This window comes from Pistacia vera, unplaced genomic scaffold (genome assembly GCF_008641045.1).
Source record: "Pistacia vera cultivar Batoury unplaced genomic scaffold, PisVer_v2 Contig227, whole genome shotgun sequence".
Lineage (NCBI taxonomy): Eukaryota > Viridiplantae > Streptophyta > Magnoliopsida > Sapindales > Anacardiaceae > Pistacia > Pistacia vera.
In genome coordinates this window covers 1796078-1863519 of record NW_022196032.1, presented here as the reverse complement: position 1 = coordinate 1863519, position 67442 = coordinate 1796078, and the positions used below count along the sequence as shown (strand labels likewise).

At 35.9% G+C, this 67442-nt stretch overlaps 3 protein-coding genes, 5 non-coding genes and 1 pseudogene across 8 annotated transcripts; 7 read left to right on the top strand and 2 right to left on the bottom strand.

The window, feature by feature from the left end:
* Positions 1-7769: 7769 nt before the first annotated feature.
* On the bottom strand, positions 7770-9095 carry LOC116130925 (expansin-A1-like). Its single transcript, XM_031416606.1, has 4 exons — positions 9087-9095; positions 8885-9015; positions 8484-8796; positions 7770-8412 (listed from the first exon to the last, which is right to left on the bottom strand). Exons 2-4 carry the CDS (start codon positions 9009-9011, stop codon positions 8103-8105), a joined length of 750 nt encoding a protein of 249 aa, XP_031272466.1. The 5' UTR covers positions 9012-9015; positions 9087-9095; the 3' UTR covers positions 7770-8102.
* Positions 9096-22992: 13897 nt separating this feature from the next.
* Positions 22993-27816, top strand: LOC116130979 (annotated as a pseudogene).
* Positions 27817-29847: 2031 nt separating this feature from the next.
* Positions 29848-29912, top strand: LOC116131026. Its single transcript, XR_004128189.1, has one exon. It is a non-coding gene; the product is annotated as a small nucleolar RNA Z267 (small nucleolar RNA).
* A 356-nt stretch (positions 29913-30268) lies between these two features.
* LOC116131019 lies at positions 30269-30356 on the top strand. The gene has a single exon (XR_004128183.1). It is a non-coding gene; the product is annotated as a small nucleolar RNA R44/J54/Z268 family (small nucleolar RNA).
* Positions 30357-30539: 183 nt separating this feature from the next.
* LOC116131020 lies at positions 30540-30624 on the top strand. The gene has a single exon (XR_004128184.1). It is a non-coding gene; the product is annotated as a small nucleolar RNA R44/J54/Z268 family (small nucleolar RNA).
* A 169-nt stretch (positions 30625-30793) lies between these two features.
* On the top strand, positions 30794-30869 carry LOC116131021. Its single transcript, XR_004128185.1, has one exon. It is a non-coding gene; the product is annotated as a small nucleolar RNA snoR122 (small nucleolar RNA).
* A 386-nt stretch (positions 30870-31255) lies between these two features.
* On the top strand, positions 31256-31327 carry LOC116131025. Its single transcript, XR_004128188.1, has one exon. It is a non-coding gene; the product is annotated as a small nucleolar RNA Z267 (small nucleolar RNA).
* Positions 31328-61024: 29697 nt separating this feature from the next.
* On the top strand, positions 61025-61608 carry LOC116131011 (epoxide hydrolase B-like). The gene is made up of 2 exons (XM_031416676.1): positions 61025-61201; positions 61298-61608. Exons 1-2 carry the CDS (start codon positions 61132-61134, stop codon positions 61591-61593), a joined length of 366 nt encoding a protein of 121 aa, XP_031272536.1. The 5' UTR covers positions 61025-61131; the 3' UTR covers positions 61594-61608.
* Positions 61609-63345: 1737 nt separating this feature from the next.
* Positions 63346-64936, bottom strand: LOC116130978 (lanC-like protein GCL2; the record flags this gene model as incomplete). Its single annotated transcript, XM_031416644.1, has 6 exons — positions 63346-63531; positions 63708-63716; positions 63905-64222; positions 64308-64424; positions 64543-64654; positions 64797-64936. Coding segments are annotated over 6 exons (882 nt in total), but the record flags the coding sequence as incomplete, so codon positions are not given.
* Positions 64937-67442: the final 2506 nt, after the last annotated feature.

Genomic DNA, 67442 nt, shown 5'->3' with positions numbered 1-67442 from the left:
ACCCTTCCATTCAAAAAAAGAAAATTACTTGAAAAGGTAAATTTCATACCTTAGGGCATCGGAATAATAACGTGGGGTTTACAGGGAAATGAGGTTAAGATCCTCTTTTTATAGGGAACCCTAACCCTAATATTCCCTTGTCATATGCCAAGGAATATTCCCTTTTATTTCCATTAATATTTATTATTATAAATAAATAATTAGACTTTACTTAGTGCCCAAGATAAGGTTGTTTTTGGTATTTTATTATTATTGCATTATTCATAAAATAATTATTCATTATTTAAAATGCATATACACCAATATATTACTTAAATAATGATTTATTTTTTCCTTTTAATATATATACACCAATATATATATATATATTTGAATAAATAAGTAATCTTACAAATTAAAATCCAATATTAAAATTGGACATAGGCAACAACCTATCAGGCAATAACCTTCAACAAATTTAATTGCACTGTAAGAATTACCAAAATACCCTTCAACCCAAAATGATGAAAATGCCCCTTCAACAAATTTGATTTGTCTTTTAGGTGTGTGACTTGTAGGCTCCTGTAATGCCCACATGGAGGTACATAATTTAATTTATGCTCTTATACCTTTAGTTGATTTTTGCTAAAGTTATTTTGAGAAAATAAGAAGAAAATGCCTTAAACTTGCATTACGGGTGAAATGGTCTTTTCACTTAAAATTAGTTGAAAAAGTGGAGAGTGTAAAGAGATAGAATTTCATGGAGAATGCAATAAAAATGAGGGCATTATGATAATTGACTAAAGGACAGATGGAATTTTAAAGAAAGTGCAAGGGCAAAATGGGAAAGTATGCATATTAATATGAGATATTAAGAGTTCAAGTAAAAAGACCCTATCATTCTCTACTCCTTCCCACGCCACTTCACTCTCAATTTCTCTCATCTCTTCATCAAATTTCCAAGGGATTTTAAAGGGCTTTTGGTGGGATTTTGGTAGAGATTTGATCCTAAGCACCCAAAGGTAAGAATTCTTGCAATAGATGTGAAATTAATTTTTAAAGTGTTGAATTCTTAGAGTGTTTATGCTTAGGGTTTTAGACAAAGAACAAGTCTACCAAAGAAAGAGAGATTCTTCTAGTGAAATTACTCAAGCACAAGGTAAGTAAATCCCACTCAAGTTATGATTTGAGAAATCAAGTGTGTAGAGATTTTACATATATGTATATGTTTATGATTTTGAGAATTGTTGATGAAATTGATGAATTATTGATGAGTTTGATGATTATTGATGAATAGAATTTAGCCATGAGAAGTGGTTTTGGTTGTATGATGATTAATTGAAGTTTGGTTGAAGTTAGAAAGAGCTGAGTAGAATTTTTAGGGGTGTATTGTTTTGGACATGTTTGGTAATTGTTTAAGGGAGTTTTACTCCAAATATTGGTGGCTTGAGAAAGAAATAGAATTGTAGTCAAATTAGAGTTTGATTATGCATGCAATATGTTTGATGAAATGTCCAAGAGAAGTTTATGCATGAGTTTTATTCATTTATGAATTGATATGAGTTTGTAGATGGTAGAGAGAAACTTATTTTTATGCTACATGACATCCTTGCATTTAAACATTTGCATTTAGCAAGAATTATAAGCATGAAACCATCTATATGCATACATATTCATAAGAGCATGATGAAGATTGAATCTTTAGAAACTAGACAGATAGTGATTTAATTTGTTATATTATACACTTAATTTGGATAACTGTAGCCCCACTGCCGAACCATTCCTTTCATCATCACACACATTTTAGCTTCCACTGAACAGGTTTGCATCTTAAGAAACTAGACATACAGGGCTATAAATTGGTATATTATATGCTTAATTTGGATAACTTTAGCCCCACTGTCGAACCATTCATTTTATCATCACATACATTTCGGTTTCCCTTGTTTTTCTATTTTCAATAAACAGTTAGTAGTAAATTAGTCATAACTTGCTCAATAAAACTTCAATTTATGAGCGGTTTAAATCTTTAAAAACTAGACAGATAGGGCTTTAATTTAATATATTATATACTTAATTTGGATAACTTTAGCCCCACTTTCAAACCATTCCTTTTATCATCACACACATTTCATTTTCCACTGAACAATTAGTAGTAAATTGACCATAACTTGCTCAATAGAACTCCAATTGATGGGAGGTTTGAATATTTAAAAACTAGACAGATAGAGCTTTAATTTAGTATATTATATACTTAATTTGGATAATTGTAGCCCCACTGTCGAAGCATTCCTTTTATCATCACACACATTTTGGTTTCCCCTATTTCTTAATTTCCACTGAACAATTAGTAGTAAATTAGCCATAACTTACTCAATAAAAATTTAATTGATGAGCGGTATGAAGCTTTGGAAACTAGAAAGATGACCTTTAATTTGATATATTATACGATAAATTTTGATAACTATAGACCTGCGGCCAAACCATTCATTTTATCATCACACACATAAAACCAATTCAATTTTAGTGATAACAAAGGAAAACAAATATTGATATGTAGTTTTAATTGTAATTGGTCTATCTCTTTTTGTTGATATCCTTTTATGTTACATACATATATCATGAAAAGAGATTGTTGCTGAATATAACTAATTTCATTTATTTAACACACGCATTTTGGTTTCCACTAAATAATCAGTAGTAAATTGACCATAACTTGCTCAATAAAAATCCAATTGATGAGAGGATTGATCTTTAGAAACTAGACAGACAGTGCTTTAATTTGATATATTATACGCTTAATTTGGATAACCATAGCCCCACTGCCGAACCATTCATTTCATCATCACACACATTTCGACTTTCACTGAACAATGAGTAGTAAATTGACCATAACTTGCTCAATAAAAATACAGTTGATGAGAGGATTGAATATTTAGAAACAAGACGGACATTTATTTAATTTGATATGTTATATGCTTAATTTGGATAACCGTAGCCCCACTACCGAACCATTCCTTTCATCATCACACACATTTTGGCTTCCACTGAACAGTCAGTAGTAAATTGACCATAACTTGCTCAATAAAAGTTCAATTGATGGGAGGTTTGCATCTTTAGAAACTGGACATACGGGGCTTTAAATTGATATATTATATGCTTAATTTGGATAACTGTAGCCCTACTGCCAAACCATTCCTTTTATCATCACACACATTTCGGTTTCCCCTATTTCTCAATTTCCACTAAACAATCAATAGTAAATTAGCCATAACTTGCTCAATGAACCTCCAATTTGATATATTATACGCTTAATTTGGATATTTGAAAACTAGACAGATAGGGCTTTAATTTGATATATTATACACTTAATTTAGATAACTGTAGCCTCACTGAAGAACCATTCATTTTATCATCACACCCATTTCAATTTTCACTGAACAGTCAGTAGTAAACTAACCATAACTTGCTAGCAGGAATTGATGAGAGGTTTGAATATTTAGAAACTATACAGACAGAGCTTTAATTTAGTATATTATACACTTAATTTTGATAACTGTAACTGTAACGCCCACATGGAGGTACGTAATTTAATTTATGCTCTTATATTTTCAGTTGATTTTTGCTAAGGTTATTTTAAGGAAAATGTGAAGAAAATGCCTTAAACTTGCATTAAGGGTAAAATGGTCTTTTCACTCAAAATTTGTTGAAATTGTGGGGAGTGAAAAGAGATAGAATTTCATGGAGAATGCAATAAAAATGAGGNAATGATTGTTTTTGTTTGGTCAATTTATTTGAATGATTAATTGTGTTAGTCCTGCTGAACGGTAAGTGTATTCCTTAACAATTTTAATATGAAGATTAATTCACTTTTGTTGATTTCGTTTTCAAGTAACAGTCGTTATACGAATGAATAATTGTTACTTAACAATCTTAACAAGAAGATCAACTAAATTTTGTTATGTTTGTTTTCAAGGAAATGTTCATATACTTTACTAAGATCAAATCGAGGATGATCTTATTATCAACTGAACTATGAGTATGTGTCATATCTATATTATTATAAACAGTTCATTTGTGTTGAATATGTTTTCTGTAAAAATATTCGTGTATTTTATTTGTTATATGAATGATTAATTGTTTTTCCTGCTGATGTGCGAGTATATATGTTAAATGAATTAATTTTGGCTGATTCTGTTTTCCAATTAATAGGTGTTATTTGAAATATTTCTTATCAGTCTAATATGATAATCCCTTAAATTTGGGTTAAGTAAACCATTCATTTTATCACACACGTATTTCGGTTTCCACTAAACAGTCAGTAATAAATTGGCCGTAACTTGCTCAATAAAAATCCAATTGATGAGCGGATTAAAATCTTTAGAAACTACACAGACAGAGTTTTAATTTGATGTATTATACGCTTAATTTGGATAATTGTAGCCCCACTGCTGAATCATTCCTTTTATCACCACGCATATTTTAATTTCCCATGTTTCTTGATTTTCACTGAACAGTCAGTAATAAATTAGCCATAACTTGCTCAATAAAATCCAATTGATGAGCAGTTTGAATCTTTGAAAACTAATAAATAGGACTTTAATTTGATATATTACACTTAATTTGGATAACTGTAGCCCTACTTCCGAACAATTTCTTTTATCATCACACATTTCGGTTTTCACTGAATAGTCAGTAGTAAATTGACCATAACTTGCCCAATAAAACTCCAATTGATGAGAGGCTTGAATCTTTAGAAACTAGACCTATAGGGCTTTAATTTGATATATTATACGCTTAATTTGGATAAATATAACCCCACTTCTGAACCATTCATTTTATCATTACACAAATTTTGATTTCCCCTGTTTCTTGATTTCCACTGAACAAACAGTAATAAATTGATCATAACTTAATAAAAATTCAACTGATCAACAGTTTAAATCTTTGAAAACTAAAAGAATAGAGTTTTAATTTGATATATTATATGATGAATTTGGATAACTATAGACCTGCGGCCGAACAATTTAGTTTATCATCACACACATAAAACAAATTCAATTTTAGTGATGACAAAGGAAAACAAATATTGATATGTTGTTTTAATTGTATTTTTTTTATCTCTTTTTGTTGATATTTTTTTTTATGTTACGAACATATATCGAAAACGGGTTGTTGCTGAATATAACAAATTTTATTTGTATTGCAAATATCATCTGATGTTTGTTGCTGAATCATATAGCTTTAGTAAACCATTTATAATATGTCGAATCATTATTATTATCCTTAAAGGAAAACAAATATTAATATGTGGCTGTAATTGTAATAGTTCTATCTCTTTTTGTTGATATTTTTTTATGTTACATACATATATCATGAAAAGAGGTTGTTACTGAATATAACTAATTTCATTTATTTAACAAATATCAACTGATGTTTGATGCTGAACCATGTAGCTTTAGTAAACCATTCATTTTATCATCACACACATTTAGGTTTCCACTGAACAATTAGTAGTAAATTGACCATAACTTGCTCAATAAAACTCCAATTGATGAGAGATTTGAATCTTTAGCAACTAGACAGACAAAGATTTAATTTGATATATTATACGCTTAATTTGGATAATTGTAGCCTCATTGTCGAACCATTCCTTTTATCATCACACACATTTCGGTTTCTACTAAATAATCAGTAGTAAATTGACCATAACTTGCTCAATAAACCTCCAATTGATGAGAGGTTTGAATTTTTAGAAACTATACAGACATGACTTTAATTTGATATATTATACGCTTAATTTGGATAATTTTAGTCTGACTGTCGAACCGTTTCTTTTATCATCACACACATATCGGTTTCCATTGAATAGTCAGTAGTAAATTGACCATAACTTTCCGAATAAAAATCCAATTGATGAGAGGTTTAAATATTTAGAAACTAGATAGATAGGGCTTTAATTTGATATATTATATGTTTAATTTGGATAATTGTAGCCCCACTTCCAAACCATTCCTTTTATCATCATACACATTTTGATTTCCACTGAACAGTCAGTAGTAAATTGACCGTAACTTGCTCAATAAAAATTTCAATTGATGAGAGGTTTGAATTTTAGAAACTAGACAGATATTACTTTAATTTGTTATATTATACGATTAATTTGGATAACTATAGCTCCATTGTCAAACCATTTCTTTTATCATCACACACATTTTGGTTTCCCCTATTTCTCGATTTCCACTGAACAGTCGGTAGTAAATTAACCATAATTTGCCAAATAAAATCCAATTAATGAGCAGTTTAAATATTTGAAAACTAGAAAGATAGGACTTTAATTTGATATATTATACGATGAATTTGGATAACTATAGACTTGCTACCGAACCATTCCTTTTATCATCACACACATAAACAGATTCAATTTTAGTGATGACAAAAGAAAACAAATATTGATATGTAGTTTTAATTGTATTTATTCTATCTCTTTTTGTTGATTTTTGGATTGATTTTGTTGTTTGATTTGTGGGTTTTACAATTACCGTCTTTCTTAGGATGCTATTGTCAAATGTTTTTTTTGTTATAGGTGATGGTCAATTCTATTTGCAGTAAATGGATTTGTGTCACAGGACCTTTATCTTCATGACTTTTTCAATGCTTCAATTAAGTTGCATTCAAATTATACTGTTGGAGTTGTTGTTGCTTTTTATGTGGTTCTCTTCTCAACATTCTTAATTTTTTCTAATTTCTAAAATAATAGTAATAAAAATAATTCATTTTCTCTTATCAACAATCAAAATAAGTTTTTTCCTTTGGCTCTATAAGTCTCTTACTTAAAAGTTCATATTTTTCAACAAGGTTTATCTTTTTCTAATTGATTTATAGACTTATAGTGGGTTATCCTGCAAAGTTTTTTGCTTTTCTTGACAAAGTTTTAAACTTTGGTTGCATATGTCAAATGTTGACATATATGAGAATAACCATGATGATATAGACTTTGAGTTCAATTTATGGATATTTTATTTTTTAATTTTTTAATTATCAATTTAATATAAAATGAACTTCAATATAGAAAATATATATTTAAAACACACAAAAAAAAAAAAACCCAATAATAATGTTAAAAAAAATATAATAAACATACCCGCGCAATGCAACTTGAAAATAAATATAAGTTACAGAAATTGCGGAATGTCAATATAAATTTTAATTTTAAATAGTTGATTTTGATAATATTAAGGTGATATTAAATATCATACATGATTCGTCACAAAATACTGACATTGAATATCAAAAGCATATCTGCAAAAATAATATCAATTGTACAAGATGGTGACCTTGAAAATATAATTAGATCATATAATATTCAAGTGATATTCTCAAGTTAGATGAATAATTTAATGACATCTATCTATAATTGATATTAATAATTATACTGGTACAATTATTAAATTTATCTTAACACAACTTTGCATATATATAAAATTTATATTTACTTTAAAATTTGTATAATTTAAAGATTATTATATCTTATTCTAATTAGTTTATTTTGTTGAAAAAAGATATTTACGATCTATTTCAAAAACATTTAATAAACATATCCAAACAAGTTGTTTCTATATCTTATAAAAATGCAGTCCCACTGATTTATTTTGTTGTTATTTAAATATATATTATTTGAAACTTTTTGTGATTTTAGATATACTTAATTACCAATTTATTGAGAGAAACAGAGTAAATAACTAAAATACTTCAGATTGTGTTTGGCAGGCCATAGTAGATTGATGAGATTGAACATAATTTAATTTTATTGTTATTGATGACATGACATCTCTGAACCATAATTAAAGACGCATCTGAAAAAGGCCAGCCTGATTACATTTTGCCAATGTATTATATAAAACTCGCCAAAAAGTGGCGGGTGGTGCATGCCCGCCGCCGCCGTTTCCGTCTGCCTATTCAAAACACAGCAGATCAGAAACCCCCCGTAATCAAATATAAACGACAAGAGCCATCTCTAAATTAGCCCTTCGCCATTTTCACACCCCCCAAAACAAAAACAAAATTGACACTATCACACGAATTATTTTTACTTAGAAACTGCTTTGACTTGATGGTGTAATTCAGGTAGAGAATTGTAGGCCACTGAAAGTTTGGCCGAAGGACCAACCCGCCGGGACAACATTGTTAGATACCAGAGTGCGGCCATCGCTCGTTGTAACCTTAAAGGAGAGGCTTTGTCCATTGAGATTAGTGTTGCTTTGCCAATTTTGACCCCAGTTTCTCGACATGGGTTGCCAACCAGTTTTTGACCCTTTAATGGAAACAGCATGAACATCCCCAGCACCTCCAACATTTGTTATCAGGACTAAATTGAAGTAAGAATGGCCGTTGATTGTGAACCGGATGCCTCCCTTCTTTCTGCATGGTACCCTGCATTATAAATTAACAATTAGCAAATATATATATAAAATTGAGTTGGTTACAACGTTCAAAATGGTGACCTTCTATAGGCCACGGGTACTATTCCAGCTCTGTATTGAGCAATTCGTTGAAAGACAGGCTGAGAGAGGTCAAAATGTTGCTGGGGAGGGTTGCACCAGCCACCAGCATTGTTAGGGAGGGCATTGTTTGGTGGACAGAAGTTAGTGGCAGTGACCACAATTGAGCCAGGGAGGCACCACTTAAGATCACTGGCGCACCTAATCTGGAAACAAGCTCCACAGCTCAACCCGTTGTTGAAAAGTGCAGTGCTCAGAGCCGCTGTGTTTGTTCCATATCCCTGGCTGTATAGATTCCCATACCCACAAGCCCCACCTGCAAAAGGCCCGTCAACAATTTAATTTCTTTCAGAATTTTTATCAAACGGGTTTATATTTAGGTGCACTACAAATATGTAACTTACCCATTGTACCAGAGGCATCACCCCCACCATAAAAAGTGGCATGAGCATTACTCCATCCCTCGCCATTCCCATAAACAGATGATACTAAAGAAAGTAAACCCACCAAGAGCAGCTCAAGAAGTGCCATGATCCTGCACAAAAGAAGCACCCTTAAGACTTAAGCATCAAGGCATCAAAAAGAGGGAAAGAGATATTGTATTACCTTATGAAAGACAAAATTGTATTAAATTATGAAAGACAAACTTTTAGCGGGCCGGCGTTTGTTTGTAATATTAGAGATCCTAGCGCCAAGAGGTCGAGGTTATGTTACTTGTGAGTGTGGAAATAGCTGGTAAGGTGGGGGGAATATATAGATGTTTGAAGAGGCAAAAAGGAACTCCCCTGGGCAACGTCACGACCAGCTGACAATAGTTGAGCTGTGGGGACCTTAAACAGCCAGGTGCAAGCGGTTTCTGTGTAAGGAACCGAAGCCACTTTTCTTCAAACCACGTGGTTTTGAACTTGTCTGTGTGTGTTGAGGGTGTTAGGAACAGGAATTCATCACCTACATTCAAAGATTCCACCTTTAAGGTTAGAAACAGTTAAGTGGTTTTGCTTTCTGCAGGTTAGCTAACCCACAACTGGGCAGCAGCGACCGTTTCCCTGTTTTACTTTCACTCCTTTCGCCACCAGTAACTAGACCTTTTCTTTCTTCATCGGCTCTTTTTAATTTTTACTTGCTCCATGCTTAGACACTTTCTATTATAAAAATATTTATATGGGACAATTTTATCAGCTCATCACACTTCCGTGATGAGATTATCCAATTATCCAATAATTTAATATTTATTAAATTTTTTCTTTCATTCACCTATTACTGTGATTTAAGAATAACTATCCATTATCGTTCGTCAATGATTATCATAAGAAGAGATATTTTTTCAAGATTAAGCATAAATATCTTTGTTTTTTTGGACTGTCTTACCACGTGCTGTTTTCTGAAAAAAAAATTCTCAATTTTCATTAAGTGAAGTTACTTAAAAGATTATTTAAGGTGAAGTTAGTTGATCATTGACTATAATTATCTCAACATAGAAAAGAGAGACCATAATTACTATTCTCTTAAGGGAAAAAAAAAAATCTCCTCTTTTCATTTTCTTCCAAGTAGTCCAATTTTAATGTCGAGGTGAGATAATAAGAACATAGAAAGTTGAAAATCCTGGGGCTTGAAGTGCACACTGCATTGAATTTCCATTACTGCAGATGACCAAACCAGCTTGGGTCCAATCCAGCAGCATGTTTGGAACCGACCAATTTCTACGAGATGCTGATCATAATGTTAAGTTCTTGTAGAGCCATCAATTAAGACTTGAAATTAAACAGTGTGCAGTGTGAAATTGTGAAGGTATCTTTAATGGCAAATTTGACTGACTCCTTATATTTATGAGTTCATCATTCAATGTTATCTGAGGAGCTGCAGAAAGGTTGAGAGTGGTAAAGAATAAAGATAGGTAGAGAGAATGCAAACACCAACACGTGGGTGATGTAGAAGATGATGTATGAAGTTGTTACATTGATAAGACCAAGAACACAACAACTCAACATGGATCATTTACTATACGATATCTATTGCCCTCGGCATGTGGATATTTATGATTGATTAGAAAAACGAGAAGCCTTGCATCCATTTCAATACTATACATATTTCCCTTTATTATTTGCTTTTTCAGTACCGTCTTTCACCATTACCACTTCATCTTCATTTCACGGCTTTCTTGTTTTTTTTATACCATGTTCGTTTCATTACCACCATTAAATTATTTTTCAGTATAACATTGTCATCCTCGGCGGCATAATGCATGTTGAATGTTAATAAAAAATAAAGGTCAGTCACACCAAAAACAATGCTGCAGTTTTCATTTTGATTTTCCATTTTATGATGGAGATTGGGATTCTAAAAATTATGTGAGAAAAAGTTGATGGTAGAATGGAGACTGGGGTGGGGGTAGACAGGTAAGCAAGTAGAAGTGGCTTGAAGAGATAGCACGTAGCATTGCACTTTACTCGTAATACTTTGGATTCTTTATTGGTATCCGAAAACTATCTAGTGGTTTGTTTGTTGTTTACTTGGTGTTACTTCCTTTTCTTTCAACTGGAAATCAGAAAAACCAAAACCTGAAAGTGAAAAGTGAAAACAACCTAGAAAAGTACTTTAAATTGGGCCCATTTTCTTGTCTTTTAGTTTTAACTCATTGATCTCTCCATGACACAAAAACAAAAAATGAAGATAGGGGACATCGATCCCGAACCTCTCGCGTGCTAAGTGAGCCCACATTCCCTCCATGCTTCAGCAAAAATTTGATTGTAATTTGAACATTTTTATTGAATGTTACTTTGTATTTTGAAGGGCTAATGATTTATGGGTAATTCTCAGTGTTCCATGAATGAGAAAGAAAGTGGTATGGTTACGGGATTAGTCTACATTTTCTTATCCATAAAGGTTGGCTGATGACAAAGTTAATCACTAATATTCAAATTAATTAGGCTCTACTGTCTCTTTGATTTGATCGACAGCTGCATGCTAAAGTTGAAGAATCTAAGAAAAGATGTTTAGGTATTGAACCATTGATTTAACAGATTGAATGGTTGAAAATGAAAGAAAAGACAATTGGTTAATTAGGGTTTAATTAAGTTATAATAATACACTACCGATTTTTATTGAATAAATAGATGCCACAGCAGCAACTAGTTTATAATCGTATTTAATTCACTGTTCTAGAGAATATAAAGTCATTTGATCAAAATCATCATGTTCTAAAAGAATATAAATTAGCTTAATTATACAAGTGTCAATGCACAGACAACATTTCTAAGCTTGCAAATAATCAATATAAACATAGATTATTAAAGTGAAACCTGAAAGAAACCCACATTTTTATCTTTCTTGATGTAATTTCTAATTAAGTTAGCTTTAATTAATAATATATATGGCAAACATTATCTTGAATATCGTCTCCAACCTTTTACTGTATGGTGCATAATGTAGTAAGAAGTTTTTGTCACCTCTATAGTATATGTGAATGTTTTCACAGTTTAATGTAAATCTCAACCAATTCGATCTTCTAATTAATTAATTAAATTGACTTTTGAACCATAACAAGATTCTATAAAGATTGTGGTCTAATAAGTCGTGACATTAAACTAATATTGACAAAGACATGAGTGTGATTAGACTGAATTTGGAATTCTCCTAGTTATAATCTAACATTTGAAGGTGTTGTACGTCAAAAGCGCTTATTATGTAAATTAAAATACATTATCTTAAAGATAACAGATATCCAATTGATCTCATATAACATATCAGAAGACTATATAAACTATTATGTATCGTCAAAAAGGCATTTATTTATTTATGAGAAGTGGAAGAAAACAAGGAAAATAAGCAACAAAAATTGGTGATAAATTTACAAACAGTGACCTCATTGGCATTGGCATGCAACAAAAATCAATGGACACGTAGAGATATCAATATCATCAACTTCAGCCTCTTGGCGAAACACCGCAGCAGGTAGTGGTTGCTTCATCATTAAGCAATGCCGTGACTCAGTTTTGCTTCATCTCCTTCACACAAACCTCTGAATAATAATTAATACCCATTTGGAAATTATACTACTACAGTAGTACTACTGTAACGGCTTTTTTGTTGTATATATTAAGTATAATTTATGGAGAGAGGGTCCAGCCCCCATGTGATTTGAGTTGAGAGGTGTAAAGGAGTTGTCTTCCTCCAACGGCTGCCGTAAAGTATGCACTTGAAAAAAGTGTTTTTTCTATGAAAAAGTTTGGGAAATATCCATGCATGCATGGAATGGAATGGAATGGAGTCAAGGTTTTATCATTTTGTAATTAAGCTCCTTAATTTACGTAAGAGATTAGATGGTGACGATGAAATGATATGAGGATAAGGAGTATATATCAACTTGTGTTATTATCTTCAGCTTTGCCTACAAGAAAACAACTTTCAAAAGCTAATTTAATATTAAGTAGATTCAAATAAGTTGAAGACTTTTTTCGAATAGAGAAATATCTAATTCAATTAAATTGACACCTTGAAATACAGATGAAGACAAATACAAATAACAATGAATGATATAGAAATTGACGGCAACGAATGATGATCACAAAAATTCCAAATTAGAATGAGCTACTTGATGTCTCATCTTCATTCATTTATAAATTAACCTGCTTGATGGCGGTATACATGAAGTGACTTGGCACAACATTAACTTATAAATACATGAGTGGTATTGTTTTAGCCTCATAAAATAAATAAATTTTATTTTTAAAAAGATTTTTAGATTATATATCAATTTTCCAGATTGGCCTTCTCTTGTTTGTACTTGCGCTTTTTTCTTAGATTCAAACTATTTGTTTTTCTTACAAAAGAATACATATCTTCTTAAATTCATCTTACAAAGAGAATATTGTATGGGCCAAAAAACTATATTGGACAAAATAAATATATTACGATTCAATGTCTTAACCCAATTCTAATTGAGCTCACGCTTAAATCCACATTGTGAACTGACCACTCCATGAGTTTTGGTTATCCTACAAGTTACACTAAATCGAGTTCCAATCCATTAGCTCACAACAGTTCTAAAATAGGAATCAAAATCCTATTTACTTTTCACTTCCGTCAAGATCTAAAATATTACTTGAATTGTTAACCCTAATGCAAGTAATATCACTTCCTTCATAAATGAGATTCCTCAACCAAGTAGGACTNCCTCTCTCAACCTTTTTCTCTACCCTACCCCACACTCCTCTCTCTCTTTTTATCTTTCCCTTCCCCTCATCTCCTCTCTTTCACAATTTGTCTCTCTCTTAATTAATATTTCACTGTCTCACACACGTTTTGCAAAGTGAGAAACAAAATTTTTTCACCGAAAAAGTCAATTCTCTGCACACTTTTTTATTCCTTAAAAACTGTGTAAAAACTCAAAATGACACTTATATAGAAACGGAGGGAGTAATTAATATAAACATAGATTATTAAATTACTTTTTATTATATGCTTTTGAAATTGAAAGTGAAACCTGAAAGAAACCCACATTTTTATCTTTCTTGATGTAATTTCTAATTAAGTTAGCTTTAATTAATAATATATATGGCAAACATTATATTGAATATCGTCTCCAATCTTTTTTGTCACCTCTATAGTATATGTGAATGTTTTCACAGTTTAATGTAAATCTCAACCAATTCGATCTTCTAATTAATTAATTAAATTGACTTTTGAACCATAACAAGATTCTATAAAGATTGTGGTCTGACATATTGACAAAGACATGAGTGTGATTAGACTGAATTTGGAATTCTAGCTCCTAGTTATAATCTAACATTTGAAGGTGTTGTACGTCAAGAGCGTTTATTATGTAAATTAAAATACATTATCTTAAAGATAACAGATATCCAATTGATCTCATATAACATATCAGAAGACTATCTAAACTATTATGTATCGTCAAAAAGGCATTTATTTATTTATGAGAAGTGGAAGAAAACAAGGAAAATAAGCAACAAAAATTGGTGATAAATTTACAAACAGTGACCTCATTGGCATTGGCATGCAACAAAAATCAATGGACACGTAGAGATATCAATATCATCAACTTCAGCCTCTTGGCGAAACACCGCAGCAGGTAGTGGTTGCTTCATCATTAAGCAATGCCGTGACTCAGTTTTGCTTCATCTCCTTCACACAAACCTCTGAATAATAATTAATACCCATTTGGAAATTATACTACTACAGTAGTACTACTGTAACGGCTTTTTTGTTGTATATATTAAGTATAATTTATGGAGAGAGGGTCCAGCCCCCATGTGATTTGAGTTGAGAGGTGTAAAGGAGTTGTCTTCCTCCAACGGCTGCCGTAAAGTATGCACTTGAAAAAAGTGTTTTTTCTATGAAAAAGTTTGGGAAATATCCATGCATGCATGGAATGGAATGGAATGGAGTCAAGGTTTTATCATTTTGTAATTAAGCTCCTTAATTTACGTAAGAGATTAGATGGTGACGATGAAATGATATGAGGATAAGGAGTATATATCAACTTGTGTTATTATCTTCAGCTTTGCCTACAAGAAAACAACTTTCAAAAGCTAATTTAATATTAAGTAGATTCAAATAAGTTGAAGACTTTTTTCGAATAGAGAAATATCTAATTCAATTAAATTGACACCTTGAAATACAGATGAAGACAAATACAAATAACAATGAATGATATAGAAATTGACGGCAACGAATGATGATCACAAAAATTCCAAATTAGAATGAGCTACTTGATGTCTCATCTTCATTCATTTATAAATTAACCTGCTTGATGGCGGTATACATGAAGTGACTTGGCACAACATTAACTTATAAATACATGAGTGGTATTGTTTTAGCCTCATAAAATAAATAAATTTTATTTTTAAAAAGATTTTTAGATTATATATCAATTTTCCAGATTGGCCTTCTCTTGTTTGTACTTGCGCTTTTTTCTTAGATTCAAACTATTTGTTTTTCTTACAAAAGAATACATATCTTCTTAAATTCATCTTACAAAGAGAATATTGTATGGGCCAAAAAACTATATTGGACAAAATAAATATATTACGATTCAATGTCTTAACCCAATTCTAATTGAGCTCACGCTTAAATCCACATTGTGAACTGACCACTCCATGAGTTTTGGTTATCCTACAAGTTACACTAAATCGAGTTCCAATCCATTAGCTCACAACAGTTCTAAAATAGGAATCAAAATCCTATTTACTTTTCACTTCCGTCAAGATCTAAAATATTACTTGAATTGTTAACCCTAATGCAAGTAATATCACTTCCTTCATAAATGAGATTCCTCAACCAAGTAGGACTCAGAATTTTACTAGGACTCCAACTTCTTTGGTTCACTATATAAACATTGGTCAAACCTCTCATTATTCATTCAAAAATCACCCATAGTTTTAGTTCCTAAATTCTTGCTCCCAAGAATCTATGTTTTCTCTATCGTAAAGCTTAGTTTCGACCAACTTTACCACCGTCAGCCACCGCAAAGCCGTGCTCCGACCGCTTTGTGTTAGTCTAGCCCTAGCCATATTACAGTAAACCCTTTTTCGCTATTAGCCCTCATTAAATTACCTTCAATCATACTGATTTGAGCGTTGGAGTGCCTACGACAGACACCACACCGTTGTCATTCGAGCCTACACATTTATTCTTCCTTTATGTGCAGGTCCATCCAATTGTCAGTAGCTCGCTTCACACAAGATCCATCCCTTTCGAATCAATCGTAGATTTTGCCGTCTACAAATACATATTTTCTTATAAACACTCTCCTTTCCAATTTCTCTTTCTTGTTTGTTTCTCCACATTACCAAGTCTTATTAATCTTTTGTTTCATAATCATGCGGCACATAAATAGGTATAAATTTGAAGCTCTTAAATTCCAATAAAATGATTTATCATTTTAATTAAGGTTTTAGTTTTGAATGTATCATGAGTGGAGTTATTGACATTCCACTAATGGACTAAAAAAAGCCTCATATTTTAAGACACTTCATTCCAAAAGTTTTAAAACTAGATTTTTTATTTATTTTTTGTTATATTTTAAAAGTGTTAACATTTCCGTCCCTTCACTTGTACTATATTACCCCACTATCGTTATTCCTAATATAAAATGTTAGGATAATTAAATTGAAAGTTCATAAAAAAATTAATAAAGCTAAAAAAAAATCCTTATAAATAATCCCAATAACAATATATAGTTAAACAAGACAAAAAAAATATATAGATTACAATAATTACTTACTATTTTGAAGAAAAAAATTACAATAAATTTATATGTAAAGCAATCAAAAACTTACAATTTTGTATTGCTTGTAACCTAATATATCCTGTTGCAAATTTTCTTCCTCCATACTTTTTTGTTCTAAAAATTATTTAAAAAAAAAAAAAAGGTTTATAAGATGATAATGGAGTGTCAAAAGTATTTGTATATAATATGAAACTAGAGTTAATTTAAATATTTTAATATAGGAGTAAAATTGTCATTATAGAAGTTATTAAAAGGTGGGGCTTCGCTTTTTAACCTGTTTCTTTGGTATGAATCAGAGCTGACTGACCCGAACTAAACAGTGTTGGGCTTCACAAGAGGGTGGCCTGGTCCATCAAAAGTAACAAGGACATAAGGATCCTTTTGAAAATACTGTTACTGTTATCCCAAGCTTCATTCAATATAAGTAAATAAAATTACTAAAATGACCCTCCATTAATGATGAATAGTATTTTGTGAGAGAAGCACTATTCTCCTTAGCTGACTTTAGCTACTGTATATTGTTCTCGTTTGTTTCAGTGAAGACAAGCAAAACTTCTAGCTATATAAGGTGAGTCTTTTAAAAAGAAAGGAAAAAATTACTTAAAATATTTTTTTCTAAACAGTGTAAATTGAAGTCCAACTAGGCATGGCAATGGGGCGGGATCTTAGTCACCATACCCATCCCCGCCCTCAAAATCACTCCCCACCCCCACCCCATCCTAGTTACGGTAATGATAAGAATTTCTTTTCTCCGCCCCAAAGGGGAATGTTGGAGGATCGTCCCCACCCTATTAATTTTACATAAACATAAATTAATTTGAGCATTATCAAATACAATAGTTAATTTTCGTCCACATGACAAACACTTAAATTAATTGTTTAAACATAGTTAATTTTACATAAATATGAGTTAAGGTTCATTCTTGTTCAATTGTTTAGGGTGAGGGAAATTGGAAAAATATAAGTTTATATAAATAGGATAATTGTATAATTAGGTGAAATATAAAAGAATTAGTGAAAAACATATATATATATAATTTTTAATTTTATATATTATATATGAGGTGGGGGAAAGGCATCACCCACCCCCGCACCATCCTCGAGGACAAGGATTAAAACGCCCCCAACCCCTACCCCTATCTCAAAAAAATTGGGGCTTCCCCACCCCACCCCAGTTTATATTTATATTTATACGAGGATTATAAGTTACACGGCGATTAGGTGGAATTAAATAACACCCCTCTTGGAAATGTTTTTTAAACCCTATACTCCCCACTTCTTATTCATATGGAGTAAATTTGCAAAATGAGGATAAAAGAGTAAATTCAGGAATATGTGATCAGCAAAGATGAGAATAATTTTTTTTTTTTTTTCAATTATAATTCCCATTTGTTTTAGCAGTGAATTAACGAATGTTTTTAGGAGAATATTATTCCAGGTAAAGGATTAGATCAACATAAAGTAGACAAGTCGAAGGAGTATCTATAACTATGAGTGACAATCTTAGGTATTAAATTATATGGGCTATTAATGAAAGAGTAGGATTGTGAGAACACTTCGTAAAGGGGCTTAAAATTAAATGGTTTTGGGCCTCACCAATCTAAACATTTTTCTTTTTGTACGATTTGAGTCACAAAATTCTATGTAAGCCTCACTAATATTAAATTTATTAAGAGAAACAATTTATAAAAGTTTTTTATTCCAAAACATTCCTTGTAAAACTTTTAAAACCTTGAAAAGTTTTATTAATGGATATTAGAAACATTTATTAATAGATCTTGCTATAATTGTAATATAAATTTTGACACTAATTCATGAAAATTAATTGATGATAATCCAATGGCTTAAAATTATTTGTTGACATAAAAATTAATCAGTTCAACTTCTTATCTAATCCTTTGGATTACATTGAATTAATAGCTATGAATTTGTGTCTCAAATATGTGTCAAATACTTGAGTTAAAATAGCCTAATTTCTTATTAAATCTATATGTTATTATATTAGAAAATATTCAAATAAATTTTATATACAAATAACAAATTTTTTAATTAAATTTGAGTAAAATAAAACCATACATAATTTAAATATTTGTGAAAATTAGACTTTCGAATCCTATTAATGAGAATTAAGTCTAAAATTTTAGACTCACAACCAAAAGTTTTCATAATATTGTGATGTGTATTAAGCATTAATAATTGTATTAACTAATAGTGTAAAGTTGAGCAAAAATCTTTTACTAACGAAATATATTGAAATATTTATAAATATAGTTATTGCAAATAGTGATTATTAGCATTGACTTGAATATAAAATGACTTTTCCCAATACCTTTTAGGGAAAAAAAAAAAAAAAAGACTCTAAAATTAATTTATTAGGTTGTTTATTTAATTAACTTTTTTTTTTTTTTTTTCATAAATATATCACTCATCATTCTAAGCCTTCCTTGAAGGACAATGTAGAGTTCGGAAAGCTTGGAGGAGTGGGCAATCCCTAGGGAGTATCTAGGGAAGGGAAATATTGGGAATTGATGCTAGGTTGTTGCTGGTGAGGGTGTTATGTAGGGCATGCTTTTGCCTTGGTGTTTTTGTTGGTGCTGTTTATTGGTGCGGATGGGGGTGGGCAGTGGGAGGGTGTGTGGCTTGTTGTTTCTGGTTTGTTGCATGGTGCATTTGACATGGATGTTTCTAGAGGAAGGGATTCTGTTTCAGTTTTTTTCTCTCCTGGTTTGTGGTTGATGTTTTGGTTGGGGTCTTGTGTTGTGGCTGTTGCAGACCCATCTCTTGGGGTTTGTGTGGCGGTGAAAGGGACTGGCGGTTGGGGGTGTTATTGGTGCTGGGGTGGTTGGCTTTGTGGGACGGGTGAGGGCTGTTTAGGCAGATGGCGCGGGGTCTTTGTGCATTGGCGCGACTGCTTTCTTCCCTGTTGCTGTATTTTTTTTCAGCAGGAGGTGGCTGTTTTGCTGCTTTTTTGCTGTTGGCTGTCATGTCTTGTATTGTGTTGTGCTTGGATGTTACTGTTGTGGTGTGCAACGTGGGGTGTGACTGATTCTCTTTCAGCTGATTTTTTGCTGCTGTATTCTAGGTGTTTATGCTCCGCTCCAAGTGTTTTTTGTGGTCTTGTGTTGTGGATATGTTGTTCTCTGGCTGAGTAAAGGCTTTTTGGTTTGCCATCCTGATCCTTTTTTTTTTTTTTTTTTTTTTTTTTTTTTTTTTGCTATTTAAGGGTTGTGTAAGGTGTCCATTCTGGCTCTTTGCTTTCTTTGTTGGCAGCGTCCCTTGCTTGCTTAGGATCTGCTTTTTGGGGGTAGTAGGTTGTAATTCTTTACTCTTTTTATAATTACCAATTACCTAAAAAAAACTTTGATTATTTTGATCCCTTAATATGATAGGAATTTAATATTCAATAAATTTGCATTTATATACTTTGGAATAATAAAACTATAATATTTTTATGTCCTACTAAAAATAAACTTAAGTAGTTGACGGCCAATGTTTTATCCCAAAAAGGAATACTCAGGTTTACTATAAACTCCATTAGGCAAAAAAAACTAATATTACCAACAAAATAAAGGCATTGGGGCATTTGACCTTTAACAACTTCTAAGCTAGGTGAAAAATCTAAAGATAAGATTGTTAAACGATACTTCAAGGCAATATCTAATTCCATTACACGAATTGTTTAATATTGAGAGTCTTAAGTGTCCTGAACATCTCCTCCAATTTTCTCCATGCCATTAATAACATGAACCGTTATATCATATTTCTTAATTGAGCAAAGCAGCTTTATAAGAATCTTTGTAGCATTCATTGCTTGGAGCCTGGCCATCAATCTTCATTCTTACCAAGAACTTGAATGCCATGTCTACTAAACCGGCTTTGCCGAGACCAGTAATCATAACGTTGTACAATTTTATCCTGACCTTTCCTTTCTGGCGCAAATCACTGAAGAAACCTAGAGCATCTGAAATTGTTTCACTCTTTAGATAACTCTGCAACATTAGAATGTTAGCATCCAAATCGGTCTCAAGGCCACTTCTCTGTATCATCTCATATACTTTTTTAGCTAGCTCAGGCATTCCAGCATGCCCAGCTCCATCAATGAAGAACTTATAGGTCTCTGAATTGGTTGCATGACGAGACAACTGCATCTCCGGCAACTGTAGGAATTGCTTTTTTGGATTTTCCATGTTAGAGAAACAGCGAATAACAGCTCGGAAAAATCCTCAAGTTGGTTTGTAACCCGTTTCCTGCATTTTAATAAGAAGTCTAGCGGCAATATCTACCTTGTTGCAGTTGTTAAAACCAAGTATCAAGCTACAATAAGTAGCCTTAGTAGCAACTTTATTCAATCTATTAAAAGCGTCGTGAATCAAATAGTCATCTTTTACCCCACAAGTTCTTCATAAAGCCGATATAATCTTACTTTTTCAATAATAAAGCATTCTCCAAACCAAATGCACTCTTTTAGAGTAAAGGACAATCCACATCTCAAAAGTAAGAATCCATCCTGAAAGAGAGTGGGAAATTGACCAACCCTAGCCATCATTTTTTGTTTTTTGTTTTTAATTCTTTGGGACCGTTTGGATCATATAATGTTTTATTATAAGGGTATTGATGAGGACAAGACCATCTGTTGTCGTAAAGCTGGCACAAGATCATCTTCACATTCCGGTGGGCCGGATTACAAGGAGTCAAGCTAAAAAGATGTAACGTGCCTTATCAAACGTAATTGAACAACTTAAAGCCAAGGAAGCAATGCATGAAATCGAGTATGCCCTAGAGGGATCCAAAAAGATTGTTAACAAGATTGAACCCAAGTCCAAGTTTGAGGAATTAAAGACCGATTCTTGCTAGCCCTAATTGGGTCCAAGTTGGCGTCCAAGCCTTTGTTCATGGGGCTTAATAATTGTTATTTTATGTGGGCTATTTTAAGTTATTTTAAAACTTATTTTTGGTGTAATGGGCTGGAGCTATTTATTTACTAAAACCCAATTCTTTTATTATTTTTATTAGTTGGGTTTGGGTTAGTTATTAGGGTTAAGACCTATTAATGGGATGTTAGCCTTATTTTGGGCTAATTAGTTAGTTATATATAGTTGTAGGCTGTTTTGGCCACACACTTTTTCGAGGGAATAATTAAATATTTCGTTTTTTTTTTTTTTTTAAAGATTGCATCTTGATCTCTAGAACTCATCAAGAATCACCAATTCTTGTAGCGTTCTTCCACGAAACTTATCAATCTAAATCAAGATTGTGGCGTTTCAGATTATCTATACCAAGGTTCTAACGATAGATTCGTTTCAGATTGCGGTTCTTCGAATTCTAATTGTTTCTAGATTTTTACATTCTTGATCAGCGGGTTTCTTCGCAAATCAAAGGCGTTCGCATCAGTTGGTATCAGAGCAAGGTTCAAATCAGATTCTTTGTTATTTTTTTATTTTCGAGTCTTTATTCTTGTTTCGTCATATTCAATTTGTCTTGGTTGGGTCTTGCTGAATATCTTGAATAAATCGATCATCCTACTATTGAATTTGTGTAATTTCTTAGTTATTTGAACATCTTGGGGGCTATCTTGATCAATTCGTGCACCAAATTAGGGTTTCAATTCAGTTTAGTTCAAGTCATTAGGGTTCTTTGAATTTAATCCCGTGTTTGTAATCTGATCTTTTGTTGAATCCATGTTATTTCGTTTGGGTCTTGATTTGTAATTGATTGAATCTTGTTAGCATCTTTTCTTGATTGCAAATTAAATTCAATACAAATCAGATTTGATTTAACAAAAGTCGGCCAAGTTAAAAAAAAAAAATTGCAACATATATCAGATCTGAATCTATTGTTCACGTTCAAATCTTGATTTCTATATAAAAGAAAGAAAAGTCGCGGCCAAATCTTGTTAATCTTGAATCTTGGTCTGATTTGTTACAATCTAATCTTTTACGATTGTCCTTCCAAAGATCGATCTTGATTTGAAGTTTTGTTCGTTTCATATTCTTGGTGTTGATTTTTTTTTATCATTGCCGTGAACACTCCTTTAAATTCCAGGTGTTTTATTATCTTCGTAATTGATTCGGATATGCCCTTTGCATTCTTGGTAGGTGATTTTGGGCGTCATGTATGAAAATTTCATAATTCTTGCCTTTTGTTGTAAAAAAAAAAAAAAAAAAAAATTAGATCATGAGATTCAAAAGAGCGTTCTACACGTGAGTGTGAGTGGCTTGAATAATTGAGTGTAAACACGTGAAGGAGTGTTTGTGAGGTTTTCTCATGGGAAATCTTGAAAAGGACATTGAAAAAGAATTGGAGAAATCCGAAGCTTTCACAATGAAAGCTATGCAGCAACAATTAGAACGTATGATGAATGTTATGAGTAGTTTTGAGAGTATGATAGAAAGAATGGAAGAAGAGGAAAAGAAAAATAAGAAGAAAGCACCATCCACACGAGTCAAGATAGGATAGTAACCGATAGTGAGAATGAGCGTAGTGACGATGAGATGACCATAATAAGTGCGGATGGGTAGATTAGAAAGAACGGTGGGAAATACTTTAGAGGGGGTAGGAACTCGGTTTGGGAAGATAGAAACTTGGGTAGTATTAAGATGAAGATTCCACTATTTCAAGGTAGGAACGATCCGGAGGCTTATTTGGAGTGGGAGAGAAAGGTAGAACAAGTCTTTGATATCCATAGTTACTCGGAAGAGAAGAAAATGAAATTAGTGGCCGTGGAGTTTACCGATTACACTAGCGTATGGTGGGACCAATTAGTTAGGAATAGGCGTAGAAACATGGGTAGACCTATTAATTCATGAGAAGATTTGAAGAGTGTGATGAGGTAACGATTCATTCCGAGCCATTACTATAGAGATTTGTTCCAGAGGTTACAAGGGCTTAGGCAAGGGAATAAGAGCATAGAAGATTATCATAAGGAGATGGAGATGGCTATGATTAGGGCGAATATAAAGGAGGATAGAGAAGCCACTATGGCTAGGTTCTTGAATGGGTTAAATCGAGAGATAGCGAATGTGGTAGAGTTGCAACACTATGTTGAGTTAGAGGACAGGGTCCATATGGCCATGAAAGTTGAGCGATAGTTGCAGCGTAAGGGCTGACGAGACTTAGGATCATATAATAATACTTTTAAGTCGAATAGGTCTAAGCGAGATGAAGGGACCTCCTACAAGCCCAAAACCGAAAGTCCCAAGCCTAAGAAAGAGGAGTCCAACCATGATTCAAAGTTTAGTAAACCCGAACCACCCAAGAGAAACAACGAGATAAAGTGCTTTAAATGTTTGGGTAAAGGTCACGTAGCTCTCAGTGTCCAAATAAAAGAGTCATGGTATTGAGGGAGGATGGAGAGTATGAGACGAAAGAGAAGTCGGATGATGATTCTATGCCACCATTAGAGAATGCTAGTGATGTAGAGTTAGAGTTTCCTATTGAGGGAGAGATATTAGTGTCTAGGAGAACTTTGAGTGTGCAAATTAGCAAGGAGAATGAGGAACAACGAGCGAATATTTTCCATACTCGCTGCCATGTGAAGGATAAAGTGTGTACCTTAATTATAGACGGTGGTAGTTGTACTAATGTTGCTAGCATGAAACTTGTTGATAAGCTTAGCTTACCTACACTCAAACACCCTAGGCCTTATAAGCTACAGTGGTTAAATGATTGTGGTGAGATTAGAGTTACCAAACAGGTGTTAGTGTCGTTCCCCATAGGGAAGTACAAGGATGAAGTTATGTGTGATGTGGCTCCGATGCATGTCGGACACATATTATTAGAAAGGTCGTGGCAGTATGATAGGCGTGTAATTCACGACGGATTTAAGAATATGTATTCATTTGTCATGAACAACACCCAAACTACACTTGTACCTTTAACCCCAAAACAAGTGTACGGGGATCAATTCAGAAAGAAATTGAGCGAAAGTGAGAAAAAGAGTAAGGCAAAAAATGAGAGTGAAAAAAAATTAATGAGTGAAAATAATAGAGAGAAAAAGAGAGGTGAGACAGAGAAAGAGAGATCGGGAAAAGAGAGAGGGGTGAGTGTCCAAGAGTGCAAAAGTGAGATTGCAAACAGAGAGAAGAAAAAGATGAGTTTCTACGCAAGAGAGAGCGATGTGAGGGCTACTCTTGTGATTGAACAACACTTGTTGATGTTTGTTTACAAGGAGTCATTTTTATTAGATTCTGATGCTAACCTTTCTTTGCTTAGTGTGGTTGTTTTTCTTTTGCAGGAATTTGATGACGTATTCCCAGAGAAGATACCAGATGGATTACCACCCACTCGAGGAATCGAGCATCAAATCGACTTCATTCCTGGCGTATCAATCCTTAATCGACCAGCCTATAGAAGCAATCACGAGGAGACGAAGAAGCTTCAGAAGCAAGTTAAAGACTTGGTGAAGAAGGGATATGTACGAGAGAGCATGAGCCTGTGAGTAATTCTAGTCATACTTGTGCCCAAAAAGGACGGGACATGGAGGATGTGCATTGATTGTCGAGCGGTCAATAAAATCAGTGTAAAGTATCACTATCTAATTCCTAGGTTAGATAATATGTTGGATGAGATGCATGGATCTTGTTTGTTCTCTAAAATTGATCTTAGGAGCGGATGTCATCAAATTCGCATGAAAGAAGGAGATGAGTGGAAAACTACTTTTAAAACAAAACATCGTTTATATGAATGGTTAGTTATGCCTTTTGGTTTAACTAACGCACCTAGTACGTTTATGAGACTCATGAATCATGTTTTGCGAACATTCATTGGAAAATTTGTAGTTGTCTACTTTGATGATATCTTAGTGTACAATATGAGTCGAGATGAGCATCTAGGACACTTGCGTTATGTGTTAAGTGTTTTGAGATGAGCAAATTTTTACGCTAATCTCAAGAAGTGTTCCTTTTGCACATACCGAGTTGTATTCCTTAGGTTTGTCGTGTCATCTAGAGGTGTTGAGGTGGATGAGGAAAAGGTAAAGACTATTCGGGAGTGGCCGACACCGACCTCCATCACCGAGGTTAGGAGTTTTTATGGTTTAGCTAGTTTTTACAGACGATTTGTGAGAGATTTTAGTACACTAGCTACACCATTGACGGAAGTCATTAAGAAGTCCATAGGGTTTAAGTGGGGTGAAGAGCAAGGGCGTGCATTTAGAATGATTAAGGATAGGTTGAGGTCTACGCCTTTGCTTACTTTACCTAATTTTACTAAAGCTTTTGAAATTGAGTGTGATGGATCAGATATAGGCATTGGAGCTGTTCTTATGTAGGAAAGGAGACCCATAGCGTATTTTAGTGAACAATTGAATGAAGCAGCCTTGAATTACCCTACATATGATAAAGGAACTTTACGCATTGGTGAGGGCATTGGAAACTTGGCAACATTACTTATGGCTCAAAGAGTTTGTCATCCATACTGATCACAAGTCCTTGAAACATTTAAAAGGGCAAAGTAAGTTAAATCGTAGACATGCTAAATAGGTCGAATTCATATAGACGTTTTCGTATGTCATCAACTACAAGCAAGGTAAGTAAAATGTAGTTGCTGATGCATTGTCTCTCAAGTATGCTTTAATCTTAACCTTGGAAGCAAAATTATTAGGTTTTGAGCACATTAGGGATTTATATGCTACCGATAATGATTTTGCTACTATTTATGCTGCTTCTGAGAAAACTGCTATTGATAAGTTCTATAGGCATGATGGGTTCTTATTTAGAGAAAATACATTGTGTGTGTTTAATAGTTCTTTGAGGGAGTTCTTAGTTCGTGAGGCCCATGGTGATGGTCTTATGGGACATTTTGGCATTAAAAAGACTTTGGATGTCTTGCATGAGCATTTCTTTTGACCGCATATGAAGAGGGATGTTAAGCGTATTTGTGACAGGTGTATCCCATGTAAGAAGGCCAAGTCTAGAGTCTCACCCCATGACTTGTACAGTCCTTTACCGATTCCTAGTGAGCCATGGGTAGATATTTCCATGGATTTCGTATTAGGGTTACCTAGGACAAAAAGAGGCGAGGATTCGGTTTTTGTAGTTGTAGATAGGTTTTCAAAAATGGCACCTTTCATTCCGTGTCATAAAACTGATGATGCAACTAACATCGCCAATTTATTTTTCAGGGAAATAGTGCACTTACATGAAGTTCCGAGGAGTATCATGTCGGATAGAGATGCAAAGTTCTTAAGCTAATTCTGGAAGGTGTTGTGGGGTAAGTTAGGTACTAAACTTTTTTTTTCAACTACTTGTCACCTACAAACGGATGGCCAGACTGGGGTAGTAAATAGAACATTATCTACATTGTTGTGTGCTATTTTAGAAAAGAATTTGAAATCTTGGGAGAATTGTTTGCCACATGTAGAGTTTGCATATAATAGTGTTGTGCATTCCGTTATAGGTTATTCACCATTTGAAATTGTTTTATGGTTTAAACCCTTTAACCCTTTTGGATTTGTTGCCTTTACTTGTTGATGAGCCTTCTAGTTTCGATGGCAGGAGAAAAAGCGGAGTTTGTTCAACAACTTCATAAAAAATAAAGAAAAATATTGAGAAGCGAACCGAACAGTACGCAAGGCAAGCTAACAAGGGGCGAAAGAAAGTAGTATTCCAACCAAGAGATTGGGTGTGGGTACATTTGCGGAAAGAGAGATTTCCATCTTAGCGGAAATCTAAGTTGCACCCTAGAGGCGATGGTCCATTCCAAGTGCTCGAACGAATCGAAGATAATGCATACAAAGTGGATCTTTCGGATGAGTATAACGTAAGTGCTACCTTTAATGTTTCTGACTTAACTCTTTTTGATGATGCAGATTCGAGGACAAATCCATTTCAAGAGAGAGGGTATGATGAGGACATGATTGAGCTGCATGTTGTTGTAAAGCTGACACTAGATCCTCTTCACATTCCGGTGGGCCCAATTACGAGGAGTCGAGCTAAAAAGATGCAATGTGCCTTGTCAAGCGTAATTGAAGAACTTGAAGCCAAGGAATCAATGCATGAAGTCGAGTATGCCTTAAAGGGATCCAAAAAGATTTTTAACAAGATTGAAGCCCAGTCCAAGTTTGAGGAATTAAAGATCGATTCTTGCTAGCCCTAATTAGGTCCAAGTTGGCGTCTAAGCCTTTGTTCATGGGACTTAATAATTGTTATTTTATGTGAGCTATTTTAAGACTTATTTTTGGTGTAATGGGCTGGAGTTATTTATTTACTAAAGCCCAAGTTTTTTTTATTATTTTTATTAGTTGGGTCTGGGTTAGTTATTAGGGTTAAAACTTATTAATGGGTTGTTAGCCTTATTTTGGGCTAATTAGTTAGTTATATATAGTTGTAGGCTGTTTTGGCTGCACACTTTTTCGGGGGAATAATTAAATATTTCGATTTTTTTTTTCAAGATTCCATCTTGATCTCTAGAACTCATCAAGAATCACCAATTCTTGTGGCGTTCTTCCACGAAACTTATCAATCTAAATCAAGATTGTTGCGTTTCATATTATTTATACTAAGGTTCTGACAATAGATTCGTTTTGGGTAGCGGTTCTTCGAATTTTGTTTGTTCCTAGGTCTTTATGTTCTTGATCGGCGGGTTTCTTCGCAAATCGAAGGAGTTCACATCAAGTATATTATATTAACGGAAAGAAAAATCACCTTAAAGATTATTGGGAATGTTTAGAAAATGTGTTTAGTTGGTTTGAATAAATTGGTAAATAATATGTTAGGTTGGGAGGATAAATGGGTGGATATATTATATAGATTACTAAATTGCCCTCCTTTTTAAATATTAATATAATAGTATTTTTTGAATCATTTTTTAACCCCCTATATTTGAAATTTTGCTAAAACACCCCAGCCATATAAAACTTTCATTTATAGCAAAATCACTCCCACCCAACCCAAGCCATTGCCAGTAGCTACTCACCACCGCCGGCCACCACCAGTAGTCGACGACATGGCACACGACTAGCCGTATATGGTCAGTCGTGCGTCGACAAAGTCGGAAAAGTCCATGGATCACAAATCCATGGTCGAAAAATGATCAAATCTATAGCCATTTCACAGCCAAAGATGTGGTCGTGAAACGACCACAGATCTGGCTGTGAAAATGCTAGATCTTTGGTCATGCCATTTCACGGCCACATCTTTGGTCGTGAAACAGCCATAGAAATGCCAGATTTGGTCGTTTCCGGCGCACGACTGACCAAATCCCACTAGTCGTGCACCATTATGGCGACTGACGCGGGTGGTCGGCAGTGGTCTTGGGTGGTTGGGGGTATTTTGTTAACTTTTAAAATTTTTCGTAGCTGTGGTCTTTTAGCTAATTTCTCAAATGTAGGGGGGTTGAGTAATTGTTATTTGATAGACATTTGAGGATAATTGTGTCCAAAATGATTTTAATTAAGGGCAAAATGGGTAAAAAAATCATATTACCCTGGTAATGTTTTAATAACACCCCCTAGCAAGGTAATAAGATTACTCTCCATATTACCAATAATAACCACTATTTACAATAAAAGTTTCTCGTAATATTTAATTACTTGTAAACCAAACACAAGAATCTTACAAAATAAACGAAGATTATCCCTGTTATCTTATTTACCCCTGATCTAAACGGCCCCTTTGGGTGTAACAACTCACTAATGTTAAAGGCATTTTTTGTCATTTCAGAAACTTAGGAGGATTTCATTGTTTAATGAAACCTCAAGGGAGTCAAATAATAACCCTTTTCAATATTACAAATCGTGGAGGGCTTAAATGTAAATATCACGAACTAGAACCACCTAAAACCTTGGTTATGTTGTGCCCTAATGTCTCCTCTCCCACTATATAATAATTCTATTCGCTAAACCCTAACTTCAGCCTCTCTAACTCTGTAAAACCCATGTTTTCTACAATCTTCCAGAGCCTTCTCACCACGCTAAATATACAGTATTAGGGTGTAGCACCCATCTTAAATGCCCTAGGCCCTCAGCTTGGAGTTGTTTAGTTCTCTGTTGTGGTAAAATTTCTGTTTTTTCCCCAAAGTTTTAATTTTTGGTTCATTGTTTGTGTTGCTTTGTTAACTTGTACATTATACTTTGATGTTATTTGTGCTTTCTCTTTTTTTTGTTAATGAGGCTGATATGCCTGTGCCTATGATGGCGTTAAATATACTTTGAGAGTTCATCTATGAAACGAATTTAATCTGAGGCAGTAAGGCTATTCTTTTCTTTTTGGCGTTTTTTGTTTAAATCACATTTCCTGTTCTTCAATGATGTCTCTCATGTAATCCAGTAATTTCACCGACCCCGGTTGTGTTTTTTCCGTTTGTTTGTTTCAAGACTCTTGTTTGGTGGCTTTCATGAATTTCTCAGCCATCATGCATAGCATCAGGGCAAGGCAGTCTGTTATTCTTTTAAAATTTAATTTTTAAATCGTTTTTTTATGTTTGGATATTTTACTGTTTGGCCACACTGGTAGTGCCATTGTTCATTCAATATATAGTTCAAGTATGTTGTAATTTTTTTCTTAGCTTGGTTGAATTATTGTTGCTTTGATGGAATAGGCAATATGCAAGTGATGATAAACCAGACAGGGACATCAGTACTCCCTTGTGGAAATGGTGACTTAGTCTAATGGGAATCTCTCTGATGCATACAAAAATTTCACCTTACTGTACTACTATTTAGAGTTGGATGATTCATTTTGTTGCTTAAATTAAATTACTCCTTGCCTAGCAATTGTGATTTGTTACTATGATTTCTTCTAGGCCAACTTTTGATTTTTAATTTTGCTTTTGCATGATCTACTATTAGTCTTTGTCTATTTTTATGGCAATATTGTGCAAGTGACGATAAAACAGACAGGGACATCAGAAATCCAATGGAATATGATGATTTGTCTATGGGAATCTCTCCGATGCACAAATATTACTTTCTTAGGAGTTTATGGGTAATCATAGTTGCAATCAAGCTAAAATTTCATCGAGTCATGATAGTTTTGGTTATTTCAGTGCACACTTCTAATATGGAAGTGGGTTAGCAATGTTAAAATAGTACATATTTTTCATTTTTGTGTTCCGAAACATCCTGATTTGCCAATGATGCATCCAAATGCATGTATTATCAGATAGAATTATGATGATAATTGATTGTCACTACCTCTGAGGCATATCATGGAAACTTGCTTTTTGTTTAAACTTAAGCTGGCAATTTTGCTGCATCATTTTTTAATGCCCCTTTGTGATGTTTTTTTTAAAAAAGATTCTTTCTATTTTGTGATTCAGTTTAATATTTATAGAAGCATTTGCTGTAGTATAACATGATTGTTTACTTCATGAGAAACTTGAAGTTATTTCTTGAATGTGTAATTCATTTTTTGTTGGGGAAAGCATGCTCTTTGATAAATAGTATTAGAATTAGGTGTAAATTGTGATATTTTTTTACTTGCCGAAGTTGAATGCTTCTCTATTGGGAAACTAATCTCGACTTTGTTTTATTTTTGACCTGACAGATTTTATTTGTTGAACATATGTGTCATTTTGTTAGCACTTGGATGTTTTGCCTATGATGGTGTTAAATATACTATGAGCTTATGCCATGAACAGAAACTTAAATCTGAGGCTCTTTATCTCTTGTTCTGTCAATTTCTCTGGAAAACCATTCATATTTAGAATCATGGGTTATACATTGTTGTGTTTTGGGGTTATTGGACCTGTTGGTTTTATGGTTTTGTTATGAAATGGATCAAAATTTTCATAATCTTATGTTTTAATGGTAGAAAGGCCTGATGATTGTTACACAAGAACGGAGATTTGAATGGTGTTTATGTTGTAGCTTTACCTGGAGTAGGGCTCCATGAACACCGGGTGTAAAAAATAGTTGTAGATGGTATATGAAGGCCTGTAGTAGCTAATTTATTTGTCTATTTAAAATTTATAGTGGTTGATATGAATGATAGAGTTCTATGAAATTAAAAAAAAAAAAAAAATGTAAAAAAACTAAATTATCATTTCATTAAACCTTTAAAATACTACTTATTTTCTTCATATTGAAGAGCGGCTTATTTAACATGTGTTGATTTTTGTTTGTATTTTGTGTTACAGGTTTACCTGTTCACTAATCACAATTATGTTATTCAATGTTACAAAGAAAAAATGTAAGATTAGTAGTAGCATATTATGATGTATTTTATTTTTTAAATAAAAAAATAGCTTATTGAAGATATTCCATGAACTAGGAATATATCTACCATAGTGTATTAAAATTGTTCAAAAAAATAAATAGATGTTATCTGAATTATTTTTGACAAGATTGATTTACAATTCATAACTTTGGCTAATTATTTTATATTAGATATTCTTCCATGTTTGGATGAGGTTAATATTAGATAATTGGGATAATTAGATACATTGTAAAAAATTATTCTCAAAAACTTTATGACATAGTGGCATTTGGGGGTAGTTGTTAGAAATATTAATACTTAAGGGGTTGTTATTAAAACTTACTAAAGGTAATCAACTTTGTTTCCTATTTTGCCCTTAAATGTTGAGTATTTGGTTTAAATTAGTCTCATATTTGTAACATTATAAACATTTATTCATAATGAGGACCTTTTTGTTTTCATCTTTAAAATTTTTTGAACGAATTGCTTTTGTTATTGTCATTATTTACATAAATGTTATTGAATCCAAAATTAGCTATCATTGCCAACAACTATGGATTGTGTCGGAGGATGTAAAAGTTGTCATAATTGTGTACAGTCGCCATGGATCACAAATCCATGGTCGAAACGGCTAGATTTGTTCGTTTCATGACCAAGACTTGGTCATTTTATGGCGAGAACTGTGGTTGTTTCATGGTTACATTTTTTGTCGTGAAATGGTGATGGCTGAATCTATGGTTTGTCGGCATCATGGTCAAATCTGTGGCGTTTTGGCAATTGTCGATGGTGGTGTTGGTTGTCGTAATGGCTTGGGGTGGGTATGGGTGTTTTTGCTAAGTTTAAAACATTTTTGGTTTTTTTGCTAATTGAAAGTAAAGGATTAAAGAAAATTATTTAAAAAATAATATTATATTAATATTTAAAAAAGAGGATAATTTAGTAATTTATATACACATTTACGTAATTATATATTTATTAATTTATTTAAACTAATCAAATACATTTTTAAATATTATTGTCTTTGTTGTTTTTTTATCCCAAGTATCTTGTTTTATAGGTAGTAGATATTTTGAAACGGTAGCTCCATTCAATTAGAGGTTGTTTCATCACTATAGGTAAATAACAAACTGTATTTTCTGTTTAGTGATGAATTTGAGTGCATTAATACAGGTAAATACAAACTGTATTTTCTTAATGGAGCTCGCAAGAGGAGAATAATGAAAGTTAGGGTTAAGAAAAGAAGGAAATTATTGTTTCTCCTTCTCGCAAGCTCCATTAAATCAGAGGCTCTCTTTCATCATTAATACAGATAAAATACAAATTGTATTTTCTTTTTTTGTGATAAATTGGAGTGCACTAATACAGGTAAAATACAAACTATAATTTCTTTAATGGAGCTCGCGAGTAGAAGTAATGAAAATTAGGGATAAGAAAAGAATGAAATTAAAGGGAGAGGAGAGAAATTTAAAGTAAAAGTAGAAAGTAGTAGCATATTATAACTTTTCAGAAGATTTGTCTCTTACAAAGTAAGATTTATTTTGGGATAAAAAACGGCAAAGGCAATTTTACACTCCAGCTATTGTTACCATTGATAATGTCATTTGAAATTTGAAAATGATATACTTAGTGGAGTCGACCATAAACTAAGCTTGTTACTTATTTCATTTCAACAAAATTGTTGAAGATCTTACAAAAGCATAACGAAACACGAAATTGAACCAACGTGATGTGGAGGAACAAATCGAAGCTGCAGAAAGAAATGATGAAAAAATTAAGGCAACTATTCAAGATTGGCTGTTTGATTAGAACTTGAGACGTTGAAAGGAAAAATAGAAGTTAATAAGAATTGTCTTAATGGGTGTTGTCCTAACTAGGGTTTTCGATATCAATTGGGTAGGAAAGCAACAAAGACAAGCATTTTGTTGAAGGCAATTGTAGTTAGAGGCCAATTTGGTAGAGTGGGCAATCTTGCACCTCTATCAGGTGAACCTTTAGCATTTAAAGATTTTGAATTTTCCCTGTTTATGAAGGTAACTTTTGATAAGATTATAGAGAAACTTAAAGATGAATACACCCATATGGTTATATTGTGTAGGATGGGTGGTGTGGGTAAAACAACGTTAGCAAAAGTAGTGAGTAAAAAGGTCACAAAAGAGAGCATCTTTAAGGAGGTTGTGATGGTTGCTGTATCCCAAACTCCAAAGTTCTAAGATATTCAAGGTCAATTGGCTGACTTCCTAAACTTGGAACTTAAGGAGGAAACTGAATAGGGAAGAGCTAAGAGATTGTCTTCAAGATTTTCAAAGTCTAATAATAACCTTATAATCCTGGATGATATATGGGAAGAATTCAATTTCAAGGAAAAATAGGCGTTCCATTGAGCAAAGGTTGCAAAATGCTTTTGACAACCCGTAACAAAAACGTATACATTGATAGGAAGTATTAATCATTAATTCTTCTAAATGTTTTAGAGGAACACGAAGGAGTGGCTTTACTCAAATGGCAAGTACGTATAGATGATGGCTCTATCACCTTGAATACTTTGGCTACTCAAATTGCTTGTGAATGTGATGGTTTGCCTTTAGCACTTGTAACCACCAGGAGGTACTTGAGAGGAAAGAAAGATATTAAAATATGGGAACTTGTGTGTGAAAAACTAAAAAAAGTCAAAATTGGAGGATTTATGTCATGTTAATTGTACACTAAGAGGTGTTTACGCTAGTCTCAAGTTGAGTCATGATTATTTGAAGATAGATAAAATTAAATTCTGTTTTTGATGTGTTCACTATTTCTTGAGGATTTTGAAATTACTTTGGAGGATTTGGTTAGAATAGGAGTGGGGTTAGATTTATATAAAGATGTTTCATACAATTTTTTAAAACCCAACCTGACTTGATCGGTTTGACCAGGACTCGGTCACCGAGTCGAGTTGGGCTAGTATAAAAATTGGGAATATGCATTCACCCAATACGACCCGCGGTTGGACCGAGGTCATTGTAGCTGACCACCAGTCCAACTGATTTCAGGGCAGAACCGGATGAAGGCAAAATCCCAGTTTTCAAACCCTAAAATGCTAAAAATTGATTTATTTATTTTTTTCAGTTTTTCGCACTTCTTCGTGCATCCTTCAATTTCCAATTCTGCATCTTCAATCTTCATTCTTCGCTCTAAAGAAGATCGAGCACAAATCCTAAATCCCCAACAAAGCCAACAACTGAAGAAATAAAATAAAGCATGAAATAGAATAAAGCTTGAAATTATGTCACCTTCTTCAATGTCAAGTAGAGCTAGATCTCACTTTCTTCTTCTTCATCATCAAAACCCAATTAAAATCCCAATCAAAATCTCATTTGTCTCTATAAACTTCCAGGCATACAAAACTGAAGAAATAGAATCAATAGATCTTCAACCTCGAAGTAGAGGCAGATCTCACCTTCTTCTTCTTCAAAATCCAGTTAAATTCTCGATCAAAATCTCATTTGTTTCTATAAACTTCCAGACATACAACAATTGAAGAAATAGAATAAAGCTTTGAAATTATGTCAGCCAAGTAAATAGACCTTACATACTTGCTTGGAGTTCATTGAAAATTTTACGAGAAATCATTTTCTCATGCAAACCAGATTGTTTTCACTTTCAATTAAAAAACAAAATATGACTTCTCTGTTTCTATTTTAACCTTTAATATAGTCTAAAAGGTGTTCCACATTAAATAACCTTATCTCCATGTCTTCAATACATGACCTGTCATATCACCGCTATTGATAAATTTTCTGATCAATTACTTTTTTTTTTTTTTTTTAAAACAACGTACTTCTTACTTTTGGTTTATTTATTTGAAAACGTCACTTTTTTTATCTTATTACCCTTGGTTTATGATTGTACACCCGCAACTATACAAAGGATTTTTTGTCATTCTGATAGGATGATGTCACCGATCCAACCCGTCGATCAGACCGATTGGATTGGTTAACTCATGACACGGGTTGGGTTTTAAAACGTTGATTTCATCCATTGAAGAAGCAAGAGGGGACCTATGTTTAATGGTTTAACCTATTACTCTTAAAGATGTGTTTGGTTTAGGGAATGTTGTATTACTAAGAATGTTATATTAATAGAAAGATAGATGATTAATAGAAATGTTTAGGGAAATGTGTTTGGTTGGTTGAAATAAATTAGTGGGTAAGTTATATTAATATGTTTGGTTGAGAGGAATAAATTGGTGGGTGTGTTATGTAAATTACTAAATTACCCTCTTTTTTAAATATTAATATAACATAATATTATTTTTTTGAATAATTTTTTTAACCCCTTATATTTTAGATTTAGCTAAAACACCCCAGCAACAAAAAAGTTTAAAACTTAACAAAAACACCTTCACCCACCCCAAGTCACTACCCGCAGCAGCAACAATGGAGATCTAGTAGTGAAACGATGGCCGTTTTACAACCAAATATCCAACCTTTCACGACCAGATCTGTGGCCATTTCACGACCACATTTAGTTGTTTTCGACCATGGATCAGAGATCAATGGCCAGAAACAGCGTTATTGGCGCATGACCAGCCAGATAAAGTCAGCCATGAGTCATTCCGTCGCCACAGGAGGCCGCTGGTGATGGTTTCCAAATCTGGCCACCACCCTTTGGTAATTTTTTAAAATTTTAGGGGTATTTATGTCTTAAAAACTTTGTATATAAGGCTAAAATAGTCAATTGGTATTTTTGTACATTGTTTTTAAAATAAGGGTATGATTGTCCTAAAATTTTATTAATAAAGGCTAAAATTGTAATAAAAATAAGATTACCAAGTAATCTTAAAATACCTAAGAAAATGAAGGTAATCAGATTATCCCCTATATCACCAACAGTAACTATTATTGGTATTGGAAGATTACCAAAATCTTATATTACTTGACAACCAAACGTGGTAATTAATTACTAAGTAATATAAGATGACATTACCTCATTAATTTCATATTACCCCTAACCAAACACACCATTAAGGTTACATATTGTGAAGACTTGAAGTGCATGATAGATGCATCGTAGGTGGGGCAAGAAAATTATGAGTTGCATCCAAGCTTAGCAAAGTTAGAGTTGGGAGAGTTACCAGAATTGCAGTGTAATGGACGGGGCCCATGTCCATTCATGTTGTAAACTTCCAAAGTCTTACGGATGTTTATGGGGGTAGTTTATTAAAAGGCCATCTGAAGTTTACATTTAATTAAAAGGCTATCAAGTTTTAAAGTGTCAACTAAATAGCCATATTATTGATTAAGGGTAATTAGTGCTTAATTAGGATTAATGAAGTATTATGTAATCTTTTCAAAATTATACTATATTCCCACAAACCTGAAATTGTTGCAAACAAACCCAAACACCTTATTCTTCCTCCCGCCATTAACGCATCTCTACCTCTGCATCTTCTTCTCTTCTTCTTACCTTCGTCTACATCTTCTTCTTCCTCCTTCCTCTACATCTTCTTCTTCCTCATTCCTCTATATCTTATTGTTCCTCCGCCATTAACACTTTCTTCTTCCTCCACCATTAACATCTTCTCCGCCAAAGATCCTCCTCCTCCTCCTGCTGACATTTCGTCTAAGTATGTGTATCTCCTTTTAACATTTTATATTTAGATTTACAAAGATTTAATAATAGATGGGGTTTGGGTTATGATTTTGATTTAATTGTTTAGGTTGTTGGGTTGTCTTTGATGTAATGCAAGTTGAAAGGATTGAAATTTGTTGAAAATTTGTTCTGGGTATGATGGAATCGATTGGAGGTAGAGATGACTGAAAATGTGTTCTGGGTATGATGGATCGCTTAAGCGATCTGGTGTATTGCTTAAGCGATCTGGTAGGTCTGGTAATGCAGCAGATAGATCGCTTAAGCGATTAGGTATGCAGCAGATAGATCGCTTAAGTGATCTGGTAAAAGTCTGGTGTATAGATCGCTTAAGCGATCATGGTTATTTATACTAGATCGCTTAAGCGATACAGCAGACCATAGAAGCGACTGTGCAGATTCTTTTTAAAATATTTGAAACCTTAGTACAGCATTTAAGAATTTTTTTTTCTTGCATTATAGGTAGTTGGCTATTATTACACATGGGACAAGTTGTTTTGAGTGTTGAATATTTTGGTCAGTGGGTGGAGGAAGAGCAAAGAAGTTATACCAACTGTTGTGAGCACAGAGGTTAGTTTTGATGAGTTGATTGATGAAATAATTAGAAGAGTTAATTTGAGTTGCTCGCGTAGTGATATAGTTGTGAAGTATGTTTTAAGCAAAGTTCTTGAACATTATAAGGTACCTCTTGCTATATTAAAGTCGGATGAAAGTGTGAAGTTATATATGATTGATGTGGCCGATAATGGTTCAAGGCCGATTTAAAGGGTTTCTCTTGTAGAAAAACCGTTCGAAGTTGGTTCAAAGGAAAGGGATAACGAGGAAGTAGGCGGAGATTTGACTGGTTTTAATTTGAACTACGAGGCCATTGATTTGTTAGTTGAAAAATCAAGAGTAGACAGTGAATTGGGTGGTGAGAAGTAGACTGTAGAAGAGGTTGGTGATGGGGGCAGAATGAAAATATTGAGGAGGAGGACCCCGTAGATGTTCCCACAGATGTAGAAATTCCTTTAAATACAGATTATGCAGAAGGCGTAGATTGTGAGGAAGAGAACACCATGGTCGTTTATGCAGGTTCAGAGAGGGCAATTGGAGGTAATAGTGAATCAGCTCATATTTTTACAGATGGATCGGAGTTGCACATAGGGTATTTATTTGACAACAAAGAGGAAGTGGTGAGGAAGCTAAAACTTATTACCGTGAGAGGTAATTTTGAGTTCATCACCAAAAAGTCAAATTCATTGGCTGTGACGGTTACATGTCGTGACCGAAAGTACAAGTGATGGATTTATTGTAGAAGGTTGGCGGAGTCGGAAAAATTTATTCTTAGCACATATACCCGTGAGCACAGTTGTGGTTTGGGACATATTTCAGGTGAGCATCGACAAACGTCCGCTGATGTTATTGGACAATTTGTCAAAAGTCGGTTCGTTGAAGGGAAAGGTCCATCTCTTAAAGACATTCAGAGACTTGTGAGCATAGAGTTAGGATGTGCTGTTAGTTATTGGAAATGTTGGAAAGGGAGACAACATGCACAAGATTTTGTGAGGGGCACGCCGAAGCACAGGTACGCAGTATTAGAAGCGTACCATTATATGCTTGAGTTGACAAACCAAGGTAGCAAGACGGCTTTGAAGTGGGACAAGAATATGATGTTTAAATATTTTTTTGTTGCTTATAGTTCTGTTATAAGGGGTTTTGTAAACATGAGAAAGGTGTTGGCTGTTAATGGTTGCTTTCTGACGGGAAAGTATGGAGGTAAATTGTTGGTAGCCACTGCACAGGACAACAAGAATCACACATATCCCGTTGCATGGTGTGTGGTTCACTCTGAGAATGACGAGTCATGGACTTGATTTTTTTAGCAGTTACGTACGATAGTGCCTGACATTGACGAGTTGCTCATAATATCCGATAGACACAAGTCTATAAAGAAGGGGATTGCCACTATTTACCGTCAAACACATCACAGATTCTGTATGAGGCACCTTGGTGAGAACATAAAACAAAAGTTTAAGTGTGCTGGCTTCCTTCAAACATACTACATGGCAGTAAAAGCTTATCGGGTTGATGCGTTCGAGGAGCACTTCCAGCAAATCCGAATCAAGGATGATAGAGTTGCTAAGTATCTTGAGCATGATATTGGTTTCGAGCGATGGAGTAGATCTTACTTTCCTAGAAGAAGGTTTGATGTCATGACCATGAACATAGCCGAGTCCATAAATTCGAAGTTGTTAATCGAAAGAGAGTTTCCAATAGTTGCACTTTTTGATGCAATCCAAAGGACACTATCGCGGTGGTTCCATGAGCATCGTACGGAGTCAGATAATTTTACTACAACTCTTGTTCCGTCAGCTGAAAAATTATTGCGTGTAACACCCCACTTGAAATACGTAGCCACTATTTACGGTATGGCCTAAAGGATTACTGAATTGCCCCTAAATGAGTTTATATATTGTTCATGTCGTTTGATTGGTCTTTGGTTGAGTTTATGTTTTGGGTTTGGTTGAGTGTGTACCCTGGAATTGATCAAGACTTGGCAAATTTTGGAGTTTCAGTCTTCGCCGGGGCGAGGGAGAAGCTTCGCCGTGGCGACGTTGGTTCTGTGTTGGCGGGTTGTTCTGACATGTTTCGCCGGGGTGACAGAAAGTTCTTCGCCGCGATGCGAGACGGCAGAAAAATTCCTTGAAGTTTCTAGAGAATTCTCCATAGGGGTAAAATGACCATTCTACCCCTAATTAGTAGGAAAAGTGGGGAGTAAAATGCAAGGAAATTTCATGGAGAATAGTGTAAAATGGGGTGAGTTTGTAAAGAATTAAAGGATAAAGGTAAAAATTTCAAGAAAGAGTGAGGGCAAAATGGGAAAGAGTAGATATTATATGAGTTAATAAGGGTTGAATTCTCTAAACCCATTCATTTACCATTTCCACCGCCTTTCATCTCCCATTTTCTCTCAATTTCTCATCAATCTTCCAGGGATTTTTGAGAGGTTTGAGTTGGAATTTGACAAAGGATTGATCTAAGCAAGAAGAGGTAAGAATCCTACTCTAGAGATGAGTTTTATTCATGTAGGTTAAGTTCTTACTAAGTTTATGCTTAGGAAATAAGGGAAAGTTATGATTCAACAAGGTAGAGAGCTTTAGTGGAGACTACTCAAGTATGAGGTAAGTAAATCCAACTCAAGCTAAGTTTAAGAAATTTAAGTAGAGATTTATTTGTGCAGTATATATGATGCTTGTGGAAAATTGAGTAGAGCTGTATGTCTATTTGTTGAGAAATTGAGTTGAGAAGAGTATTTATGTTATGTTTGTGGGTATTTCCTTTATGGGAATGTTTATGAGTAATAGTTTGGATGAAGTTGGAGTAGATTGAGTAGATACTTTGGGAGTGTTCTTCTATGATAGGAACCATGCCCATAGAAGGGAGTTTCTCCCATTTTTGGATGGTTAAAAAGAGAAGGAGAGTTGTAGTTAGAGAAGAGTTTTTGTATGCACATAAGTTGTTTGATGAAATGCCTAAGTGAATCTGCCCTGTCACTGCCGTGACTTTCTAAGTGATTTTTGGGCATTTACGTACATAGTATTTTGTATTTGTAAGAAGTATATTTTAATGAGTAAAGAAAAATTTGAGCCCACTATCTTTCATATTATATACATATCTAATTTTACATAGTACGTATCATAAGAATAGTACTAAAGAGGAGTTGTACATTGCGAGAACGTAGGAACGTCAATACACTATTTGCCTATCCTCTTAATGCTAAGAGTTCACGTGCGTGGCTATGGTCGGATGCTCTAGTTAACCTTGTTAGAAAAACTACAGTTATAAAGTGTTTGACATTCAACGTTTACCTTGTCCTCATGCACTGGCAGCACTGAAACACAACGGAAGCCGGATTTTGGTTCAAGAATTACAGGAACTTTGCTCGCCTCTATTATGACAGATCACTACATCCTAGCTTATTCAGAAACGATATATCCGGTGCCTCTAGAAGAGCAGTGGGTAGTGCCGCCAGAGATGGTTAACATTATCATCCACCCGCCATTCAGGAAGACAGCAAAGGGGAGAAAAAGAGTTAAGCGTATTCCAGCGCCTTTGAGGTTCCCGAAGATGAATAAGTGCTCAATTTACAAGAACCTGGCCACAAGAGAAGCAGTTGCCAAAAGCAATCACATGCAGATCCAGAAAATTAGGTTCGAAGAAGGATGAAATTCAGGGAGTTGCCAAGGCAACCGTTGATGGTTATTGTTTTCAATTATTGATGTTATAAATTTATTGTTACCTTTAATAAATCATTCTTTATATTTCTTGTTACATGGCCAAAATATTTGTTGGTGATTTTAGTTTGGAATTAGTTGTGTAACAACCACTTTCTACTCAAATATTCATATAATTTATATAAGAAAATACATATAAATAGCATAAGAAAATTGGGCCCAAAAGTTTCTTTTTATTAAACATATGTATATGTGCTTACAACCATATATATTTTACAACAATTATAATATGTACAAAAGTCGTCAAAAACATGGTGAGCAGTGTAACCGCTCCCCTCCGTGTCGACGTCCATCCGACCGTGTCCTCACCTGGATCCTGCAAACATAGGAAATAACGGGTGAGCACTAAAATAATGCTCAGTAAGTAAATCCTCTACTCATCTATCCCCGTAACTCCTCTCTCTCTCTCTCTAATTCTTTCCTTACAACTTCTCATTCAATTACTCTTTGGTACTTCTCTCTATTTCCTTTCTTAGAACTTCTATTAACTCTCTTTAGTAAGTCACGACCCATCTTACCGGGGCATGACTGGGACTTGCTCCCACTCTACGTGACCTCTACTCGTTTTAGCCGATCGGACTCGGTTATGCATGGATCGAAACCCTTGGCCATGTGAGTGTATAATCTCTCTCTCTCGGGTACTCGGGTATAGCCCTCATCCGCATGGACTCTCACGGGCTACACCACTTCTCTATCTAACTCATGCCGCTCTCTCAATGCGGCGTACATGCGGGAATACTCTACCATTACTCACGGTTCCCATCGCACAACCTACGCTATTCTATTTATCTTAGCTCTTAAAGTAGCTTATTCAAATCTCTACCATGCCTCAAGCTACTTCTTAAGTCACTAATGCACTTATGAAATGCCAAATAAGATTGCATCAAAACAGTTATTCTGCACAGGTCACACTAAAAAGGGCATAACTAGCGTTATACACATCGATTACTACGGTTTTGATCTCGTTCTAAATCTTAGAGACAGGGATACAACTTTATGTTTGGTCTAAACCCAGTTCAATCCGTAAAATGCTCAAAAATCACTTATAAAGTCACGGCTGTGACAGGGCAGATTCCACTTAGGCATTTCATAACAAACTCATGTACATATAAATACTCTATAATATACTACTATACTTCATTCTCTAGCCATTCAAAATGGGAGAAAACTCCCTCATATAACCATAATCCCTGTCAAGGAAAACACTTCCAAATAGGTTACACAACATCTCCCAAACTTCATCTCAAGTTCCATTTCTCAATACACATTAAAACACTTCTCATACATGAAGTGTATCCAACAACCACAATAGCTACTCATCTCAACTCAATTCTCATCAAGCATACTACATACTTATACATGCATACATCTCTACAAAAGCTTATTCAAATCTCAACTTGGTTGGATTTACTTACCTTATGAAAAAATGACTTCTTTAGCACTTTTCCTTTCCTTTGTTGTCTTGTCTTCTCTCTACAACTCAAAATACAACAAGAATAATAACCACCAAATAAGACTTCAATATAACTCTATAGCAAACTCACTCTAAAGCAGAATCCTTACCTAGGATGCTTTAGATGAAATCTCTACTCAAATTACTCAAAAGCTCTCTTAAACCCCTTTGAAATCTTGGAAGATTGGATGGAGAAATTGAGTGAAAGTAGGCAAGGACAGAGTCGGTGGAAATGGATGGACTAAAGGGTTTCTCTACACTTAACCCTTTTTAGCTCATATTATAAGCATCATTTCCCATTTTTCCCTTGCCCTTCCTTGGAAATTCCCTCTATATCCTTTGATTCTTTACAAATACACCCCCATCCTAACACAATCTCTACTAAATTTCCTTACATTTTACTCCCCACTTTTCCTGCTAATTAGGGGTAAAAAGGTCATTGTGCCCCAAAGGAAGAATTCTCTAGAAAACTCAAGAAACTTTTTGCTAGGCTCTTCGCCGCGGCGAAGAACAATCGGTCGCCCCGGTGAAACACGTGGGTGCAGCTCCTCCTCGCCGCGGCGAAGCTTCTTCTTTGCCCCGGCGAAGCTCGAATTTCCAAACTTCACCAAATTTCAACCAAAACCAAGGCAAACACTTAACCAATACAACATACCATTTTAAATTAAAGACTCACCAACCAACCATGACAACAAACAAACTCAATTGAAGCTGAAACAGTGAATCCTTCAAGTAATACAGACAATCTTAAGTACGTACCTCAAGTGGGATATTACAGGTTGTCAAATTGAGGAGAAAGTATGGAATTAATATGTGTTGGTAATTTTAATTTGTCAAAATTCAGCAGAAAAGCAGGAAAAGTTTATATTTCCCATGATCACTTAAGCGACTAAGTATATCGCTTAAGCGACAAAGGGTTTTTCAAACAGGATCACTTAAGCGATCCATGATCGCTTAATCAACCAAGACAAAAAGACAAGAATCGCTTAAGTGATATTTAGGATCGCTTAAGCGATCCACGATCGCTTAATCGACCAAGACAAAAAGACAAGAATCGCTTAAGCGATATCTGGGATTCTGCCCAGGTGCACGATCGCTTAAGCGATCCACGATCGCTTAATCGACCAAGACAAAAAGACAAGAATCGCTTAAGCGATATCTGGGATTGCTTAAGCGATCGTGCACCTGGGCTGATGATTCTACCCAGGTGCACGATCGCTTAATTGACCAAGACAAGAATTGCTTAAGCGATATCTAGGATAGCTTAAGCGATTGTGCACCTGGGCTGATGATTTTGCCCGGGTGCACGATCGCTTAATCGACCAAGACAAAAAAACAAGAATCGCTTAAGCGATATCTCGGATCACTTACGCGATCATGCACCTGGGCGGATTTGATTCTACCAATCACATGAGATCGCTTAAGTGATCCAGGATCGCTTAATCGACCAAGTGAAAAAGAAAAGAATCTCTTAAGCGATATCTACGATCGCTTAAGCGACCTTATGTAAACGAAGTTCCTTTTAGTATGATCGCTTAATCGACTAACGAAAGATTTAAAAATTTAACAAATACACCCCCACCCACCCAACTTCCCAGATTCTAGTGACCACTGCCGGAAACCTACTGGGAAAGGGCGTTACAACGCATAGCCGTCGGATCAGGCTAGTAGGGCGTCGATATGGCCTTTTCCGGCCAGATCGACCACGGATGTGGTCGGAAAAGGCTAGATCACGGCCAGATCTAGCCGTCGACGGACAGAAAAAGAGACATCTGGCCGTCATTTTTAGTCAACGATGCCTAAGATTTGGCCATCGTTGACCGTCAACGATGTCTAAGATTTGGCCGTCGTTGACCGTCAACGATGCTTAAGATTTGGCCATCGTTGACCGTCAACGTCAGCCATTTCTTTTGAAAGTCGATAACAGCTCGATGTGGCCTTTTCCAGCCAAATCCACAGTGGATCTGGCCGAAAAATGTCACATCTGTGAATTACCGGCCATTTTTGGTCGTTTGTAGCTGTCGGTGGTGCCGAAATTTGGGAAGTTTGTTGGGTGGGCGTGTTTTTGTTACTTTTTAAACTTTTTCAAGTGGTATTAATGAAATTAATTCGGTTAATGGGTCTAAAATTTATTAAAAAAATACTAATATTTCCTAAATAATTAAACAAAGAAATATTATGGGAATAGGATTTATAATATTTATAGGAATATTCAACCCAACGCACCCTTTATGTTCTGAAAAAAGAAGAATCGTAAACCCTATATGTTTAGCATAGACGTAAACATTTAACACCGTACTGACGTAAAAGAACTATATGTTTAATATAAATATAATAACGGTCATAGTCCACAAAGAAGAATCATAAACCCTATATGTTTAGCATAAACGTAAACATTCAACACTTTATATGTTTCATATTGACGTAAAAGAACTATATGTTTAATATAAATATAATAACGGTCATAGTCCACTAAACGAATCGTAAACCCTATATGTTTAGCATAGCGTTAATCGCTAAACCAATGCTCTGAAATACAATAAATAATATCCGAATACATAGGAATACTTAAGCGATTCTTTGCTTTTACTCCTGCTCACTTAAGCGATCGGTAATCACTTAAGAGATCTAGCTCGTGGCAGATGCCCAAATCGAAAATCGCTTAAGCTATCCACTTGTATCGCTTAAGCGATCAAGAGTTAAGCGATTTTTGTAAAACATTCTTGATCGCTTAAGCGATCTTGGCTAAGGCAGAATGAATCTGCCCAGATCTATGATCACTTAAGCGATCTTAAGCAATCTTGTCTTGGACAGTGAATATCTGCCCATATCTATGATAGCTTAGGCGATCTTATGCATCGTTTAAGCGATTCATTGTTTTTACTCCTGGTCGCTTAAGCTATCCATTTGTATCGCTTATGCGATTTTCGTAAAACACTCTTGATCGCTTAAGCAATCTCAAATTTGCTTAAGCGATCTTGGCCAAGGTAGAATGAATCTGCCCAGATCTATGATCGCTTAAGCAATCTGAGATAGCTTAAGCGATCTCGTCCTGGGCAGAATGAATATCTGCACAGATCTATGATCGCTTAAGCGATCTTATGTATCGCTTAAGTGATGCTTCCTAAACGAGTCTCTGTCACTTAAGTGATTTAGGATCGCTTAAGCAATCTTTGTCAAGGCAGAATGAACATCTGCCCAGATGGGTAATCGCTTAAGCGATGCTTCATAATAGACTCTTGGTTGCTTAAGCGATTTGAGATCGCTTAAGCGATCATATCTGGAAAAGTCTTAGTCATTTGGGAAACATTTGTACATCACTCATTTCCCTCCCAAATCCGAAAAGAATTTGTATCAATCAAATTCATCACAAATCAAAATATAAGAGACATCAATGTAATCGAAACAGAAATAAAAAATAGGCATGGGATGCGACAAATATTGAAATATATGGACAAGCTAACCATTAGCCCCAACTTGGCTGAATCAAATAATCACACCAGTATATCACACGTTGTAGTGATACACAAAATGAAACAAAACGCTAAAAAACCATTATCCGGCTTGGGTGAAGCAAATGATCACACCATACATAGTAAATTCAACCTGCTATGAGATATCTTATATGGACAAAAAAAATTATCTCCCAAATGTCAGATCCAATGCTTTACAAAAATTTCCTATACACTGCCGCAAGAAGAGCCAAAGCACAAGAATTTCCTATACACTGCCTTTAATTTACTTTTTGATGCCAAAGAGTTTAATGCCACAGCACAATCCCTTTATTGTTTTGTACCATGCCTTCCCAGCAGCCTTTATTGCAGATGCCTCCTTTCCTCTTGCCAACCAGCCTTTGTTTGAAAAGTTTCCTCTCATTGTTTGCTAGGAACCTGCAGACACGTCAACTTTTGTAAATAAAAAAAAATACGTAAATAAGTTACAGTGTGTGTAGGTGAGAAGTTCACTCAATCCGTGTCTTTGGGTAAAGCTCCATATAAGCATGACACCTGCAGCATTAGCACTACAACCCAAGTATCAACATCAACATCACATAAACTACAAAATTCAAAGTCCAACTTTCATACCCTTTTATTGGGTTCTGCTCACTCAAAACGGATCCATCTACCCATGGAAGCAGTCGACAGCCCAGCCCTCTCAACAGTCTCTCATTGTTTCGTCATTCAACCCATCCATCGGGGTGTTGGTCATGTCAAACTCAATAAATTTCAGGGCATATACCCCACATTCAGCACTACAATAGGAAGAAGACATTAGCATTAGAATAAACTTATAGAACAATTGTATTATATAAGTTAGTTTTATACAAAAGTTAACTTGACTAATATATAGGGCCAGTAAAGCGCTTAATTGGCCACTTTCCGGTTAGTACTTGATCACCCAAATGCCCAAACATCCTGCTGTCACACAACAGCTACGGGAACAATGTGGACAGTGGCTCTAACTCGACATCCAACTGCTTGTCTCGACAAATAGTGGGGTTGCAGTCAAGGATCTTCAGTAACCCCTCCTCGAGATGCGCGACGACTACTATCCAGTGCTTCTCTTTGACGAGGATGATGCAGTACACTCTTTTAACAAAGGCCCAACTGTAGCCATATTTGGGCTGATCCTCCCGTATATACTGCATAATTCTATCATCAAAATGATAATCATCAAGGATGCAGTCCAACTATACTGGGGCCAATTTTTTTCGCTTCGGTCCTTTTACTAGCAACGAAATTTTTAATTAAAGTGTGATATGCCAAAACAAGGCTTTGGCCAAACACCACATCAGTGATGGCACAGTCGGGATACAACAGATCACCATCAGTAGTCTGTCGTAGCCTCATCAGTGCCAATATCTCATCGATATGCTACATCAAATAAAAACAACAAGATAAGTATGGAAAACATAGGCAAAAATAAGGAAAATTAAGCGACAATAACTCACCGAGTCCTCAAGCCACATGCCCATCGTCAACAACTTCCTAAACCATTCTTGGGGATAATCCCGTGTCTTACACTTTATATGGTCATTACTTCCTGATCCATTGTAATAGGCATAGAAGAGTTTTTCCTTTTTCCTCTATTGGCCTATACAAATTGACATTTGAGTGCAATTTCCCTTGCCCACTTCCTCCCGCTTCCTCCATTTTTACATCCCCGCTTCCTTCGCCTCCCACCTCGCCCTTCTTCATTATCACCACCCCACTTCCTCCACCAACCTCTTCAACCTCCTCTATTTCTAGTTCTTCCTCCATTTGTTTCTTAATTTTCTTCTTCTTTACCTGTGTCACTACCATGTAAGTTGATTTCACAAACTTGCTCTTCCGGCTCTCTCTTTTCAAGCCAGTTTGCACTTTAACTGCCTTTAATTCTCCACCAACATTTCTATAAAATGCCTTCAAAATATGGAATTAATACGTGTTGGTAATTTTAGTTTGTCAAAATTCAGGAGAAAAGCAGGAAAAGTATATATTTCCCATGATCGCTTAAGCGACTAAGGGTTTTTCAAACAAGATCGCTTAAGCGATCCACGATCGCTTAATCGACCAAGACAAAAAGACAAGAATCATTTAATAGACCAAGACAAAAGGACAAGAATCGCTTAAGCAATATCTAGGATCGCTTAATCGACCAAGACATAAGCGATCAAGATAAAAAGACAAGAATCGCTTAAGCGATATCTGGGATCGCTTAAGCGATCGTGCACCTGGGCTAATGATTCTGCCCAGGTGCACGATCGCTTAATCGACCAAGACAAAAAGACAAGAATCACTTAAGCGATATCTCGGATCGCTTAAGCGATCATGCACCTTGGTAGATTTGATTTTACCAATCACATGAGATCGCTTAAGCGATCCAGGATCGCTTAATCAACCAAGTGAAAAAGAAAAGAATCGCTTAAGCGATATCTACGATCGCTTAAGCGACCCTGTGTAAACGAAGTTCCTTTTAGTATGATCGCTTAATCGACCAACGAAAGATTTGAAAATTTAACAAATATACCCCTACCTACCCAACTTCCCAGATTTTGGAAAGGGCGTTATGACGCATAGCGATCAGATCTGGTTGGTAGGGTGTCGACGGACGGAAAAGGTGACATCTGGCCGTCTATGACGACCAAATATATGGCCATCGTTTTCGGTCAACGATGCCTAAGATTTGGCCGTCATTAATCGTCAACGTCAGCCATTTCTTTTGAAAGTCGATGATGGCCTAATGTGGCCTTTTCCGGCTAGATCCACAGTGGATCTAGTCGGAAAATGTCACATCTGTGAATTACCGGCCATTACCAGTAGTTTGTAGCTATCGGTGGTACCGGAATCTGGGAAGTTTGGTGGGTGGAGGAGGTGTTTTTGTTACTTTTTAAACTTTTTCAGGCAGTATTAATGAAATTAATTCAGTTAATGGGTCTAAAATTTATTAAAAAAATACTAATATTTCCTAAATAATTAAACAAAGAAATATTATGGGAATAGGATTTATAATATTTATAGGAATATTCAACCAAACGCACCATTTATGTTCTGAACAAAGAAGAATCGTAAACCCTATATATTTAGCATAGACGTAAACATTCAACACTTTATATGTTTCATACTGAAATAAAAGAACTATATGTTTAATATAAATATAATAACGGTCATAGTCCACTGAACGAATCGTAAACCCTATATGTTTAGCATAGCGTTAATCGCTAAACCGATGCTCTGAAATACAATAAATAATATCCGAATACATAGCAATCGCTTAAGAGATCTAGCTCGCGGCAGATGCCCAGATCGAAAATCGCTTAAGCTATCCACTTGTATCGTTTAAGCGATTTTCGTAAAACACTCTTGATCGCTTAAACAATCTTGGCTAAGACAGAATGAATCTGCCCAGATCTATGATCGCTTAAGTGATCTTAGATTGCTTAAGCGATCTTGTCCTGAACAGTGAATATCTGCCCATATCTATGATCGCTTAAGCGATCTTGTCTTAGACAGTGAATATCTGCCCATATCTATGATCACTTAGACGATCTTATGTATCGCTTAAGCGATTCATTGCTTTTACTCCTGGTCGCTGAAGCTATCCATTTGTATCGCTTATGCGATTTTTGTAAAACACTCTTGATCGCTTAAGCGATCTCAAATTCGCTTAAGTGATCTTGGCCAAGGCAGAATGAATCTGCCCATATCTATGATCGCTTAAGCGATCTTGTCCTGGGCAGAATGAATATCTGCCAAGATCTATGATCGCTTAAGCGATCTTATGCATAGCTTAAGCGATGCTTCCTAAACGAGTCTCTGTCGCTTAAGCAATTTAGAATTGCTTAAGCGATCTTTGTTAAGACAGAATAAACATCTACCCTGATGGATAATCGCTTAAGCGATCTGATGTATCGCTTAAGCAATGCTTCGTAATAGACTCTTGGTCGTTTAAGCGATTTGAGATTGCTTAAGCGATCATATCTAGAAAAGTCTTGGTCATTTGGGAAACATTTGTACATCACTCATTTCCCTCCCAAATCCGAAAAGAATTTGTATCAATCAAATTCATCACAAATCAAAATATAAGAGACATCGATGTAATCGAAACAGAAAATAAAAAATAGGCATGGGATGTGGCAAATATCGAAGTATATGGACAAGCTAACCATTAGCCCCAACTTGGGTGAATCAAATAATCACACCAGTATATCACACGTTGTAGTGATACACAAAATGAAACAAAATGCTAAAAAACCATTATCCAGCTTGGGTGAAGCAAATGATCACACTATACATAGTAAATTCAACATGCTAATGAGATATCTTATATGGACAAAAAAAAATTATCTCCCAAATGTCAGATCCAATTCTTTACAAAAATTTCCTATATACTGCCGCAAGAAGAGCCACAGCACAAGAATTTCCTATACACTGCCTTTAATTTACTTTTTGATGCCAAAGAGTTTAATGCCACAGCACAATCCCTTTATTGTTTTGTACCATGCCTTCCTAGCAGCCTTTATTGTAGATGCCTCCTCTACTCTTGCCAACCAACCTTTGTTTGAGAAGTTTCCTCTCATTGTTTGCTAGGAACCTGCAGACACGTCAACTTTTGTAAATAAAAAAAAACACGTAAATAAGTTACAGTGTGTGTAGGTGAGAAGTTCACTCAGTCCGTGTCTTTCGGTAAAGCTCCATATAAGCATGACACTTGTAGCATCAGCACCACAACCCAAGTATCAACATAAACATCACATAAACTACAAAATTCAAAGTCCAGGTTTCATACCTTTTTATTGGGTTCTGCTCACTCAAAACGAATCCATCTGCCCATGGAAGCAGTCGACAGCCCAGCCCTCCCGACAGTCTCTCATTGTTTCATCATTCAACCCATCCATCGGGGTGTTGGTCATGTCAAACTTAATAAATTTCAGGGCATATACCCCACATTCAACACTACAATAGGAAGAAAACATTAGCATTAGAATAAACTTATAGAACAATTGTATTATATAAGTTAGCTTTATACAAAAGTTACCTTGATTCATTTATTGGGTCGGTAGAGCGCTTAATTGGCCACTTTCCAGTTAGCACTTGATCACCCAAGTGCCCAAACATCCCGCTGTTATGCAACAGCCGCGGGAACAACATGGACAATGGCTCCAACTCGACCTCCAACTGTTTGTCTCGATAAATAGTCAGGTTGCAGTCAAGGATCTTCAGCAACCCCTTCTTGAGATACGCAACGACTGCTATCCAGTGCTTCTCTTTGACGAGGATGATGCAGTATACTCTTTTAACAAAGGCCTAACTGTGGCCATATTTGGGCTGATCCCCCCGTATATACTACATAATTATGTCATCAAAATGATAATCATCAGGGATGCAGTCCAACTGTACTGGGGCCAATCTTTTTCGCTTTGGTCCTTTTACTGCACCACTACCAACGACATTTTTAATTAAAGTGCGATATGCCGAAACAAGCCTTTAGCCAAACACCACATCAGTGATGGCACAGTCGGGATACAACAGATCACCATCAATAGTCTGTCGTAGCCTCATCAGTGCCAATATCTCATCAATGTGCTGCATCAAATAAAAACAACAAGATAAGTATGGAAAACATAGGCAAAATTAAGGAAAATTAAGCGAAAATAACTCACCAAGTCCTCGAACCACGTGCCCATCGTCAACAACTTCCTAAACCATTCCTGGGGATAATCCTCTGTCTTACACTTTATATGGCCATTACTTCCTGATCCATTGTAATAGGCATAGAAGAGTTTTTTTCTTTTCCTCTATTGGCCTATACAAATCGACATTTGAGTGTAATTTCCCTTGCCCACTTCCTCCCGCTTCCTCCATTTTTACATCCCCGCTTCCTTCGCCTCCCACCTCGCCCTCCTCCATTATCACCGCCCCACTTCCTCCACCAACCTCCTTAACCTCCTCCATTTTTGGCTCTTCCTCAATTTGTTTCTTAATTTTCCTCTTCTTTACCTGTGTCACTGCCATGTAAGGCGATTTCACAAACTTGCTCTTTCGGCTCTCTCTTTTCAGCCCAGTTTGCACTTCATCCGCATTTAATTCTCCACCAACTTCCTCCTCCCCTGTACCAACTTTTGCTGCCAGCTTATCCACTTTCTCCTCAACCCTTTTCATGCGCTCTTCTATCTTGTCAAACCTGTTGTAAACGGCTGTTGTAAAACTTTGAAACAAGCCGTTTATGAGGTCAACCACCTTATTATCCCGATGCTAATGTCTCGACAAAGTGGTACTTGTTGTACCGGTTTGCTGAGGCATACGAACCTCTTCCTCCCTCTTCTCCTCCTCCTCCTCGGACCTCCGACCGATTGGAGCTTTATCCTCCTCGGCATCAACCACGTTGTGAAGTAGTGGCCTCGCAACTGCCATCACATGCGTGACCCCTTTTAGGTCTCGCATCAGGCGGTCTATCCGTTCATCGCTTGCATCCTCCAGTGCTTTGAAAGATTTGACATAGTTCTCTTCCGTTTCAACCCCAGTAGCGATGAGAAAGGGACGGATGACTCCCTGCAATAAGAAACAAAATCAATCAGATTGAAGCGACATTTTAAAGTAACTGCATATTCAAAAGTTTAGTCCTTTAGTCTTACCACAACCATTTGAATGTCAACATCTATTTGATCGTAATCCGAATGGGTGTACCTCTGGACATGCTACCGCAACATCCTAGGAAATTACTATTGCACATCCAAACTATCCCCCCCCCCCCCTTTAGCGAAGACAGGGATGGTCTCGTACATCCAAGCCTATATTGTAAAAAAAAAATAGTCCATATCATAATTCAAACACATATGTTATAAAAAAATATAACAAAAAGCTATTAATATTTACCTGTATTGCCCATGGGAAGCCAAACAAATTGTATGTGCTTGGTTTATCCTTCCCCTCCCATTGGGACTGCTTTAACGCCATGTCTATTTTTTTCAGGCTGTTCATGTTTGCTCATATGATTTCAGTCCCCATGGATAAGAATTAAAGAACTTCAAGTTGCTTGCAAACAACAATCAATCTTTCTTAACAGCTTTTGTTGAGTCACCAGCCAATAAGATTGAATGTAAAAACAAAACCAAGTACACTTTTATCTTCTCTGTATCAGTAAATTCAACTTTTGCTAGCCTATTCTCTAATACCTGTGCTGTAATAGACTTAGCCCCCTGCAAAACCTTATCATAAAACTGCCTGGCTCCCCGACTATTCTTTACTGTCTTTGTCTTCTTATTTGGCACTTCCCCACATCCTAAGCCCATCACCAGGGCATATTCCATCATGCCAAAACGTAGTGGCTTTCCACCCACCACAAACCACATTTTTTTTTATTGCATCTTACTAAGTGCATCAACATGTAATGCACTCCCTGCCCCCAAAATGACTTTTCCAATGATTTCCGAGTCCTAAAAACTGACCGAAACAAGTGCGACTGAAATCTCTTTTACCATGCGTAATTGCATCTAAAATGTCCTGTATTTTGTCAAAAACTTCCCAACTTGACCTGACCGTCACCCTTGCAGGGAAGTAGGGCACCTTATCGCTTATAAGGTCCAACTCGTAGTCTGTATAGTTTATGGTCCGCACAATCTGTACAATCGATATAAACAAAATGTCAACAACAAAAATAAACCAAAACAACTAATAAACAAAATATCAGCAAAAAAAACCAACACTGTGGTCGGTTAAGCGATTTCAGATCGCTTAACAGATCTTGACTCTGCCTCGTGCAAGATCGCTTAAGCGATTTCAAATCGCTTAAGTGACCAAAAGTTAACTGAAAGAATCTCTTAAGCAACACAAACGATCGCTTAAGCGATCTTATATCTATGATTCTACCTCGAAAAGATCGCTTAAGCGATCTAAAATTGCTTAAGTGACCAAGAGTCAACTTAATCAATCGCTTAAGCGATATAAAGGATCGTTTAAGCGATCTTGGATCTAGGCAGATGGAGTAAAAGAGGTTAATCGCTTAAGCGATACAAATGATCGCTTAAGCAACAGTTTAGAAAGTATCTTTGCTTCGGCTCCCTGCTCGTTCTCGCCGGCCTCCTCCTCGTCGCTTGAATCCTTGGAAGACTCCTCCTAGCCTAAATTCTCGCCTGACTCCTCATCTTCAGAACCGTTTGCCAATTCCTCCCTCTGTTCTTATGTCGACAGCGTCTCCTCTCCCTATCGACCACTTTCACTGATCGGATGATCCACCGGAGCAACCATTGAACTACTTGTGCCACCGAAATCTAGGATTCGAAGTGGCGTTGGGTTGTCCTCGTCATTGTGAGTGTCAGCCATGGTTTTGGATTAAATTTGGCGTGAAAATTTGTAGTTTGGATCGAAAATGTGGGTTGTATCGCCGAAAATCGCGCAAATTCCGTTTAGGGTTCAAGAAATCAATCGAAAATCGTGACTTATTGTTGGAAATCGCGACTATATTCTGTTTAGGATTCAAGAAATTGAGTTTACGATTGAATATGGTGTGGAAATTTGCGAGTTCGATCGAAAATCGCATTGTCTCCCTTTGGTTCAAGAAATCAATTTTTGCCCTAATGAATTTTGATTAAGCGAGGTGAATAGTTAGTGGGGCTTGTTTTGAGAAATTTCAAAATTTAAAATCTTTTATTATTTCTGATTCGGCCCAAATATTCTTTACTCTTTTCATTTTAACCCATTTTATGTGTTTAGTTACTCTTTTCATTTTAACCCATTTTACGTGTTTAGTTAGTGGGGCTTGGTCGCTTAAGCGATTTAAGATCACTTAAGCGATCTCTTCCGAGGCAGAATAAAATTTGCCCAGATAGATGATCGCTTAAGCGATTCTGTGGTATCGCTTAAACGATTCTTCGATTTTACTCTTGGTCGCTTAAGCGATTTAAGATCGCTTAAGTGATCTCTTCCGAGGTAGAATAAAATCTGCCTAGATCTATGATTGCTTAAGCGATCCTCTGGTTTCGCTTAAGCGATTCCTCGCTTTTACTCTTGGTAGCTTAAGAGATTTCAAATCACTTAATCGATCTCTTCCGAGGCAGAATAAAATATGCCCAGATAGATGATCGCTTAAGCAATCCTCTGGTATCGCTTAAGCGATTTTTTGGTTTTACTGTTGGTCGCTTAAGCGATTTCAGATCGCTTAAGCGATCTCTTCCGAGGCAGAATAAAATCTGCCCAGATCTATGATCGCTTAAGTGATCCTCTGGTATCTCTTAAGCGATTCTTCGCTTTCACTCTTTGTCGCTTAAGCGATTTCAGATCGCTTAAGCGATCATTTGAGAAAAAATCTTGGTCGCTTAAGAGATATATGTGGTCACTCATATATCGCTTAAGCGATCATGACAAAAAGAGAAGAATCCTACATTTCTCCTAAATTATGTAATAATCTGTCTTTATAGAGCTAATTTCGAAATAACTCATTTTCCTCCCAAATTCGAAAAGAATAAGCAGCAAAATGAAGTCATTTATATCAATCTAATTTATCACAGATCAAAATATAAAAGACATCAATGTAATTGAAAGTTTAAACTTAAAATCATTCATAATAGTGCCAAAACAGAATAAATCCTAAGCCACTTTGACAAGTTTTGGAATTCGGTATAATCACTGTCTGAGATCATTCTTTGGTACCATGCCTTGCCAGCAGCCTTGATTGCAGATGCCGCCACTTTGAGAAGTTTTCAAATTCGGTATAATCACTGTCTGAGATCATTTCATGGTACAAAAACTAGCCAACAGCCTTGATTGCAGATGCCTTGCCGGCAGCCTACTCAGAAAGCCCAAGCCAGTTTAAGGAGTTCCCTCTCATTGTTTGCCAACAACCTGCAAAATTATCCGGCACACCTGCAGCCACGTCAACTTTTCTAAATAAAACACAAAAAAACAAAAAGTTTTTCAGGGCCAATTTGTTGAATGGAAAGTTGGGATGTCCGGGGAGTAAAATGTTCTCTTTTCATGAACCGAAGTTATGGAGTGCAAGATTTAAAAGTTCACTGAGTCCGTCTATTTCGGTAAAGCTGTGTATAAGCATGACACCTGCAGCATCAGCACCACAACCCAAATATCAACATCAACATCACATAAACTACAAAATTAAAAGTACAAGTTCCAAACCTTTTGATTGGGTTGTGGTCACTCAAAACAGATCCATTTCCCCATGGAAGCACTCAACAGCCCAACGCTCCCGAAAGATGGTTATTGTTTCGTCATTCAATCCGTCCATCGGGCTGTTGGTCATGTCGAACTGAATAAATTTTAGGGCATATGCCCCACAATCAGCATTGCAATAGAAAGATGACATTAGCATTAGAATAAGCTTATAGAACAATTGTATTATGTAAGTTAGTTTTATACAAAATTTACCTTAACTCATTTGTTGGGACAGGAACGCGCTTGAGTGGCCACTTTCCCGTCAATGCTTCATCACCGAAGTGCTCAAACATCCCGCTCTCGCGTAACAGTCGCAGGAACAACACGGACAGTGGCTCCAACTCGGCCTCCAACTGCCTGTCTTGACAAATTGTTGGGTTGTAGTCAAAGATCTTCAGCAACCTCTCTTCTAATAGCGCGACGACTACTATCCAGTGCATTTCCTTGACCAAGATGATGCAGTAGACACTTTTAACCTTTGCCCAATTGTGGCCATATTTGGGCTTGTCTCCCATTACATACTACATCATCCTGTCATCAAACTTAAAATCATTAGGGATGTAGTCCAAGTCTTCTGTGCCCGATCGTTTTTGCTTGGCTCCTTTTGCTACAAATGTACCAATGGCCTTTTTCAATAAATTGAGATATGTCGATACCAGTGTTTGGCCAAAGGCCACATCGCTGATGACACAATTGGGATACAGTAGATCACCATTGATGGTTTGTTGTATCCTTATCAGTGCCAATTCCTCATCAATGTGCTGTATCAAATAAAAACAACATGATAAGTATACAATACCTCATGGAAAACATAAGCAAAAATAAGGAAAATTAAGTACAAATAACTCACCGAGTCGTGAAGCCAACTGCCCATCGTCAAAATCTTTTCAAACTAATCCCGAGAATAATCCCTAGTCTTACACCTTACAAGGGCATCACTTCCGGATTCATTGTAATAGGCATAGAAGGGTTTTTTCTTTTCCTCCTCTATTGGCCTATACAAATCGACAGTGGACTCCATTTTTGCTTGCCCGCTTCCTCTCCCTTCCTTCATTTGTACATCCCCGCTTCCTTTGCCTCCCGCCTCAACCTCCTTCATTATAACTGCCCCACTTCCTCCAGAAACCTCTTTAACCCCCTCACTTTTGGCTTCTTCCTCAATTTGTTTCTTTGTTTTCCTCTTAATTCCACGTGTTAGTACGGTGTACAGCGATTTCACAAACCTGCTCTTTCAGCTCTCTCTTTTCAGCCCAGGTTGCACTTTAACCGCCTTCAATCCTCCACCAACTTCCTCCTGCACCATACCAACTTCCTCCTGCACCCTAACAACTTTCTCTGCCACCTTATCCACTTACTCCTCCACCCTTTTCAACTGCTTTTCCATCTTATCAAACAAACTCCTTATGAGGTCAACCACCTCACTCTCCCGACCCCGACGCCTCGGCAAAGCGGTACTTGTTGTACAGGTTTGCTGAGGCATACTAACCTCTTCCTCCCTCCCCCCCTCCTCCCTCCCACCGATTGTGGCTTCATCTGCCTCGGCGTCAACCACATTCTCAAGCAGTGGCCCTACAACTGCCCTCACATGTGTGATCCCTTGTAGATCCTGTGTTAGGAGATCTATCCCTTTATCTCTTTGATCCTCCAGTGCTCGGAAAGATGTGACATAATGCTGTTGCGCTTCACCCCCAGTATGGGTGAGGAAGGGATGGACAACCCCCTGCAATAAGAAACAAAATCAATCAGATTTAAGCGAAATTTTACAGCAAGTGCATGTTCAAAAGCTTAATCCTTTAATCTTACCCGAGCTGATTGAATTTCAATCTCTATTTGCTCATAATCCGAATGGGTACACTTCTGGTCGTGCCATTGCAACATCCTAGGAAATGTCTATTGCACAACCGAAGCCCTAATCCTCCCCCCTGTCTTTGCCAGGACAGGGATGGCCTCATACATCCAAGCCTACATTGTAAAAAAACAGTCCATATCATAATTCAAACACATATATTAAAAAAAAATATAACAAAAAGCTATTAATATTTACCTGCATTGCCTATGGGAAGCCAAACAAATTGTACGTCGCCGGTCTATTCTTCTCGGCCCATTGGGAGTGCTTTAACGCCAGGTCTTTTGCTTGCAGGGACTCCACGGTTCGCTTAAATGATACCCGTCCCCACGGATAAGCATTAAAGAAGTTCAAGTTGCTTACAAACTTCACCCAATCAATATCAACGGCTTTTGTTGAGTCACTAGCCATTAGGATCGAATGTAAGAACAATACCAAGCACAATTTGAACGTCTCTGAATCGTTAAACTCACCATCTTTTAACCTGTCCTCTAATTCCTGTGCCTTAATAGACTTGTTCCCCACCAAAACCTTGTTAGCCAACCTTTTGGCTCCAATACTATCAAATATTCTTTTTTCCTCAACCTCACCTGGCAATTCCCCACATCTTAAGCTAGTCACCAACGCATATTCCATCATCCCGAAACGTAGTGGCTTTCCATCCACCATGAACCACATTTCATGCTTTTTCTTGCTTTTTATTGAGTGCAGCAACATATAATGCACTCCCGACCCCCAAAATGTCTTTTTCCATTTTGTGTCCATATCCCAAAAATGACTGAAACAAGTCTCTTTGAATCTCCTTTCACCATTCCTCACTATCCCTAAAATCCCCGTTATTCTCGTTAAAACATCCCAACTTGACCTCACTGTCATCCTCACAGTGAAGTACGGTACCGTATCGCTTACAACCTCTAATCCGTACTCTCTATAGTTTACGCTCCGGAAAATCTGCACAATCGATATAAATAAAATATGAGCAAAAAAATTAAACCAAATCAAATATAAACAAAATATGCTCTGGAAGAATCGCTTAAGTGATGGGCAGATGATTCTGCCTCATATAAGATCTCTTAAGCGATCTGAAATCGCTTAAGCGATACAAAGGATCGTTTAAGCGATTAAAGATCTGGGCAGATTTGGTTCTGCCTCGGAAGAGATCGCTTAAGAGATCTTGTATGAGGCAGAATCAACATCTACCAGATCTAAGATCGCTTAAGCGATCGTTTATATCGCTTAAGCGATTCATCGCTTTTACTCTTAAGCAATTCTAAATAGCTTAAGCAACCAAGAGTAAAAGTCGCTTTTACTCTTGTTCTCTCTCATTGTGTCGCCGTCGCCGTCGTCTTCGCTGTTGGAACACCTTCACTGATCGGAGGATCCACCGGAACAGCCATTGAACTGCTTGCGCGGCCGGACTCTACGATTCGAAGAGGCGTTGAGTTTTCCTCCTCATTGTGAATGTTAGCCATGGTTTTAAGAAAGGAAGAAGCTTTAGGATTGAATTTGGGTGTGAAAATTTGCCGAAATGTGGACTGTTATCGTCGGAAATTGCAAAGAATGCGTTTAGGGACTGAAGATATCAATTTTTGCCTTAATTGGTTTCGATTAAACGATTTGAATGGGTGGGGCTCTTTTTCAAATTTCAAATTTTAAAAATTTTCATTAATTATTTTTGTCCTTATATGTTTTAATCTTTTCATTTTAACCCATTTTACATATTTAATGGATCCTAACTATGCCACATCAGCTTCTCTAAATTAAAAAAAAAAATTAAAAACAGTTTCAAGGCCATTTTCTTAAATCGAAACTTGGGATAGCCGGTCAGCTAAATTTTCTCACCCCCTTTTTAGTAATCGTTTTTTCTTTTTAAATCACAGTTCACAGTTTTGTTGAATTAGATGAAGGGTTATTTGACTAATAGGTGAGATCACACCTGAGATTACGTTGATTACAATCTAAACATAACATATTTTTTTTCTTTACTATTTTCTAGCTTATAAGAAAAGAATAACGCTGGATATCCCACAAACATTTTGTTTTGGTCTGTGCGCTAGATTCTCTTCTGTTTGTACTGAAACTATATTTGAACTTGAAATGGTTTTTGTTCTGAGAAGTTTTGATATAGAAGGTCGGGTTTTATTACCTGAGACTTTAGGGTTTGCAGATCCCAAAATCTTAGATAAGAAGATGATGCCAAGTACATAACATTATCCTAATATGATCGTGGGCCAAGTCGGGCAAGCTGTAAAGCCCAGTAATAACGAGGGCCCTGATATTATTGATCTCTATCAGAGACTTATATTACTAAATAGAATATGAATATCATGCGTCGGTGTTTCAACATCTGATCCCCAAGACGTCATTTCAAAGCATCTTCTCCTACTGTCTCTCTCTCTGACTCTTATCTCTCTTCACTGATATGGATCAAATCCAACACACTCATGTTGAAGTAAGAGGAGTAAAGCTTCACGTTGCTCAAATTGGAACAGGTAATTTGCATATAAGAAGTAAGATATATAGATATTGTATTTATTTGTTCATTATTGCTTGCTGATCATGAAAATTAAATAAATTTTGTGTTGCAGGTCCTAAGGTGGTGTTGTTCTTGCATGGATTCCCAGAAATCTGGTATTCATGGAGGTACCAGATGATTGCAGTTGCAAACGCTGGCTACCGAGCCATTTCTATCGATTTCAGGGGCTATGGACTCTCTGACCACTCAGCTGAGCCCGAGAAAACAACCTATATGGACCTTGTTCATGATGTTGTTGCTCTTCTCGACTCTTTCACCATCCATAAGGTAAATGCTCTTTCGTCGTTTCAAACTCATACAAGTACGCTCTGGATTGGATTAGCTGGCTGTGTGTGTATATATATATAAACCATATTAAAGATTGTAATTATATATCTCTTTTTACAAAATTTTTTTTACAATTCATGATTTATCAAGTAAGATTTATTACGAGTTCATCGATTGAAAACTACATAATTGTGAGAGCTTTTGTGAGAAAGTATAACATTTTTCTTATAGGACACAATAACCAATCGGGGATTCCTTTTGATTAGTGTTAATAATTAAATAATTACATTAATAAGAGCACATGGGCGGTAGTTACAATGCCAGAGGCAAATGTATTGAAGTTGACTTTAGTCGTTTCTTTAAACTAGCGGCTACCCTACCCCCATGTATTTATAATTTTCTATCTTTTGTAGATTATAGTGTGGTGGAAAAAACATTGTTAGATGTTTGAATTTGACATCAAAGATCTTATACGTGTAAAGTGTTAAGTTGGTCTTAAAAATTATACGTGATTAATTTCTGAGTTAAGATAAAGTTATTTACAGTGAGAATTTTATAGTGATTCGGATACTTAAAACGATCTCTACATTCACTATTTCTTTTATATAAGTATGTTCCAAGAGATTGCGAACATCGAACAGAGATACAGAAGTTTAGTATTGAGAGAGAATATCAAGTCAGTCTCTTTCTCGTAAGTTGTCTTTGCTATTGATTGTTTTGAAAATCAAAGATCCTCCTTTTGTGAGGGAGAGTCCTCTATTTATAACTGCTGATTTCAAGATAATGATTATAAGTTTGTAAGTGGGTAGGTGTCATGCAAGTCCTTCTTTGCGTCTCATTAGCTAATAACTTAGGAAATATCCTCAAATTATTAGGGGTTTGGACAGGTGTGTGGACCTCATTCATTCACAGACAACCTAAACTTGTTGGGTTGGTGACAACTGTATTCTCTCTGTCTTGGGCGATGTGGCAGATCATGGATAGCACAAAGTCATCCTAAACTCGAATTGGTGCTTGCTAGAGGTGAGCATTTGGGACTGGGTCCAAAAACCCAGCCCAAAAACCCAGTCCTTGAGAGGACCAAGCCTAACGGGCCCTCCTCCAATTTTTTTTTTTTTTAAAAAAAAATTGTTTTAGTCCCTTGTATAATTACATAAAACTCTCTATCAATTTTGAAATAAACATAAATTATAAGGGTTAAAAAAATTTTTACAAAAGAAAATTTTTTCAGGCCTTGAAAAATACTAAAAACCCCCTATAAAATTTTGTTTTGCCTCTAAAATATAAAAAAAGATAAGNATATTTTACTAAAATGCATTTAATATTAACTTGTTCTATACTAATAACTAGACCTGGCAAAATGGGTAGGTGGATCGGGTACGGGGCAAACGGGTACAGGTAGAAGTATATGGGTCTAAAATATTGGACCTTTACCCTACCCTATACGGATACGGGTGAACACACGGGTACCTGTTTTTTCTCTCTCCAGATTTTAGATTTTCTTTCACCCCTAACAGTTTTCAATTATGACAGTTACACCCCCAAAATTCTTGCATTTTTAATTTTTTACATTTACACCCCCTAAATCAACCACTCTAAATTCAATTCAATTTAGAATATAAACAAATAGGAACCAAAATAAACAAATAACAAATAAACAAACAATAACATAAATACAAAACTACAAATACCAACCAAACTAAACAAATACATAATTACTAATACACAATTAAACATAAACAAACAAAATAAGTCAATAAACTATAAATACCAACTAAAATAAATAAATACATAATCCAATATTCAACAAAAAAATATTTTGGTAGCAAATGTTCATCCCACAGTGGCAGCAAATGCTTTAGCCCTATATAAGAACTCTAAGTTGCCTGTCAGGTGATAGAGTGAGAGGAACATATATGCGTTCCCACTGATTCCATGGCATGTCCCAACTCTCTTAAGTAGGCCACGGTTCCACACCACCTCCGTTGCATCCTCAGTTGCTTCCAGAAATTCTTTTATCTTCAAAAACCTGAAATTTTGACACGTTTTGCAAAATCTTTGAGAGAAACAATTACCAGAAAATGCAGTTCAACATAGGGTGAAAAAAGGAAACATAAATTTTAACTGAACAAGTTAATAAAGTTCAATTAATTAATGTGGACAGTCTGAAACAACTTCAAGAAAGTGAGATTTACATTAGAAATCTATGTAAACTAATGAATTACTTCAAGTTTATTTAGTCCAAAACTGAAGTTATTTCCAAAACTATTCAAGTTATTTTTAAATAAAATAGGCACCAGAATAATTGCATATCATGTCAAACACGCAATCCAAAACTCAACCATTCTGCTCAAATAACAAAACATTTTTGAGAATTTTGATAAACTTATACCTTTGCTGCCTTCACAAGTGTGAGACCAACATCAGGAGCACCATGACACCAGTGCACAAGAATATCCCTCTTTCTATCTTCTTCACTCACAGGGTAGTTCCCACTAAGAAAACGATTCTTAATCATGTATTTAAGTGTGGTCTTGACATCCTCAGCCTCATCTGGCTTCAATACGAAGTCCAATAAAACATGCATGATACCTGCCAAACCATGTGCAGCACCCCAATACTTTGTTCCATACCGTTCGTACATTAATGGAGTTCCTCCTCTTTTAGCCAACTCTCTTCCATCCTTAATAATCTCATCTATAAAGGCCCGCTAAACAAGAACTACCATATGATTAAAAATCAAAAACCATAAAAACCATGAAACTAGGATTGATCAGGGAAAATGGGAAACTTACAGTGGTTGTAGAAGGAATAGTCCCATCACCAATACGTTTGTTCAAGAACAAACAAGACCACAAATACCCAACTCTTCCATACAATAACTCATTAGGGACATTCCGAGACAGCTTAATCTGTTTCATGGTTCAACTTATCCTTAAGTTTAACATCAAGAACTAAAAACATAGTAAATAAACAAATCAACTTTAATGACACAATGCCATTAAAACTGGAGCAAACAAACGAAATTACCTCTCTGAATTGAGAAAAATAGTATTTGAGCAACTGCTCATTGCCAGCACATTTAGCTGCCACAGCACCAAGGGCACAAACACCAGCCCACCCACAAATAAAAGTCACATCCCTACCAATGAAAACATAAAAATGAGAAATGGTAACATCAAGGCTGAAATAATTTAGTATGAAAACACTCTGTAAAGCTTATTTGCACTAAATTTAAATTAATAAAAACAGAAATGTAAAGACTGAAGAAATAGAAAGAATACCGAGAAGCTGAAGAAGAGGAGTCACAAGCTTTTACAACCTCTAAGCAAAGGCCAAGATCATTCTTGTTTTTATCAACTTGATAGGCTTTGAAAAGCAAGAAAGCCGTACCGAGGGCACCGCTATACAGAGTAAAGTCAATAAATCAGCAAAACTTTCATCAATTGGCAAGGTTTTCTCCTCTGGTCATTTTCTATAATCATTAACAATAAATTGCAACCTCATACCAAATTGCAACCATTTTTTAATTTAAAAAATAAGACAAAATAATTACACAAAAGCTGAATAAAAAAAGCATTTATTGACCAATCAACACATTGTTAGGATCAGGCAATCTATTGAAGACTCTTTTATCTTCAAAGAAGATTTATATAAATGATGGAGTATAAAGCAATTCATTAAACAGCCAAAACATTAGATTTAACATTAAGAAAAACAAATCAGGGGAACCCTCACCGATCTGCAACTGCAATGGTGTGGAGGAGAGCCGTGAGTCTTGCGACGGAGAGAGACAGGAGATGACGAGCCGACTCCCAACGACGACAGAGAGAAGAGATGACAAGCTAACAAGGATGAATGACGGCGATCGGCGACGGTGGGTTTGGGAATGGGATCACGGTTCACGGATAAGAACACTGAAGTGATGACTGATGATGACAATGAACACTGAACAGAGTGATGAGATGAGAGATTGAGAGAATGAATCAGTGACGGTGATGAGAGATTCAGAGGCGAGAGAGAAGAGAAAGTTTGTTTTAGAGTTGGGTGGCGCTAGTGGGTTAGGGACTTAGGGTTTAGCTTTGAAAAAAAGGGGTACCCGCGGGTTTACCCGTGTAACCCATCAAAAAACGGGCCGAGCCGGATACGGGTGGAAATTAAACGGGTCCAACATATTAAACCCGTGCCCTATATTTTTTACCATGATACGGGCTGACCCGTGGGTCTGGACCCGTTTTGCCAGGTCTACTAATAACAATAAATTATGTTGAAAAGTGTTGATGCTTGATTTTGACACCAACTAATCGCATATGTGAAATGCTGAGCTGACTCAGAAGACACACGTGAATGGGGGGTATTGAATCGAATAAGAGATGTAGAGCAATGTTTAAAGTGGTTTGGATGCTTAAGCAAGCGAATCCTATATCCACTGGTATTGTATTAATTTATGAGATCAGGTTGCGTTTAGCGAGCTAGTTTACAAGTGATTACAAGAGAAAGAGAGAAAGTATATGCTATTCAGAGAGAAATTAGCTAATCCCACAAACGGGAGAGGAACTCTCTATTTATAGTGGGATGAGTTGAGGTAATGATTACTAAATCTGTGAGTGGGTCAGATTGCCATGCAAATCCTTTCTTCTGTCCCGTTGTTCACCTGCTCGAGTGATTTACTCGACTTGTGCAGGGATTGGACACGTGGACCTTTTACAGCCTTTCATTAATCTGGCGCACACCTACTGCACTGGTAAAGGTATGTTGCTTACGTCAGCACGCGACGTGGCTACATCTGGATGGTTGCAGGACTTACCTATGCTCTGACCGCTTACGTTGATAGGGCTCTGCGTCAGCCCTACCTTCTCAAGCATAACAGAAGTCCCTTAGTTTTTAAGGTTTGAGAATCGAACCTTGGAAACTACATATTATGCCCTGACTTGATGTGTTTGAAGAGATATTGGTCAACCTGACCTGGTTGCAAAGAGGTCAAGGAAACATTTACATGCAGACGACCTGAAATGGCCTTTACTCTAAGGGTTAGCGACCTATTCTTAGACCATATTCAGTGCCATGACGACGACTCTGATCTTCACCCGAGGTTCATGACCTGATTGCACTTAGCGGAATTTTTACCGAAGGCAAGGGATCATGTCGCTCCGCAATTGATATACGTCGAAGTCGAAGTGTCACGTCGCTTCGCGACTGACAAGCCGAAGAGTGTTTTACATAACGACCTCTTCAGATGTTATCCATTACACTTTTGTAGCTGATACATTTAATGAAATACCTTTTGCTTTGACATATGTGTCTTGTGCACAATAAGTGCCAGCCATGTGCATTAAATGCGAGCCATGCTAAAACGACATTCCCTATCAGAGCATTAAATGCGGACGTGGGCACATTTAATGTGGAGGAGGGAAAACGTGTCGTCACTTGAGTGTTTTAAAGAAAAAGAATGACGATTTGGTTTCTCGAAGCATGACGGTCACTCTTCTTCACTGATCTGTGACACGTGGTCACGATCAAGGTTGAAATGCATTTTCTGCCCAAATGTCGTTTGACTTTAGGAAACCAAAGCGCCACTTCCTTCACTATAAAACCCCAAGCTCACTTCAGGCAATGCCACAATACTCATTTTCTCAAAGAGAGTAAGAAACTTTCGTAAGCCTTGGTTCTTTGTCTTTCAGACCAATGCGCGCTTGATATTCAAAGCAAGAGGATTAATCTTCTCATTCCAGGGGGTAAGGATTGTCCATCTGCCACTTTTATTATTATTTCTTGTTTTCAATAGTTGCCTGGCGATGATAGTCTGCCGGTAGTTGATCGGAGATGAAATATTCTCCTTAGGTTCGAGTCATTTGATGGTGGTTCTAAAAGTATTCTATTAGGGTTTTTTAGGGTTTAAGGGAGGAAGATTTTATTTTTTCCTCCACATG

Coding starts and splice junctions, on each gene's coding strand:
- LOC116130925 (XM_031416606.1), bottom strand. CDS start 9,011: ATGGCACTTCTTGAGCTGCTCTTGGTGGGTTTACTTTCTTTAGTATCA. Junction 8,797..8,884: donor TGATGCCTCTGGTACAATGG/GTAAGTTACATA, acceptor GGCCTTTTGCAG/GTGGGGCTTGTGGGTATGGG. Junction 8,413..8,483: donor GTACCCGTGGCCTATAGAAG/GTCACCATTTTG, acceptor TTTATAATGCAG/GGTACCATGCAGAAAGAAGG.
- LOC116131011 (XM_031416676.1), top strand. CDS start 61,132: ATGGATCAAATCCAACACACTCATGTTGAAGTAAGAGGAGTAAAGCTT. Junction 61,202..61,297: donor CGTTGCTCAAATTGGAACAG/GTAATTTGCATA, acceptor TTTGTGTTGCAG/GTCCTAAGGTGGTGTTGTTC.